We start from the raw sequence: 72,089 nt of genomic DNA on the forward strand, positions 1-72,089 counted from the left end.
TACAAGCTTTTTGCACTTACAGTACTACAAAAAAAGATATAACTCAAATATGTCATAAAGATGCGATCACCTACATATTGTTGTGGTAAAAGAGATGTAGAGATCAAGGATGTTTGCACACATGCCCAAAATCTAATATAAGAATAAAGTATGTGAGGCTTGCATGATAGGCCAACAACAAAGGAAGGAATTTCCACGAGAGACTAATAATCAAGAATAGTCTCCTCTAGAGTTGGTACATCTCTCTGGAGAAATGTTTGTTTCTACTTTGGGTGGATCTTTTTTCTATTAGCTGATGAGTTAAGTAGAAATATGTGGGTGTATTTTATTTTGAAAAGTATAAAGCTTTTGAAAAACTAAAATTGTGGCACAAACTTGTAAAAAGTAAGATAGGAAAGAAGGTCAAGAAATATTGCACAGATACAGGAGGAGAATTTAGTTCAGATGAATTCAAAAACTATTGCAACAAGCATGGCATTAAGCATCACCTTGATACTACTTACACAAAAGAAAATAAATGGAGTTGTGGAATGTCGCAATCGGACTATGGTAGAGGTGGCATGATGCATGCTCAAATCCAAGAATATGCCACTCTTTTTGGGCTAAAGAAAAAAATACCATAACTTATATCCCCAATCAAAGCTACACAAGGGTTTTGATAGGAAAAACACCTCAAAAAGCCTATTCTAATAAGAAATCTTGCATTTTAGAACTTTTTGGGTTTTTTTGTTATATACACATATTTTTAATCCAAAAGTAATAAAGTTAGAAGCCCAAAGTAAGAACTGTATCTTTCTGGGGAATTTCAAACTCCGAGAAAACCTTTCCGAGCAATCATAAAAACGAGCAAAACCCAACAAGATACATATGAACTTAAATCATAATAGGAAACAATTAGCATCAAACTACATATTATCTATCCATCATTGTCCCTAAACACCTCCTCCAAAGCACGGCGCTTGGTCATAGATAATCAAGCCATGGTAGATGCTTGGGCAAGTGTATGTGTGTGAAGGTAAGTGCCGCATCAGTCCATCTACCAATTCACTTAGTTATCAATGGCCCAGCTTGAAGAGATGGAAGAGTGCCACATTTGTTGTGAATGTTGTAGGAAGGTTTTGATCTACTACAAAAGTGAACGAAGAGGCCCTCCAACAGTAGCGACACAAGCGCACATACAATGGGTGCGATCAAAAGGTTCAATGAGCTGGATGCAGTAGCATCCACAGTAATTTGATCGACACATTCACCATTGTCAACATCTCTACCTTCTGGACCGTAGGATTATCTACCATGCCCATAGGGCTTCAACATCTTCCCCTCCCTTCACGTGCGACTCTTACAAGATTGTGATCCCCTTATATGCAACAACTAGGGTCCACACCTCAGCTTCCTTTAACATGTCTGTTGTCCTCATGCTAGAGCCTCTCCACTACCTTGTAGAGTTGTCCCACCCCTATTAGGTTTTACTCTTTTTTGTAAAGTTTGAACAAAGTGAAATCCTACTGCGCACCTGTCTGAGCACCCCATAGGGTACCCCCCTCCAAGGGGTGACTGGGTTGTTGACTACTACAACGTACAACTTTGACACAACGTTGTTGGCTAGGAAAGGCAAATATGAGTGTCTCCATTCATTGGATTTGGTTGGGCAAGCCACGTGTATAAGTGATATGGGGGCGGAGTAAAGGGATCAATCAATGCGCCTCAATCTGCAAGACAAGCGGGATTAAAGATGTTGGATCGCCACAATAGGGGGGCAAGACTTTTATACATATGACCTCGCATCATGCTCAAGGACACATGCTAGACTAGGTGGTTAACATAGAGTGCCTCGATCTGCAAGACAAGCGGGATTAAAGATGTTGGATCGCCACAATAGGGGGGCAAGACTTTTATACATATGACCTCGCATCATGCTCAAGGACACATGCTAGACTAGGTGGTTAACATAGAGTGCCTCGAGGTAGGACGTCCAGGGGTCGAAGGGCATCCGTGACGTAGGGGGAGCGCTAGTATTTTTGCAAGACCAAGTTTGATCAACGACAAATTAAACCTCCACCATTAATGCCTTCACATGTCATATAGCGACAAGGTTGGTTGACGAAGGAATAAGAAAACAAATGTATAGTAAAGATTTGTAGGCTTTAATGGCTACTCATGTTACCAATTAATTATTGATTAAAACAATTACTGTGTGTGTGTGTGAGAGAGAGAGAGAGAGAGAGAGAGAGAGAGAGAGAGAGAGAGAGAGAGAGAGAGAGAGAGAGAGAGAGAGAGAGAGAGAGAGAGAGAGAGAGAGAGAGAGAGTGAGGCTAGCACCATAAGAGACTAGCAATGGTGCTGATGTTTATTATTTGGGCTTAGAGAAAGTTCTTTCTAGAGAAGAAGTATACATATACTTGAGCAAGTCGCTTAATAACTTTGCGTGGTTTTTAGCTTGCTCGGATAAGTTCGCTTGATGTTTGGTAGAACTCTATCTTTCTAGGATATATTAAAGAGTCTAAATCATACAAACTCTATGATCGAGAGGCAGAGAAGATAGTTGCTAGTTGTGATGTGGTATTTCAAGAAGGGCCACATTCGGTGGGAGAAAATAGGTTTGCCCACTTTCTCACCAAACAAAGAGAAAATCCATCTTGTGCCAAATCAAAGTAAGGTTAAAAATGAGGAGGAGGAGTTTTTTTATGTTGAAAACTCAAAAAAAAATTAACCAACTTGTTGTAGGATCGTAAAAGAAGCCGTTACCAAAGTGGGCTCACACTACAAGAGGTCACTTGAATTCCGGTGCCACATTACCGGCGTCACTGGCGGGCGTCGGTATATGTGTATGTATTATGGAGGGAGCTAAGGTTTTTTTTAAATTTTTATTTTCAAATTTCCGACGCCTCTTCTGGCACGTCTTCCGACGGTAGCGCACATGTGCATTCCGACGCCCCTTTCAATGACTGTTCCGACGGCTGTGGGCAATCCATCTCTCCAAAGTGAAGTGCAACGGCAGCTCCGTGCTCACGGGATTCTCCAAGCTCATCACCATGACGAGAGAACACCTAGGAAGCCTCCTTGTGAGACTACCAAAAGAGGTCTCTCTCCGATTCGGGAAGAAGAAGAGAATCCTTATGAAGGGCTCAAGAATTTACTTCTTGATGATGTATCTCCTTCCCAAAGGAGAACTCAAGAGCCTCCACCAAAGGAACAAGAAAGAAGCGAGTCTCCCGCCACCTCGGCGGAGATGGCTCCACGAAGACGGCGGGCTAAACGCTCTCCATCACCACCAAAGCGGAGAAGACCATCATATTCTTCTCCCCACCACAATTCAAAGAGGGATGATAAAAAGCAAGAGAAGAAAAAGGCGAGAAAGAGGACACCCTCTTCTCCATCTTCTTCATCCTCTTCCTCTTATGAAAGCTATGGTGAAGATGACAAAGATCAAGACAAGAAAAAGGTGAGAAAGAGGTCACCCTCTTCTCCACCTTCTTCAAATTCTTCACCCTCTGAAGAAAGTGATGGTGCAACCTTTGAACCATCAAAAAGAAGAGGCCATAGAAAATCCTATGCCGCATGGAAGAGGTCGTCCAAGTTGAAGAAATTCAAAGAGGGAGGGAAGAGCATCTTTTTCCTTACCTATGATGGTACCTTTGGTGCTACGGACAAAGTCTTGGCCTTTATCTAGCAATTCGATGCGGCGTTTGGAGATGAGGGCTTCACGGAGTCCTCTAAGCTACGTCATGTAGCCATGCACTTTCAAAAGTCCGCCAGACAATGGTGGTCTAGCCTACGAGCCAACGGTGAAGCTCCACGAACATGGAAGGCTTTAAGAGCTTCCATTATGAAACAATTTTTGGCCACCGATGCCAAAGACAAAGTACTCACCGAATGGCGAAGCTTAAAGCTCTCTCCCAATGAATCCATCCACAAATATGTAGACAAGTTTTGGGACCTACAACTCAAAGCCACTGTCTTCAAAAGGTTGGATTTTGGAGAGCAAAAGCAAAAATTTTGTGCGGGCTTAACCGAAGAAATGGTAGAGTATGTCAACTCCCAAAGGCCACGCACCATATCGGCGGTAATACACCATACTATGGTGGCCTCTCGAATCAATTTCCAAACGGGGGTTAAAAGAAATAATAAACCCCCGGAAAACAAGGGTTCCAATGAGCCTAAGGGGAAGGACAATGTCCAAAAGTCTCCTAAGGGCAATTTCAACAAAGCTAAAGAGAAGGGAGTTTATAAAGGTAAGAATAAACTCTCTCCTGAAGAGCTTGAGTGTTATCATAAAGATAACCGGTGTTTCAAGTGCGGCGAACAAGGGCATGCATACCGCGCTTGTCCCCAAAAGAACAACCGCCAAGATCCTCCTAGAGCTTCCTTGGTTGAAATCCAAGAGGAGGAGACTCACCAAACTCAACACAAAGGATCTCCTCTATGCCATGCTTGGGGAAAGGTAAGAGAACATGATGCTTTTATTCTCTTTGACCCTGGTTCTACTTACAATTTTATATCTATGAAGTTAGCCACCAAGCTAGGCATACAATCCTACGAGATGGGAGATTTCCTACCTGCAGACAGTGCCTTCAAGGGGCAAGAAGCTTCAGTCACTCCCTTAATTGGGAAATTGAGTCTTCATGTCCAAGGCTATGTGGACAAAGAGGACTTCTTTATCTCTCCTCTCAAGCATGAGGATGTAATCCTAGGGGCACCATGGTTTGACCGCCTGGCTGCCGATGTTAAATTTCCTGAAAGGAGAATCTCCTTTAAGTTCAGGGAAAAAGACATGTATATAGATGCTAAGGAAATGGGTAACACCATCCCCATTGTACATACACTAGCTTTCAACAAGTCAATAAAGAGCTCTATTTCCGTGTACATGATTTTTGTTAAAGATTCTCAAAATGAACCTAATGCTTTAACAAATGAAAATAAAAGCAACCAAAAGGAATTAGAGTTATCCAATTTTCTCAAGGGGTTTCAAGATGTTTTTATTGACGACATCCCTTGTGAGCTACCTTCTAAACGAGGTAATGATGACCATGAAATTGAACTTCTTCCAGGAAGTTCACCGCCTAATAAACCTCCTTATAGAGTTTCTCAAGCTCAACAAGAGGAGATTATGCGGCAAGTGCATGAGTTAGTTGAGAAGGGCATGGTTAGGCCTAGCTCATCTCCATTTTGCTCACCTGTACTACTAGTGCAAAAGAAAGACGACACATATCGTATGTGTGTCGACTATAGAGCACTAAATAGGATCACTATCAAGAATAGTTTTCCCGTTCCACGGGTAGAAGACCTATTTGATAAGCTACAAGGATCGACCTACTTCAGTAGGATTGACCTAAAGAGTGGCTATCATCAAATAAGGATAGTTGATCAAGACATTGTAAAGACCGCGTTTCGCACTACATTTGGTCTTTACGAATACATTGTCATGCCTTTTGGCTTGACCAATGCACCAGCCACATTCAACCACTTGATGGAGAAGCTGTTCAGGCCTCATCGAACCTTCACTAGAGTGTTCTTTGATGATATTATCATCTACTCTAATTCATTGGAGGAACACAAGAAACATCTCCAGGTAATATTTCAAGTTTTAAGAGAGAATAAACTTTATGTTAATCGAAAGAAAAGTGAATTTTTCTTGCAAGAGATTCAGTATTTAGGTCACATTATCTCTCAAGATGGCATCCAAATGGATCCATCCAAGTTAGAGGTAATAAAAGGATGGCCTAAACCAAGGAATCTTCATGAACTAAGAAGCTTTATAGGTATGTGTGCATACTATAGACGCTTCATAGAAAAGTTCTCACAAATTGCGGGACCATTAAATGACCTAACAAAGAAAAGCGTTAGGTATACATGGTCTGCTAAGGAGAACAATGCTTTTGAAAAGCTTAAAGAAAAGCTTATCTCTCAACCTGTGCTTACACTACCGGATCTCTCAAAACCATTTGAGGTCCAATGTGATGCTTGTGTTGATTGCCTTGGAGCTGTTTTGCTCCAAGAAGGGCATGCCATAGGCTATGAGAGCTGAAGGCTCGACCCTGTTGAGCAAGCTCTAGGCATATACGAAAAGGAACTCCTTGCAGTTCTACATGCCTTAGACTTATGGAAGCACTATTTATTGGGGACTCCTTTCATTCTGCGAACGGATCACCAAAGTCTTAAGTACTTCATGACGCAGACCAAGCTCTCCGACAAACAAATGAGGTGGGCAAATTTCCTTTCGCAATTTCATTTTCATATTGCTCACATTGCTGGCAAGCATAATCAAGTAGCCGATGCACTCTCAAGACGACCGAGAGTGAATGCGGTTTCCATAGAACCTCACAATGATCTATCTTCAATGATAGATGAGTATGCCATTGATCCCGATTTTAGAGATGTGATTTCAGCCCTTACATTAGGGAAGAAAGAAGAACCATTTACTTTACAAGATGGTGTATCTTCTCTATGGCAATAGACTATGCGTTACTAACTCCCTGCATGAGAAAGTAATGTATGAATCTCATGCTCCCCCGTATGCGGGGCATAGAGGGATTCAGTCTACCTTAAAGGGAATTGAAACATATTTCTATTGGCCTACCATGAAAGTGAACATACAAGAGTATGTTTCCAAATGTGTGGTATGTCAAAAGACAAAATTTGATAGAGGGAAGCAACCTGGATTGCTTCAGCCCTTGCCAATCCCTAATTCACCATGGGAGAGCATGTCCATGGATTTTATCTTTGGATTGCCTAAGTCTATCCCTGGGAATACGGGAATATGGACGATAGTAGACAGGTTCAGTAAACAAGCTCATTTTATACCTGTCAAAAAGACTATCAAAGCCCATCAAATGGCAACCCTCTTCATTTCACAAATTTTCAAATACCATGGCTTGCCAATGTCCATAGTGTCGGATAGAGATCCTAGAATGACCAGTAATTTCTGGAAGGGTCTCTTTGAGAATTTAGGGACAAGGCTAAATTTCTCTTCGGCCTATCATCCACAAACGGATGGCCAAAGTGAAATAGCTAACCTAACAATTCTCGATCTACTAAAAGCCTATGTAACGGAAGTAGATCAAAGATCCCAATGGGAGAAGTACTTACCCTTAGTGGAGTATGCTTACAATAACACTGTACATACTTCCACGGGAAAAGCACCTTTCAAGGTAATTGAGGGAAGATCAAAAAGTCCCTTGCTACTTAAGGTACGTGGGAAGATCTTCGCTGCAGATGAGTATAGCCGAGACCTACAAGACTCTTTCCAAAAGATTAAGGATGCTATCTCTATCTCACAGCAAAGGCAAAAGGCTGTTGCTGACAAGCACAGAAGAGCCCAAGCCTTTAAAGAAAACGATTGGGTCTTGTTAAAGTTTCCCAAGGCTCGATTAAGGCACACGACGGGCAAGAATCCTACGGGCCACCAAAAGTACTATGCTAAACTAGCAAAAAGGTACTATGGTCCCTTCCAGATTCTTAGGCCAATCAATGACATGGCCTATCAACTTAAGTTTCCCAATCATTGGCTCATACACAATGCTTTTCAAGTGAGCCTATTAAAGCCTTACAAAGGAGAGCCACCTCAAGAACCAACTATTGAAGACCCACCGGAGATCGAGGACCAAGAGGAGGTGCTGCAGCCCGAGTCCATTCTCCGACATGAAGACAAGGTATTAAGAGGCGGTAAGACTATCCGACGATATCTTATTAAGTTTAAGAATTATCCTTTTGAAGATGCTAGATGGATGCAAGGCATACAATTAAAGGATAACCTAAACCTTGTCAATGCTTACAATGCTTCCCAAGAGTAAGCAAATGTACAAAATGTTAAAAATGAACAAAATTTTTGTCTTATAAGACTCTCTTTTTCTTTATTTGTGCACAAAAATGAAGTAGTATGCATGCTTAGATCAAGTTTGCGGAGACGACGTCTCCCAAACACCAAGTAGAGCTTGTCACTCTACTATGGAAGACTGATAGGACTAATGTGCACACATGCTTGCGGCAGCCTCAGGCTCTCAAGAGCCAAATGGACTAGTCATCCATTGTGAAATGATGTCGTAGGGTAACATAGGGATCCTCTACCCGCTAAGAAAAGGACTCATGAATATGCTTTATCTTCTCTACACCATAGTCGAGGACGACTATGATTTCAAGAGAGAGGTAATGTCATAATAATCAATATCTAATTCTCCTAAATGATTTTCTCATATTAAACTGATCATTTAATGTGGGGAGGTACCAGGGGAGAAAAAGCTAGAATATTGGTTAAGCTAGCAGACCTGCCACAGTAGGGATCCAAAGGAGGGAAAATAGGGATCCAAAGGGGGGGCCATCTGCAAAAGAGCCATGTGCAACAATGGGCTAAAAAGACCCTAAGGTTCAGCCCATTAAGACTTCCAAAATGCTAAGGTTCCAAAATTCAAAGGTTGTGTCCAAAAGGTCAACCCTAGGGAAAATTGGATGCTTTGTGTGCGCCCTAAAAGTCTTTGCACATCCCTACATGGGAGGGGGCGAGCCCTAAAGGTAGGGGATGAGAGAGAAAGCCACACACACACACACACAGGCTCCCTTTACACAAAGGGAATGAGGGACACATGTCAGCTCTCTAGGCCAGATGCCCACAAGGTGTGCCCAATTTCTATTGGATGACCCTTGAAGTGGACCAATGAGAATTAAGCTAGAGTAAATCTAGTTTAATTAATTTAAAAACATTTAATAAAAGAAACCAATGAGAATTAAGTCTCCTAGAAGACTATTGGGCAGTCTCCCAAGGGGTCCAATGAGCATTCAGGAGCCCAATGGCTTGCCTGATTCCTATTGGCCAGGAGGCAAAGGGGTCCAATGAGAGTTTAGTTTAATTATTTAATTACCTTAAGCTCTCACAAAAGGGGAAAGGGGGACACATGTCAGAAGGCTATCACTTATGCTGCTTAACACCCATTGGCTTGACTTGGGGAGGTCCAATGAGGCAAAGGCCAGACTTATTTAGCAGCTAGGGCTCGCCCAAGAGAGAGGGGGGGCTGATTTTTGCTTGGCATTGACACACACACTCTCACACTTGACCATGTGTGAAGGAAGAATACTCTATCTCCTCCCAAGCTTTAATGGAGAGCTCATCACCTACTCCAAGCTTGTGAGATAGAAGCCTACATCAACACTCTCTTGGCATGTGGATGCAAATCCAACCAAGAGCCAAGCTTCAATGCATGCTCATCTTCTCTACCAAGCTAATTACTAAGCTAAGCTATGCTAATATGAGTGATTATGTGAGGAGATGTACATCTTTCTCGTAAGATACTCCTTCTTCCTCTCAATCTACTCTCATACCCTGCTAGCTCTCACCATCTTCGAATGTGTGTGAGGTCTTGGGTTTGAGAACGGGGATAATTCAAGTTGTGTTTGATTAAGTGTTTTGCTTAGTGCATGAAGCTTCCATCTTCATTGCACTAGCTAGTCTTGAAGGAACACAAAGAATTGTATTGTACAATGTCTCTCTTGATGGGAGAAACCATAATACAAAGCCTTTTAGAGGGGGGACCGGCTCCATGCAAATCCGGTCCTCAACTGTTGTCAATAGCATAATTGCTCTCTCTTTTGAAAGTATTGTCGATGCTATCTAACTAGGTGTTATGCTTTTTGTTGCTCTCTCCACCCAAGCACTCTTGTAATTCTCATTAGGAATCTATTCTAATGAAATGCCCACTATGTTCATGCTAATTTCCGCTACACATAAGTTATTAGGCCATTCAATGTTACACATTTTCTTCTTTTCAATGTTTTTGATTGTGTTGATACTCTTAATAACACAAAATCACCTTCTTCAATGGTGACAGATCTATGCATTCCATTAGTGTACATCACGGTCCATGACATATTGAAGGCAACAAGAGAAATCTACCTTCAATATGATTCAAAGAGAATTCCACTTGTAATTTCTCCAAGATGAGAAGAGAGAGAGAGACATCTTTGTAAGAGACCTCAAATTGGTCAAATTGGTGATTGAACCACAACAATTGAGACCTTCTCAAATGGCCAAATGTGCCAAGACAAAGTACAATTGGTCACGTAATCCGTATGCACATGTGTCACTATTAAACAAGTGTTAAGCATTGAACAAGTATCTGATTTCTATACCCAATATGAGGGATTTTCATTAAACTTGGAAGGGATAGCATTGAGTTGGTTCCAACCATTGCACATAGAGGCTTTTTCAAATGTTGAACAACTCTTGCAAGAATTTGCAAAGGAGTTCTCTAAAATGGGGATCAAGCAGAGCACGGTGTCACATATCTATGCTTTCAAACAAAAAGAGGACGATAAAGTGAAGGAAGTATTGCTTCAATTTAAACAATACCTTGAGGGATGTCCAGCACAAAAGTTACCACATGAGAAAAAAAATTCAGTTATTTTTATAGAGGGCTTAAACAATGAAACTCTCAAAAAAGACTTACACTTAAAAGGATACATGATGCTTGAGCAAGTCACTAGAGAAGCCTTTTATCTAGGTGACAATTGTAAGGCCTGTGGAGAGGTGATGAAAGATGAAGACAATGCAATTAGTAGTGCCTCTTCTATGACAAGTGAATCCACAATGAAGCGCCATGCTAAGTGTTGATAAATTGTTAGAAGAAGTGGTAAGGAGAATGAATCAAGGCTATAGAAAAAACCCGAATCTATTACAGCCCCAAATAAGGAGATGTGACACTTGTGGAGGGGATCATCGTACCCCATGGTGTAATGCTCAATCAAGATAACAACGTATGCTAGGTCAACAAGTGCCTCTTCTAAACGAGGAATCCCAAACTCCAAGGGAAATTTCTTGAGAGGTGATAAAATCGACCAAGTTAGTGAGAGGCACTTTATCAAAATACACATAGCCAAGACTTCATATAAGCCACTCATTTCTTCACTTGAGAGACTAAATAAATTAGCCCTAGATCTCCTAAAGATGGCAGCTAGATTTAAGAATGGATATGTTAAGCAAGAGGTAGGTGCTAGCAAGCCTCCCATTGGATAACTCTTGAGATTGTTCTTTCTTGTGTTTTTTGCACGCAAGCAAAAGAAACCTCATAGCTTTTTCATTACCCAAAGGGATTTTTGTAAGTTTGTGAAAATCATTTGTCCCGAAGCACATTTCTAACATGTTGTCTGTAGGCCTTCCGGTGCATCAATTCTTGACCTTGTTAGCCCCCCCGCCAAACCATAATTTTGCAATATATTTCAGTATTTTTCAACTCTTTGCTCATGGGGAAACCTTAGTAGCCAATTATCATGAATATTTTAGGATGTTGTGAATTGAGACTGTCACCTATTTTTCGCTATTTGTTGACCAGCATCAATATCCTCGTCGAGTTATATTTAGCTTTTATCAGTAATCTATTAAGACACCAAAAGAAAAATTGATGGTTGACTGTAGACAAGAAGTTTGTGTTGCATCGACTACTGCATACTTGTCTCCTCTCTCTCTCTCTCTCTCTCTCTCTCTCTCTCTCTCTCTCTCTCTCTCTCTCTCTCTCTCGTGCTATCTTGAAGGAATCTCCCAATATTGAGCAATAGACATGCGTCAAAGATTTAGGCTCTTTTTGGTAGATGCAATTAAGAGGATTTTTGTAGATGGTGTTGATGCGGAGGGAACGTGACTTTTTTTATGCCGGAGGAGGAAGGAAGAAATAAAGAGAAAGAAATCAAACTAGAGTTTGAAGGGAAGAACCCATAACATATCTAATGCTAAAACTGGAACCAACAAATTGCAATGCCCTTTGCTCCAACCCCTCAAAAAACTATTAGATCTTAATTGTGTCTCTCTTTGCCCTATCTACATATGCATCTAACCAACAACAACATGTGATCCTCGTAATAATTCTATATCCATATGAATCAATGTGATGTTGAGGCCACCTATAGAGAGATAAAGAATGTGACTCTAGTATCCTTGTGCCAGTGGGAAAAGGGATTCTCTCTCTCTCTATCTATCTATCTATCTCTACAAAATCAACTCCCTCCCTAGATTTACCAGCCAGATATTATCATACACATTGTAATACAATCACATGAAGCTACTAACCAGACTATGACACATGCCTAATAAGGTTCATTGAAGGTCCATGGTCTTGGACAGAGGAGAAACCCAAGCCGCATGTCTATCATATAAAAGCACAATCATTCTCCTCATACGTAAGAAACTTGTGAAACAAAAGGGGACCATAGGGAGCTGGACTACGAATGCCGATGGGGTGGGTTGCATCTAGGGCCATTGTATCCATCCATGCATTTTACTCCTTGAATTCACCTCCTACCTACCATAATTTCTCTATAGACTACTAAAAAAAAAGAGGCTAATTGGCCTTGCACTTTCTCCTCTTTTCAACAAGGGAATGAGAAATCTCAAGATGGAGACAATTCCATATGTGATACCCAATGCGGGCAAGTCCCAATCTTGAAGAAGATCTCAACTTATCCCTCCTCCCCCCCCCCCCCCCCCCCCCCCCCCACCTCGACCTCCTCAAGCCCCATGCGTCAATGCGAGGAGCTGAGGAAATTCTTTATTTAAAAAAAACATGAGGGTGGGCAGTTTCCCACACATTCATGTGCTGACTCTCTCTCTCTCTCTCTCTATGATTTAAAAAAAAACACGTTGAAAAGTTCTAAGAAACAAAAGTCTATTCACTTTGGCACTTGGTACAAAAAGAGAGAAAGAGAGAGAGTAAAAGGAGAGGTCTATTTATCTACTAAAAAAGAGAGAGTAAGTTGCATTAAAAAAATTGAGGTGTTTTATTAAGGAGAATCTAAAGAGATCCTCCCATCTCTTTGAGGGAGAGAGATTGTTTTTCTTTGGATGGTCTCAACATTGTGCACGTCCAGGTGGAGGGCTACTGACGGGAGCAAAGCGAACCCCGAACCTCGACGACCTCTAAAACACCGGGGACCGAATGGCGCGCCTTGAGCCTGTCATGGTAAAGCAAACAGGGGGCACCACCTAGCTTCAGTGTCTAGGACGCAAACAACACACCACCATAATAAAGTTTTCATCCAAGAGAGATGGATGCTTGGGAGTAATGATGAAGAGGAAAGGGAATGAGATCAAGTGAGAGAGAGAGAGAGAGAGAGAGAGAGAGAGAGAGAGAGAGAGGGGGGGGGTATAGCGGCTTAGTACTTAGGCACCACAAAAGGATGGCCAATCTGCACACCCTTCACACATACACAAGCTCACTCCAAAACACAAGACTAGGTGGTGATTCCGCACACCTCACATGGGCAAAACATTGCAAGAAAACATACTCACAAAACCTCAAGCTTTATTTAGAGAATAAGGCGATGAAATGGGAAGCATAGGGTAGGGGAATGAGAAGGGAGAGAGTGGTAGAGCACATGGCGGATAGGTGGGAGTTGATGGCGAAGACTCGCACGAGGATTATGGCCATCATTCTTCATTTAGTTGCCCTTCATCTTCCATAGCCAAGGGTGTAGAGGTCATGCTCAAGACAAGCATGGTGATTGTGGTGATGGTGATGGTGTGGGTGTGTGTGTGTGCACTAGGCACACACAGTGCATAGTGTGTTCTTTGGTGATGTTGTGTGTTTTTGTGTGATGGTGACCCCTCTTTATATAGGGGAGGAGGGGGGGAGAAATTCTAGAATTTAGAAATGAAGAAATCATTATCTACATAGGCCATGTGACTGTGGGCCCCACTTGTCTGGCTGTGTGTATATGTGCCAGAACAGCAGTCTCATGAGAGAGACTAAGAGAGAGAGATGGGTTGATGAAAAAAAAGTGAGAGGTGACATGGAGAATAAAGTAATTACAAGAGGGGAGAGAGGGGAGTGTGCTCAGAGGTGAATCTGTGTGCAGATGTGTGTGAACACAAGAAAAATCAGGTAACCACCGGGTGGGGATGGGTCTGTGGGCACCTTTTTCAGTGAAACTGAGTGTGTGTGAGTGTGGGGGAGGTTATTTAGCTACAAGACAAGAGACATGGTGCCCTTTAGAGAGAGAGGGGGATATTTGGGTCATGGGATATGATAGGAGAGAGAAAGAGGGGGTGGGGTATACTATTTTGGAAGATAGGGTAAGTTGCATGTGAGTTAGGGTGCATTATTGGTGAGTTATAATGCATTATTGGTGAGAGGTGGGGTAGCCTGAGGGGAGAGAGAAAGGAGAAAGGACAAAGGGAAGAGAGAGGGGGTTGACCTTTTGAGTGGAGGAGAGGAAAAGGGACACCCGGCGGGGCAACAGTGAAGAAAAAGGAGGCAAGGTGGGGATGGGCTACCCCGCAGGCATGAGGTGGCCTATTTTACCTTTCTTATATATTTACATAGTCATACTTTATTTTTTCTTACTTTTTTCCAATGCCTTTTATCACTCCCTCCATAAGAGGGGGTTTTCATGGGGTGGGGACGAGAGAAGAGGGGTATGGGAGCTTGGCTTGTGAAAAGCCCCCATCATTAGCCGTCCCCTTTTGGGTAGAGGCATTCATGTCTCTAGCTCATCTGTTTGATCATTATCGTCGGAGGTGGTGGCTGATGGTGTGTCCTCATCTGGAATGTCAATTGGTGGAGCCTGGTCAAATCGAAGAAAATAAGGTTTAAGTCGCCAACCATTTACCCTGGTTTTATGAAGTTTTCCATCAGCCTCCATAAGCTGGTAGCTTCCATTGGCATACTTTTTCCTGATGATAAAAGGGCCTTCCCATCGGAGCAGGAGTTTCTTATCCTTGCGCGTGTCGAAGCGATTGTCGTAGCGGAGCACCAACATTCCTTTCTTCAATTTTTTTTCCGGAGATGCTCGTTAAAGCTAAGCCGTCTATGCTCTGCTTGTGCTGCATAATAATTTATTGCTTCTTCTCTGTCCAGCTGTAGTCTTTCCAAGTTGATGATGTGATCTCTCAAATGCATGTTGGGTTGTTGAAGCTGGCTTGCCATTACTCTGAGACTTTGTAGCTGCACTTCAATGGGCAAGATTGCTTCCTTACCAAATACTAGATGATACGGTGTGAATCCCAAGGATGTACGAAATGAAGTTCTGTAGGCCCATAAAGCTGGTAGTAGATACTTATCCCAGTCTCCAGGATGATTGTTTACCTACTTGGTAATAATTTTAGAAACCATTCCATTTACCTTTTCAACTAGGCCATTACATTGAGAAGACCATATTAGGTAAAGTGGGAAAATCCCAATTCCCAGGTTGGACAACTTTCAATATATCATGTATAAAATATAGAGATTTTGTCAAAAATTTGAGTTTTCTTAAGGTCTCATTCCACTTTATGCACATACAATACACAATGAAAACAACTAAAATATCATGGTTTCAATCAATTGGATTATTAGGAGAGGAGTATATTGCATCCATTATCGTTGTCTATGTTCTACTGTCCTACCTACAACTTATCTCAACATGGAGAGCTTGGTTTCTAGGTCCACCACTTGTCCAAATTAATGTAAAAGTGACTCAAGGTTCACAACTTGTGAAAGCAAGGATCCATTGAGGAATACAATCCACTTGGCTATTTTTCCTTAATTTATTGCATGTGACATTTAAGCAAGGTCCACTTCTAATCTATAACTTCTTAATTTGAGGCATGGGGCATACATAAAATATGTAGCATATGCTCTATTGCCTCATAGGAAGGTTGGTTTCAAGGTGCACTTATCCATGCTAGCCTATCTTGGAGAAATGATGGAGCTTGCTTCTCTCCTTGTTTCAATGGAGACTAGCTTGGACAAGTGGTGGACCTTTGCTTCTCTCTATGTTTCAATAGAGTTAGCTTGGACAAGTGGTGATCTTGGAACAAAACCCCCATGTAAAACATATCATGGGTATTCCAAGTGATTAGAAAGATTACCATTTAAGATATAACCTTATAGGTTGGACAACTAGATCTTGGCTTGGAGAAATGGTGGACCTTTGATTCTCTCCATGTTTCAATGGAGTCTATCTTGGAGAAATGGTGGAGCTTGCTTCTGTCCATGTTTCAATGGAGCCTAGCTTGAACAGTTGGTGGACCTTTGCTTCTCTCTATGTTTCAATAGAGTTAGCTTAGACACGTGGTGGATCTTCAAAATAAACCAACTACTATCAATGTTGCCTAGCTTGGACAAGTGGTGGAGTGTTTCTCTACTCCATGTTTCAATGGATCTTAGCTTGGACAAGTGTTGGACCTTAAAACAAAAACCCCATGTACAACATAGAATGGATTTTCTAGATTTCAATGGAGTCTAGCTTTAACAAATGGTGGAGCTTGTCTTCATCCATGTTTCAATGAAACTAGCTTGGACAAGTGGTGGACCTTGTAACAAACCCTCCCATGTACAACATATCATTGGTTTTCTAAGTGATGGGAAGGAATACCATTCAAGATATAAACTTATAGCTTGGATAAGTAGTTGACTTTAAAACCAAATTCATCATAATACAATGAAATACAGATCAGCCAATTCCTAAATCTTGAGACCAAACCTCCCATGCTATTAGAGATAATATATTGGATAAGTGGTGGACCTTCTATTATTTTCCCATGCCTAGTTTAGACAACCGGTACACTTCGCAGCTATAAAGGTTGGACGAGTTGTGGAGCCTTGTTTCTATCCATGTTTTAATGGATCCTAGCTTGGACAAGTGGTGGACCTTGGAAAAAAGCTTCCATGTACAACATATATGAGGTTTTCCATGTTTTAATGGAACCTATCTTGGACAAATGGTGAAGCTTTCTTCTCTCCATGTTGATTTTGGAACTACCTTAGACAAGTGGTGGAGCTTTTCTTTTCTACTCTTCATAATACAATGAAGTATATGTTGGTTACATGGTGAATCTTAAGGCCAAACCTCCCATTTTACTAGAGATGATAGGTTGGACAAGTGGATCAACCTTCTATCATTTCTCCATGACTATATTGGACAATTAGTAGACATAACATCTCTCTATGTTGTCTAGAGATGAGCTTGGACAAGTGATGGACCCTGCTTCTCTCTTCCCTTGGTTTACTAGTTTGAAGACTCAGTATATATACTTTCTTAGATCTAGCTTGAACAAGTGGTGGACCTTGCATCCACAATCTTAATTCAGTACAAAAAAGTATATGAAAAAATAACATAGGAATCTTGGTTTGAAGGTCAAGCAATTAGGTTCCAAATGCACATAATAATATATTTTCCACCTATATTAAAAGAAAGTTAAATATGTTATTACCAAATTGACAAAGGTAACGTCCAAGAATTATATCTTTCCATCTTGTCAGATCTAAATCTTCATCAAGGCGACATGCATGTATACATCAACTTTCAAGCCATTCAAGAATACATGCACTTAGATTCCATAGTTTTGTTTTCAAAGTCTTTTAGGTTCTAAAACTCTTTCACATAAAGTATGTAATGACAAAATTCTTGAAGCAAACATTTGTGCCCAAGAAAAAGATCCCTCTCACATATTTAAAGTCCATGAATTCTCTGATCCACACTTACAAGTTTTATTTTGACATCAAACATCAAATCTTTCATAGTTCCAAATAAATGCAACCTCGATATGAATTGACAAAAAATGAATTTCGTTTACTATATGACCCAACATAGGCCCCAATCAAATAAAAAATGAGTCCCCAAAAATTTGGGTGCACTCTAGCAATACATCAGAGTCCCCTTACAATAGGATGCACTGCAATAGTACATTGAAGTCCCCTTAGAGTAGGGTGCACTCCATTCAAGTGTTCATAAAATTGACACACCTTTAAAAAAAAAAAAAAGACTATATCAAATTATACAAATGTTGAAAGATACACACTAGAATAAAAAAAGCATCTTATAGCGATATTTATTCAATGCTTTCGTGTTGACAAGTACACACCAAGGACATAATTTGTCTCAGAATCACTATACTGATTTACAATTGTGTTGTATGTATAGACTCTCTTATCTCTTGCATACAACCATCCTACCAACCATGGAATTATGGTTCTCTGCAAGAAGTTTTGAAGTTGCTCGGAAGTTTGCCTCCACATCTTTGGAAATATAAGATATGTCCCTGGCATGTTCCACATCACCCTATATGGAGTGTCATAAAAAATTAAGGTATTGTTTGCATCCAAATCCTCAAATATCTTCCAAATATCACTCAGATTTTTGTGATAAACCCTTGTAAATCCTAACATGATATTTGGATTTTGGCAATTTTTGTTACTCATAAACACCTTGAACTTGGTATACTGCTCAGGAAAACACTTTTGTGTGATACGTTGCACCCTTGTTAAGTTATAGCAACTCCATATCCATAGCTCAAAGTATTCAGCACAAAAATCCAAAAAACTTTGTGCGTCTGGTCGCACCGCATGATAAAATTCATCTTTGTCCTCCACAAGTCGCATGTGTTGAGCTCAAGATGGCATAGAATCTCCATGTTTCATTTCAACTGTCTTGAGAAGTAACCCCTCTAGATCCAAGATAAGTACTCTTTTGATGTCCTTGAAAGCAAGTGGTAGGTGATAAGGAGGTGATTCATTCCTTGGACAAGGTCTTGGAGGAGGTTGGATGGGTAATTCAATAGTTTTCTTCAATTTATGCCAGCATATAGCCAATCCATTTTTCTGTAATGGTTCTGAAATTAAAGAACAAGAACACTTAATGCAAACACAACAATAGACATGAGTTTACATTGTCTACCCTAAGGTTTTATTAGATACCAAAATCCATCTATGATCTACTCATTAATAGAAAGAAAGTCAAATTAAAATCCTGACTCTTTTTTATGCTACACTCTCTCTTAGTCTCAATACCATGGAGTTCAACTAGACTTAAGTCAACTAATAACTACTACTTGTTGTTAAAGGTATGCTTGAAGTGTATAAGGCTTAACCAATGCTCTAGTGTAGAATGGGTATTTAGGTCTCAAGGTCTACCACTTATCCAAGCAAAGATCCATTTAGATATGGAAACCCAATTTTTCTTAATATAATGATATAGAGTGGACAAGTGGTGAATCCTGAGACCAAGCCACCCATGCTACTAGGGATAATAGGTTGGACAAGTGGTGGACCTTGAATGTAAACCCCCCATGTACAAAGTATCAGGGGTTTTGGGTATTTCAATGGACTCTAGCATCTTGGAAACATGGTGGAGCTTACTTCTCTCCATGTTTCAATGGAGTCTATCTTGGATAAATGGTGGAGCATCATTCTCTCCATGTTTCAATGGAGCCTACCTTGGACAAGTGGTGCACGTTTGTTTCTCTCTATGTTTGAACAGATTTAGCTTGGACAAGTGGTGGACCTTGGAACAAAATCCCCATGTAAAACATATCATGGACATTATAAGTGGTGAGAAAAAATACCATTCAATATATAACCTTATAGGTTGGAAAAGTGGTGGACCTTAACACCCAATTATTATTAATATAATGACATAGAGTGGACAAGTGGTGAATCTTGCAACCAAACCTACTAGGAAAAGTACGTTGGACAAGTGGTGGACCTTGAATGCAAACCCCCCATGTACAAAATATTACTCATGCTACTAGGAATAATTTGGTATTAAGGTCAATGTTTCAATGGAGCCTAGCTTGGAAAAGTGGTGGACCTTTGTTTCTCTCTATGTTTCAATAGAATTTGCTTGGACAAGTGGTGAACCTTGGAACAAAACCCCCATGTAAAGCATGTCATGGGCATTACAAGTGGTGAGAAAAAATACCATTCAAGGTATAACCTTATAGGCTAGACAAGTGGTGGACCTTAGCACCCAATTCCTCTTATTATAATGACATATAGTGGAAAAGTGGTGAATTGTGAGACCAAACCTACTAGGGATAATAGGTTGGAGAAATGGTTGACCTTGAATGTAAATCACCCATGTACAAAATATCATGGGTTTTGCGTATTTCAATGGAGCCTAGCATCTTGGAGACATGGTGGAACTTACTTCTCTCCATGTTTTAATGGAGCCTATATAGGAGAAATGGTGGAGGTTCCTTCTCTCCATGTTTCAATGGAGCTTAGCTTGGACAAGTCGTGGACCTTTGTTTCTCTCTATGTTTGAATATGGTTAGCTTGGACAAGTGGTGGATCTTGGAATGAAACTCCCATGTAAAACATATCATGGGCATTTCAAGTGGCGAGAAAGGATACCATTTAAGATATAACCTTATAGGTTGGACAAGTGGTGGACCTTAACACAATATAATGACATAGAGTGTACAAGTGGTGAATCTTGAAACCAAACCACTCATGCTACTAGGGATAATAGGTTAAACAAGTGGTGGGCCTTGAAATAAAACCCCCTAGAGTGTTTCAATGGAGCCTAGCTTGGAAACATGGTAAAGCTTTCTTCTCTCCATGTTTCAATGCAGCCTATCTTGGATAAATGGTGCAGCATCATTCTCTCCATGTTTCAATGGAGCCTAGCTTGGACAAGTGGTGGACCTTTGTTTCTCTCTGTGTTTGAATAGAGTTATCTTGGAAAAGTGGTGGACCTTGGAACAAAAACCCCATGTAAAACATATCATGGGCATTACAAGTGGTGAGAAAAAATACCATTCAATATATAACCTTATAGGTTGGACAAGTGGTGGACCTTAACACCCAATTATTCTTAATATAATGACATAGAGTGGATAAGTGGTGAAATTGGGACCAAACCTACTAGGGAAATAGGTTGGACAAGTGGTGGACCTTGAATGTAAACGCCCCATGTACAAAATATCACTCATGCTACTAGAAATAATTTGGTATTAAGGTCCATGTTTCAATGCAGCCTAGCTTGGAAAAGTGGTGGACCTTTGTTTCTCTCTATGTTTCAATAGATTTATCTTGGACAAGTGGTGTACCTTGGAACAAAACCCCCATGTAAATCATGTCATGGGCATTACAAGTGGTGAGAAAAAATACCATTCAAGCTATAACATTATAGGTTGGACAAGTGGTGGACCTTAACACCTAATTCCTCTTAATATAATGACATAGAGTGGACAAGTGGTGAATCATGAGACCAAACCTACTAGGGATAATAGGTTGGACAAGTGGTGAACCTTGAATGTAAACCCCCCATGTAAAAAAAATTATGGGTATTGGGTATTTCAATGGAGCCTAGCAACTTGGAGACATGGTGGAGCTTATTTCTCTCCATGTTTCAATGGAGCCTATCTAGGAGAAACAGTGGAGGTTCCTTCTCTCCATGTTTCAATGAGCCTAGCTTGGACAAGTGGTGAACCTTTCTTTCTCTATATGTTTTAATAGAGTTAGCTTGGACAAGTGGTGGACCTTGGAATGAAACCCCCATGTAAAACATATCATGGGCATTTCAAGTGGTGAGAAAGGATACTATTTAAAATATAACCTTATAGGCTGGACAAGTGGTGGACTTTAACACATATTTCTTCTTAATATAATGACATAGAGTGTACAAGTGGTGAATCTTGAGACCAAACCACTCTTGCTACTAGGGACAATAGGTTGGACAAGTGGTGGACCTTGAATGTAAACCCCTCATGTACAAAATTATGGGTTTAGGGTATTTCAATGGAGCCTAGCTTGGAGACATGGTGGAGATTTCTTCTCTCAATGTTTCAATGGAACCTATCTTGGAGAAATGGTGGATCATCCTTCTCTCCATGTTTCAATGGAGCCTATCTTGGACAAGTGGTGGACCTTTGCTTCTCTCTATGTTTTAATGGAGTTAGCTTGGACAAGTGGTGGGTCTTGGAACAAAACCCCTTTGTAAAACATAGCATGGACATTACAAGTGATGAGGAAAAATATCATTCAAGATATAACCTTATAGGTTGGAAAAGTGGTGATGGACCTTGACAAGTGGTGAAGGATACCATTTAAGATATACCCTTATAGGTTGGACAAGTGGTGGACCTTAACACCCAGTTATTCTTAATATAATGACATAGAGTGGATAAGTGGTGAATCTTAAGACCAAATCACTCATGCTACTAGGTATAATACGTTAGAGAAGTGGTAGACCTTGAATGTAAACACCCCATGTACAAAATATCATGGTTTTAGGGTGTTTCAATGGAGCCTAGAATCTCGGAGACATGGTAGATCTTGATTCTTTCCATGTTTGAATGGCACCTATCTTGGAAAAATGATGGAGGTTACTTCTCTCCATACTTCAACGGAGCCTAGCTTTGACAAGTGGTGAACCTTTGCTTCTCTCTATGTTTGAATAGAGTTAGCTTGGACAAGTGGTGGACCTTTGCTTCTCTCTATGTTTGAATAGAGTTAGCTTGGACAAGTGGTGGACCTTGGAATGAAACCCCCGTGTAAAACATATCATGGGCATTTCAAGTGGTGAGAAAGGATACCATTTAAGATATAACCTTATAGGTTGGACAAGTGGTGGACCTTAATACATAGTTCTTCTTAATATAATGACATAGAGTGTACAAGTGGTGTATCTTGAGACCAAACCACTCGTGCTACTAGGGATCCTAGCTTGGACAAGTGGTGGACCTTGGAAAAAAGTCCCCCTGTACAACATAGATGAGTTTTTTCATGTTTTAATGGAAGAGAGATTCGACAAATGGTGGAGCTTGCTTATCTCCATGTGGATTTTAGAACTAGCTTGGACAAGTGGTGGAGCTTTGCTTCTTTACTCTTCATAATACAATGATGTATAGGTTGGTTACATGGTGAATCTTAAGGCCAAACCTCCCATCTTACTAGAGATGATAGGTTGGACAAGTGGTCAACCTTCTATCATTTCTCCATGCCTATAATTAGACAATTAGTAGAACTAGCATCTTTCTATGTTGTCTAGAGCTGAGCTTGGACAAGTAGTGGACCTTGCTACTCTCTTCCCTTGGATTATTAGTTTGAAGACTCATTATATATACTTGCTTAGATCTATATAATTACTCATTAGTTAGGTTACAAGTGGGTATGTAATTTGTTAGCCTCAAGGGACTTTGAATATTGAATAGTAAGAAAGTCAAGTGCTGGTTTGAAGATCTTTTGCTTATCTAAACTAGACTCTAACTCAATAATAAGTTTCATAAGTTCCACGAATTGTCCTATCTAGGCTCCAAAAGAGTCTTAATTGGTTTGTGCTAGATTATAACTTCCTTGATGGGGTAGAATCCTGAAAAATGAGGCACTATAAGTTTTACCTTAGCTCAAATGGATTTTTCACTTAAACTCGACTGCAATTTGGCTATCTAGTCTTTGTCTCGATGGAGTTTAACACTAGATACATAGTAGTGATATTTAAGCTTCATGTCTCTTCACTTGATCGAGATATGAGACCATACTTTCAAGGTCACCACTTGTCTTACCTAAAGACCAATGTGAGACATGGGAGCAAGAAAGCCATCCGATATTGTTTTAAGGACTATTACATAGGCAATCAATAACTTAAGTAAAGCAAAAAGACTTGGATCTTTCACAATTAATAACTTAAGTAAAGCCAAAAAGACTTGGATCTTTGATATTTTTTTCAAACTAAAAAAGCACAATCTCATGCTAACAAAACTATAAATCACAATTGAAAGGTTTGAATAAGAAAAAGATCAACAATCTTAATAAGAAGGATACTTTTCATTTCATTTGATGATTATAAACTAAAATAAAGTCTCTCAAGAAATTGATAAACAAAAAATGTAGGTGACTGCTTCATTATTTTGAGCAAAAATATCAAAATCTCTATTGATTGAGCTCCATCTAGTAGTATCCTTTGTAAGATCCTGCAAGAAGGAATAAAAAGAAAGATTTGTTAGATACCATGCACATGAGTGTTCAAGCATGTGTATCAAGAATATATGACATGTCACTAGTACCTTAGGGTTGCTTTCTATCCAGCCTTAGAAGATTGTTCTCAGCTTTCACCTTATTTATATAAGCCTTTGCTGTGGTTGCCTTCAAAACTCCTTTTGTGTTACAACCCAATTGCCTAGCTAAAGTGGTCAATTGTGACGCCTTCATGCTTTCAATGGGTGTACGCTCCTTTGCCAAGATCTCTTGTATTTGGGCTCTTCTCATTTCATTGCGGTGGCTTGTGTCACTTGCATCTTCAATGATAGTTTCATCTCTGTCACCTTTTGCAGGTGGTATTCTTCTTGTAAAGAACACCTTAGCTGACCAAACATCATTTTTCTGCTTCCAATACTCCATGATTTGTTTGTATTCACTATCATTTGTCACTATAGGTTGTCCATAACGATTAGAAGCAATTAAATCACGCACATCCCTTCTCTCATCAAGCTGAATCAAGTATGGCAGTAGCTCCTCCAAGAGCATATTGTCAACCATCTTCTCAGCATCAAATTGTGGTGGAAAAATGCAATTGTTTGCTGGTGAAATACATCCCTTGTAAGGAGAGTCATCAATAAGCACTGTTCTTTGTGGATCACATTCAAACCCCATGGCAATTTTGGCTAGAGGCTTGAACATTGCCTCAACGTTTGGATTGTCGGGTCTAAACAATTTTTGAGTTTGAGCGGTGTAGCAAACTTCTTGCGACCAAATTGCAAAGAAAGGCAATGTATCCTTAGCTAAGTTGTTTAGTGCTGCAAGGATTTGATACACATTATTCCTAGTAGCTGTCGACCAAATTGCAACATTAAACCTTTGTAAAATAGTCTTCAAGAATTGGATGCAACCTGGCCTGAGTATAATATATCTTTTTGAATCCATTTGCACTGAGTTGTGGTGTGAGGATGGTTGAGGGGAACGTTTCAACAATAGACCATTTAAATCCAATATAATTGTAAGCATGTATTTCTCAACATCTACGCTACATGACGTAGTACCAATTGGCAATAGCTCGTGAGTGGACTTTTCAGTCTCTTTTGATGTATGTTGCATTTTTGAAGCATCGATTTCTTGGTTCTCATTATTGGAAGCTTGCTCAAGTTGCACAACACTAGACTCTAGTATAGAAATATCATCCATCTTGGGCACTTTAGAAACCATAGAATCTATGGATTCTATAGTTGTTGACTGAACCATAGGAGCATTATCCATCCCAGTTTGTGAATCTAAGAAAACACACACACAAATGGTATCTCAAAACCACTAGAATTTTATTCACCATATTTATATGTAGAACTCCTAGTAAGAAATTTATTTAAGGTAAAGTCGTTGTTAGAATCCTTGCAACCATTTTCAGCATTCGTACACCAAACACCACTTGTCTAAAATACAATCTACTAACTCAAAATTTTCCATCCTACACTTTATTAAAGATGAGTACTTAAAGTGAAAACTAAAAGCCACCCTTGTTGAGGAAACATGGATACAAGGTCCACCAAATGTCCAACCTAGACTACAAGAAAATAATTAGAGATTTGGCTTAGATTTGGATTCAAAGGCCACCACTTATTCAAGTAAGATAACTCCACTTGTTTAAGACAGTAATTTTTGAAGCCCCACCACTTGTCCAACCTAGACATTGATTAAATTTTGGTAAGATTTATCACAAATCTAGAGTAGAATCAAGATTCTATGGCCAAGGTAGTCAAATATGTTAGACAACACACAAAGCATAAGAGCACTCTAGATTCTCGTTGAGCATAAACTAAACAATAATCAAATGTTATATTTACCTGAGATTTCATCCATGAAAAATGAAAATGATGCATGTACTTGAGATTTCCATCCATGTACAATACTTTACAATGTCAAGTAAAGTTATAGTCAGCAAACAACTCTTCTCCTGCTTCAACTTGACAAATAGTCTCAATGCATACATGGCCATATTCTTCTGACTTGATGTGTGAAGAGGTGCATTTATGCCAAGGTGGCAAATTTGGATCAAATGTATAGCGTACGTTGGGACAGACATTTGTACTGTGAGAACTATTTATATAGCCCGACACGTTTCCTTCTTCTACACAACCAATAATGTATGATTGATCTTCCTCTTCTTCTATGTTTGGATCCTCTAGAAGAGAATATTTATAAGCTCTTGGAAATATTTTGCATATCTTTTTCCAGTCTTGAAATCTATACTTATGCCCTCCATAGTTTAGAATAGTCAAACCACTTTCCAGGGTAGTATGCACAAATAGCCCATAACCAGCTCCTTCAATACATGAAAGTCGCACTTCAAAATCCACACCGTTAATATGGAAAATTACATCTTTGGGAATAGGAAAAGTTGGTGTCCCAAAAGGATCTTCATGCCAATCATAGTGTGAAATACATCTAGTTTTTATATCACTTAACTCCTTTGTGTCTGCAAAAAGAAGAAAATATTATGCATAAAATAATAACAATATCAAAGAAAGATATCATTATTTTATAGTCCAATAGGTCCATTGTATGGAAGACTTAGAGTGCCTCTTACATGGTGCCTCCAAGGTTTCCAAAAAATAAAATCATTGGAAAAAAAAGGCCACTGTGTCTCCAATCTATTGCCCATTTGAAGCATAGAGAGAACCAAGGTCCACCACTTGTCCAAGCTAGACATGGAGCATTGACACAAGATCCAACACTTATCCAAGAACCCTATAGTATATGTGGTAACATGGGATGCATTGATGCAACAAAAGTAGTCTAGCCTCCTCATCCATCTCTTTTTTCTTGTAGCCTAGAGGGATTAGTTTCAAGGTCTATCACTAGTCAAAAACTACACATAGAACATTGATACAAGGTTCCACCACATGTGAAACCTATCATCCCTAGTAGCATGGATGGTTTGATATCAAGGTTCATCGCGTGTCCTACCTATACTCTATTGTAGCATATAGATTCTGGTTTGGTGGTACTACACTTGTCCAAACTTGGCTTGTTGTTGATATCTGGAGGTAATCAAGGGTCCTCCACTTGTCCAAGTTAGGCATATAAAACAATTGCAAGGTCCACCATGTGTACAACATATGATTGATTATAGCATGCATGGTCTTATTTCATGGGCAACCATCTTCTCTCCAACATGTGTCCAACCTCGGCTCCATTGAAGCATGGAGAGAAGCAAGGTCCACCACTTATCAAAGCTATTATTTTCTCCCAGTGCTTTCAAAACCCATAATACGTTGTACATGGGGGGGGGGGGGGGGATTCTTGTTTCAAGGTCCACCCCTTGGCTAAGATTGGATCCATTGAAACATAAAGAGAAGCAAGCTCTACCATTTGTCCAAGCTAGGAGCCATTGAAACATGAAAACCCCATAATATGTTGTATACGGGGGGTGTTTTTCAAGGTCTACCACTTGTCTAAGCTATGGTCCATTGGAACATGGAGAGAAGCAAAGCTCCACCACTTTTCTAAGCTAGGATCCATTGAAACATGGAGAGAAGCAAGCTCCATTGTTTGTCTAAGCTAGGCTCCATTGGAACATGGAGAAAACAAGCTCCACCACTTGCTTATTATTGCATAGAGATTCTGGTTTGAAGGTCCACCACTTGTCCAACCTTGCCTTCATGTATGGAGATAATCAAGAGTGCAATGCTTCTCTAAGCTAGGGACATAAAAGAGTTTCAAGGTCCACTACATATACGATCTATGATGGGTTGTAGCATGGGAGGTTTCATTTTAAGGTTGACCACTTCTCCAGCTCCGCTTGTCCAACCTCAGATCCATTGAAGAATGGAGAATAAAGGTGTACCAACTCTCCAAAATAGGCAAGACAATCTCTATAAAACCCATGAATTGTTAATATATGCTATGCTGTGGAGTTTTGTTTGAAGTTCCACTCCTTATCCAAGCTACAATCCATTGAAGCATGGAACTAAGTAAGATATATCTCTAGTCCAAGATAGGATCCATTGAAACATAGAGAGAATCAAGGTCCACCACTTGTCCAAGCTCTGCATGGGTAATTGATATAAGGACCACTACGTTTTCACCTATACTATGCTCTATCATGGATGGTTTCATATCCCACCAATTTTCCAACCTATTTAGTAGGTTGTATTATGGGGGTTTGGTTTCAAGGTACTTCACTTGTCTAAGGTGGGTTCCATTGAACCATGGAGAGAAACTATGTCTACCACTTGTCCGAAATATGCTCCTTTAAAACATAAAAACAAGGTCCACCACTTGTCCAAGATAAAGTTTCTCTCCATTGAAGCATGGAGAGAAACAAGGTCTACCACCTGTCCAAAATATGCTCCATTGAAACATAAAAGCAAGGTCCACCACTTGTCCAAGCTAATATATCAAATGGGTGTTGGTTACAAGGTGTACCACACTTGTCTAAACTAGTCTTCATGCAAGGTCTACCACATGTCCAAGCTATATGAGCTTGTTTTGAAGGTCTACCACACCACTTGAAATTAGGATCCATGTAAGGTCCACCTTTTGTCAAGCTATGCATTTAATGAGTACTAAAACTAAGTAAATTGCAGTACTTAAATACCTTTCCAAGCTCATTAAGATTTTGGTCTCTAAGGCCGACCACCACCACATGTCTAATCTATGCTCTAATTGATTACTTATGCTAGTTCTCAAAGTCCAAACATAAGCTCCCTTCTAGCAAGGTTAGTTTAAATTTAGGCTCCAGCACCTGTCTAAGCTAGGTTCAATTTATGAAGCATCACCATTTAACCATGCTACGATCTAATGTATCATATCAAGGGGGTATTGATAAAAGGTCCAAAACTTATTGAGTTCAAGCTCTTAAGTAATTAAGTCTTTGTGAGTATTAAATGTTATAGTTTTAGTCTACAGATCCACCATTCAAAAACTCAAGTAATTTACTATTACATTCAAACCTTGAATGCTTGAGATAAAAAATACAAGCTCAATCAATACTATATAAAGCAAAATCTAACATTAAGAGTATCAAATCAGTAACAAGAAACACTAACATGCACAAGAAACTCAAAACATACGTGTCTCCATTTCCAAAAAGTCCTCCATTGACAGAGGATGGTGTTGTTGTTGTTCTTCTTCTCTTTGTGGAGAGCACTCCTCTGTAACAGGCACAATGTCGCCTGATTGCGAAGTGGATTGTTGAAGTCCAGCCCATTTTTCTATATCTTCATGAGACTTAACAAAGTCTAGCAGCATGGTCTCCATGCTTTTTGCCTCCTCCACACTATCAATTAAGCAGATAACTTCTTTTTTCTATTGTATTCCTTCTTGTGCAACCAAGGAGCCATCACCAAAAACATCAAAAAGCTTGCGGTCTTCAAAACAATATGTACGAATGTAGTGCTTGACCAAAGCTCTTTTTTTGGCCTCCAAATATTGCAAATCTGACATATCGTTATCTGCTACTTGAAGAAGAGAACAATCAATTGGCATGGGATGTTCCTCTGATCTTCTTCTCAAGTCTTCAAATGCATTGCCTTGTCCCAAGAAGGCAATAACTGTTAGGAATTGAATTGCTCCTTGTCATAATAATCAATATCTAATTCTCCTAAATGATTTTCTCATATTAAACTGATCATTTAATGTGGGGAAGTGCCAAGGGAGAAAAAGCTAGAATATTGGTTAAGTTAGCAGACCGGCCACAGTAGGGATCCAAAGGAGGGAAAATAGGGATCCAAAGGGGGGGCCATCTGCAAAAGAGCCATGTGAAACAATGGGCCAAAAAGACCCTAAGGTTCAGCCCATTAAGACTTCCAAAATGCTAAGGTTCCAAAATTCAAAGGTTGTGTCCAAAGGTCAACCCTAGGGAAAATTGGATGCTTAGTGTGTGCCCTAAAAGTCTTTGCATATCCCTACATGGGAGGGGGCGAGCCCCAAAGCTAGGGGATGAGAGAGAAAGCCACACACACACACACAGGCTCCCTTTACACAAAGGGAATGAGGGACACATGTCAGTTCCCTAGGCCAGATGCCCACAAGGTGTGCCCAATTCCTATTGGAAGACCCTTGAAGTGGACCAATGAGAATTAAGCTAGAGTAAATCTAGTTTAATTAATTTAAAAACATTTAATAAAAGAAACCAATAAGAATTAAGTGTCCTAGAAGACTATTGGGCAGTCTCCCAAGGGGTCCAATGAGCATTCAGGAGCCCCATGGCTTGCCTGATTCCTATTGGCCAGGAGGCAAAGGGGTCCAATGAGAGTTTAGTTTAATTATTTAATTACCTAAAGCTCTCACAAAAGGGGAAAGGGGGACACATGTCAGAAGGCTATCACTTATGCTGCTTAATCCCTATTGGCTTGACCTGGGGAGGTCCAATGAGGCAAAAGCCAGACTTATTTAGCAGCTAGGGCTCGCCCAAGAGAGGGGGGGGGCTGATTTTTGCTTGGCATTGACACACACACTCTCACACTTGACCATGTGTGAAGGGAAAATACTCTATCTCCTCCCAAGCTTTAATGGAGAGCTCATCACCTACTCCAAGCTTGTGAGATAGAAGCCTACATCAACACTCTCTTGGCATGTGGATGCAAATCCAACCAAGAGCCAAGCTTCAATGCATGCTCATCTTCTCTACCAAGCTAATTACTAAGCTAAGCTATGCTAATATGAGTGATTATGTGAGGAGATGTACTTCTTTCTCGTAAGATACTTCTTTTTCCTCTCAATCTACTCTCATACCCTGCTAGCTCTCACCATCTTCGAAGGTGTGTGAGGTCTTGGGTCTGAGAACGGGGATAATTCAAGTTGTGTTTGATTAAGTGTTTTGCTTGGTGTATGAAGCTTCCATCTTCATTGCACTAGCTAGTCTTGAAGGAACACAAAGAATTGTATTGTACAATGTCTCTCTTGATGGGAGAAACCATAATACAAAGCCTTTTGGAGGGGGGACCGGCTCCATGCAAATCCAGTCCTCAACTGTTGTCAATAGCTTAATTGCTCTCTCTTTTGAAAGTATTGTCGATGCTATCTAACTAGGTGTTATGCTTTTTGTTGCTCTCTCCACCCAAGCACTCTTGTAAATCTCATTAGGAATCAACTCTAATGAAATGCCCACTATGTTCATGCTAAATTCCGCTACACAAAAGATTTTAGGCCATTAAATGTTACATTGGTATCAGAGCTCAAGGTTTCTCTTTTCTTGCTCAAGAAGGGAGATCCTCAAGCTAGCTACAAATGGTTGGTATTATTAATTGCCTGTGAGTAAGTAGAATAGGGATTTTTCAGCCTTGCAGTGCGCCTGCCTTTGTGCAGTTAACGGGGCATCACCGTCGAGAGCTATGGTCTTAATAGTGGAGTCCTACGGGGCTTGCCTACGGCTTAACCACTATTGAGCTATTAGAAGCTTGACAGGAGCAGGTGCTATTTTGGTGTCGAAAGACCCTCTCTTCTATTCCTTGCAATTAATGGTATTCGAGCCGCGGGTACAGTAGCTTGAGTGCTTTTTCTAAAGGGGTAAAGAGGAGTAGCAACTAGGGCTTGAAGTGCCAAAGTACACCTAAAAAGTTTACACCTAAAAGTTGTTAGAATGGCTGACAATATTAAAGAGAGTGAAATTAATGTTGATAACTTTGATTTTGCTCATGAGCAAGCTACTAATGATGCTTCAATGCTTGTTAATTATCTTGTTTCTAGGCTTCAACAATCCATGGGCAATCCATCTCTCCAAAGTGAAGTGCAACGGCAGCTCCGTGCTCACGGGATTCTCCAAGCTCATCACCATGACGAGAGAACACCTAGGAAGCCTCCTTGTGAGACTACCAAAAGAGGTCTCTCTCCGATTCGGGAAGAAGAAGAGAATCCATATGAAGGGCTCAAGAACTTACTTCTTGATGATGCATCTCCTTCCCAAAGGAGAACTCAAGAGCCTCCACCGAAGGAACGAGAAAGAAGCGAGTCTCCCGCCACCTCGGCGGAGATGGCTCCACGAAGACGGCGGGCTAAACGCTCTCCATCACCACCAAAGCGGAGAAGACCATCACACTCTTCTCCACGCAATAATTCAAAGAGGGATGATAAAAAGCAAGAGAAGAAAAAGGCGAGAAAGAGGACACCCTCTTCTCCATCTTCTTCATCCTCTTCCTCTTATGAAAGCTATGGTGAAGACGACAAAGATCAAGACAAGAAAAAGGCGAGAAAGAGGTCACCCTCTTCTCCACCTTCTTCAAATTCTTCATCTTCTGAAGAAAGTGATGGTGCAACTTTTGAACCATCAAAAAGAAGAGGCCATAGAAAATCCTATGCCGCATGGAAGAGGTCGTCCAAGCTGAAGAAATTCAAAGAGGGAGGGAAGAGCATCTCTTTCCTTACCTATGATGGCACCTTCGGTGCTACAGACAAGGTTTTGGCCTTTATCCAGCAATTCGATGCGGCGTTTGGAGATGAGGGCTTCACGGAGTCCTCTAAGCTACGCCATGTAGCTATGCACTTTCAAAAGTCCGCCAGACAATGGTGGTCTAGCCTACGAGCCAACGGTGAAGCTCCACGAACATGGAAGGCTTTAAGAGCTTCCATTATGAAGCAGTTTTTGGCCACCGATGCCAAAGACAAAGTACTCACCGAATGGCGAAGCTTAAAGCTCTCTCCCAATGAATCCATCCACAAATATGTAACAAGTTTTGGGACCTACAACTCAAAGCCACTGTCTTCAAAAAGTTGGATTTTGGAGAGCAAAAGCAACAATTTTGTGCGGGCTTAACCGAAGAAATGGCGGAGTATGTCAACTCCCAAAGGCCACGTACCATATCGGCGGTAATACACCATACTATGGTGGCCTCGCGAATCAATTTCCAAACGGGGGGTAAAAGAAATAATAAGCCCCCGGAAAACAAGGGTTCCAATGAGCCTAAGGGGAAGGACAATGTCCAAAAGTCTCCTAAGGGCAATTCCAACAAAGCTAAAGAGAAGGGAGTTTACAAAGGAAAGAATAAACTCTCTCCTGAAGAGCTTGAGCGTTATCGTAAAGATAACCGGTGTTTCAAGTGCGGCGAACAAGGGCATGCGTACCGCGCTTGTCCCCAAAAGAACAACCGCCAAGATCCTCCTAGAGCTTCTTTGGTTGAAATCCAAGAGGAGGAGATTCACCAAACTCACCACAAAGGATCTCCTCTATGCCATGCTTGGGGAAAGGTAAGAGAACATGATGCTTTTATTCTCTTTGACCCTGGTTCTACTCACAATTTTATATCTATGGAGTTAGCCACCAAGCTAGGCATACAATCCTACGAGATGGGAGATATCCTACCCGCAGACAGTGCCTTCAAGGGGCAAGAAGCTTCAGTCACTCCCTTAATCGGGAAATTGAGGCTTCATGTCCAAGGCTATGTGGACAAAGAGGACTTCTTTATCTCTCCTCTCAAGCATGAGGATGTAATCCTAGGGGCACCATGGTTTGACCGTCTGGCTGCCCATGTTAAATTTCCTGAAAGGAGAATCTCCTTTAAGTTCAGGGAAAAGGACATGTATATAGATGCTAGGGAGATGGGTAACACCATCCCCATTGTACATACACCAGCTTTCAACAAGTCAATAAAGAGCTCTATTTCCGTGTACATGATTTTTGTTAAAGATTCTCAAAATGAACCTAATGCTTTAGCAAAAGAAAATAAAAGCAACCAAAAGGAATTAGAGTTATCCAATTTTCTCAAGGGGTTTCAAGATGTCTTTATTGACGACATCCCTTGTGAGCTACCTCCTAAACGAGGTAATGACGACCATGCAATTGAACTTCTTCCAGGAAGTTCACCGCCTAACAAACCTCCTTATAGAGTTTCTCAAGCTCAACAAGAGGAGATTATGCGGCAAGTGCATGAGTTAATTGAGAAGGGCATGGTTAGGCCTAGCTCATCTCCATTTTGCTCACCTGTGCTATTAGTGCAAAAGAAAGACGGCACATATCGTATGTGTGTCGACTATAGAGCACTAAATAGGATCACTATCAAGAATAGGTTTCCCGTTCCACGGGTAGAAGACCTATTTGATAAGCTACAAGGATCGACCTACTTCAGTAGGATTGACCTAAAAAGTGGCTATCATCAAATAAGGATAGTTGATCAAGACATTGTAAAGACCGCATTTCGTACTACATTTGGTCTTTACGAATACATTGTCATGCCTTTTGGCTTGACTAATGCACCAGCCACATTTAACCGCTTGATGGAGAAGCTGTTCAGACCTCATCGAACCTTCACTGGAGTGTTCTTTGATGATATTATCATCTACTCTAATTCATTAGAGGAACACAAGCAACACCTCCAGGTAATATTTCAAGTTTTAAGAGAGAATAAACTTTATGTTAATCGAAAGAAAAGTGAATTTTTCTTGCAAGAGATTCAATATTTAGGTCACATTATCTCTCAAGATGGAATCCAAATGGATCCATCCAAGTTAGAGGTAATAAAAGGATGGCCTAAACCAAGGAATCTTCATGAACTAAGAAGCTTTATAGGTATGTGTGCATACTATAGACGCTTCATAGAAAAGTTCTCACAAATTGCGGGACCATTACATGACCTAACAAAGAAAAATGTTAGGTATACGTGGTCTGCTAAGGAGAACAATGCTTTCGAAAAGCTTAAAGAAAAGCTTATCTCTCAACCTGTGCTTACACTACCGGATCTCTCAAAACCATTTGAGGTCCAATGTGATGCTTGTGGTGATTGCCTTGGGGCTGTTCTGCTCCAAGAAGGGCACGCCATAGGCTATGAGAGTCGAAGGCTCGACCCTGTTGAGCAAGCTCTAGGCATATACGAAAAAGAACTCCTTGCAGTTCTACATGCCTTAGACTCATGGAAGCACTATTTATTGGGGACTCCTTTCATTCTGCGAACGGATCACCAAAGTCTTAAGTACTTCATGACGCAGACCAAGCTCTCCGACAAACAAATGAGGTGGGCAAATTTCCTTTCGCAATTTCATTTTCATATTGCTCACATTGCTGGCAAGCATAATCAAGTAGCCGATGCACTCTCAAGACGACCGAGAGTGAATGCGGTTTCCATAGCAACTCACAATGATCTATCTTTAATGATAGATGAGTATGCTATTGATCCCGATTTTAGAGATGTGATTTCAGCCCTTGCATTAGGGAAGAAAGAAGAACCATTTACTTTACAAGATGGTTATCTTCTCTATGGCAATAGACTATGCGTTACTAACTCACTACGTGAGAAAGTAATGTATGAATCTCATGCTCCCCCATATGCGGGGCATAGAGGGATTCAGTCTACCCTAAAGGGAATTGAAACATATTTCTATTGGCCTACCATGAAAGTGAACATACATGAGTATGTTTCCAAATGTGTGGTATGTCAAAAGACAAAATTTGATAGAGGGAAGCAACTTGGATTGCTTCAACCCTTGCCAATCCCTAATTCACCGTGGGAGAGCATATCCATGGATTTTATCTTTGGATTGCCTAAGTCTATCCATGGGAATACGGCAATATGGACGATAGTAGACAGGTTCAGTAAACAAGCTCATTTTATACCTGTCAAAAAGACTATCAAAGCCCATCAAATGGCAACCCTCTTCATTTCACAAATTTTCAAGTACCATGGCTTGCCAATGTCCATAGTGTCGGATAGAGATCCTAGAATGACCAGTAATTTCTGGAAGGGTCTCTTTGAGAATTTAGGAACAAGGCTAAACTTCTCTTCGGCCTATCATCCACAAACTGATGGCCAAAGTGAAATAGATAACCTAACTATTCTCGATCTACTAAAAGCCTATGTAACGGAAGTAGATCAAAGATCCCAATGGGAGAAGTACTTACCCTTAGTAGAGTATGCTTACAATAACACTGTACATACTTCTACAGGAAAAGCACCTTTCGAGGTAATTGAGGGAAGATCAAAAAGTCCCTTGCTACTTAAGGTACATGGGAAGATCTTCGCTGCAGATGAGTATAGCCGAGACCTACAAGAATCTTTCCAAAAGATTAAGGATGCTATCTCTATCTCACAGCAAAGGCAAAAGGCTGCTGCTGACAAGCACAGAAGAGCCCAAGCCTTTAAAGAAAACGATTGGGTCTTGTTAAAGTTTCCCAAGGCTCGATTAAGGCACACTACGGGCAAGAATCCTACGGGCCACCAAAAGTACTATGCTAAACTAGCAAAAAGGTACTATGGTCCCTTCCAGATTCTTAGGCCAATCAATGAGATGGCCTATCAACTTAAGTTGCCCAATCATTGGCTCATACACAATGCTTTTCATGTGAGCCTCTTAAAGCCTTACAAAGGAGAGCCACCTCAAGAACCAACTATTGAAGACCCACCGGAGATCGAGGACCACGAGGAGGTGCTGCAGCCCGAGTCCATTCTCCGACATGAAGACAAGGTATTAAGAGGCGGTAAGACTATCAGACGATATCTTATTAAGTTTAAGAATTATCCTTTTGAAGATGCTAGATGGATGCAAGGCATACAATTAAAGGATAACCTAAACCTTGTCAATGCTTACAATGCTTCCCAAGAGTAAGCAAATGTACAAAATGTTAAAAATGAACAAAAAATTTTGTCTTATAAGACTCCCTTTTTCTTTATTTGTGCACAAAAATGAAGTAGTATGCATGCTTAGATCAAGTTTGCGGAGACGACGTCTCCCAAACACCAAGTAGAGCTTGTCACTCTACTATGGAAGACTGATAGGACTAATGTGCAGACATGCTTGCGGCAGCCTCAGGCTCTCAAGCGCCAAATGGACTAGTCATCCATTATGGAATGATGTCGTAGGGTAACATAGGGATCCTCTACCCGCTAAGAAAAGGACTCATGCATATGCTTTATCTTCTCTACACCATAGTCGAGGACGACTATGATTTCAAGAGAGAGGTAATGTCATAATAATCAATATCTAATTCTCCTAAATGATTTTCTCATATTAAACTGATCATTTAATGTGGGGAAGTGCCAAGGGAGAAAAAGCTAGAATATTGGTTAAGTTAGCAGACCGGCCACAGTAGGGATCCAAAGGAGGGAAAATAGGGATCCAAAGGGGGGGCCATCTGCAAAAGAGCCATGTGAAACAATGGGCCAAAAAGACCCTAAGGTTCAGCCCATTAAGACTTCCAAAATGCTAAGGTTCCAAAATTCAAAGGTTGTGTCCAAAGGTCAACCCTAGGGAAAATTGGATCCTTAGTGTGTGCCCTAAAAGTCTTTGCATATCCCTACATGGGAGGGGGCGAGCCCCAAAGCTAGGGGATGAGAGAGAAAGCCACACACACACACACAGGCTCCCTTTACACAAAGGGAATGAGGGACACATGTCAGCTCCCTAGGCCAGATGCCCACAAGGTGTGCCCAATTCCTATTGGAAGACCCTTGAAGTGGACCAATGAGAATTAAGCTAGAGTAAATCTAGTTTAATTAATTTAAAAACATTTAATAAAAGAAACCAATAAGAATTAAGTGTCCTAGAAGACTATTGGGCAGTCTCCCAAGGGGTCCAATGAGCATTCAGGAGCCCCATGGCTTGCCTGATTCCTATTGGCCAGGAGGCAAAGGGGTCCAATGAGAGTTTAGTTTAATTATTTAATTACCTAAAGCTCTCACAAAAGGGGAAAGGGGGACACATGTCAGAAGGCTATCACTTATGCTGCTTAATCCCTATTGGCTTGACCTGGGGAGGTCCAATGAGGCAAAAGCCAGACTTATTTAGCAGCTAGGGCTCGCCCAAGAGAGGGGGGGGGCTGATTTTTGCTTGGCATTGACACACACACTCTCACACTTGACCATGTGTGAAGGGAAAATACTCTATCTCCTCCCAAGCTTTAATGGAGAGCTCATCACCTACTCCAAGCTTGTGAGATAGAAGCCTACATCAACACTCTCTTGGCATGTGGATGCAAATCCAACCAAGAGCCAAGCTTCAATGCATGCTCATCTTCTCTACCAAGCTAATTACTAAGCTAAGCTATGCTAATATGAGTGATTATGTGAGGAGATGTACTTCTTTCTCGTAAGATACTTCTTTTTCCTCTCAATCTACTCTCATACCCTGCTAGCTCTCACCATCTTCGAAGGTGTGTGAGGTCTTGGGTCTGAGAACGGGGATAATTCAAGTTGTGTTTGATTAAGTGTTTTGCTTGGTGTATGAAGCTTCCATCTTCATTGCACTAGCTAGTCTTGAAGGAACACAAAGAATTGTATTGTACAATGTCTCTCTTGATGGGAGAAACCATAATACAAAGCCTTTTGGAGGGGGGACCGGCTCCATGCAAATCCGGTCCTCAACTGTTGTCAATAGCATAATTGCTCTCTCTTTTGAAAGTATTGTCGATGCTATCTAACTAGGTGTTATGCTTTTTGTTGCTCTCTCCACCCAAGCACTCTTGTAAATCTCATTAGGAATCAACTCTAATGAAATGCCCACTATGTTCATGCTAAATTCCGCTACACAAAAGATTTTAGGCCATTAAATGTTACACTCCTTTTCAAGGAGCCGATGGAAAGTGATGCAATGCACCACAACAATGGTAGCTCAGATTATCTCCCATGGCGTGAAAGGCACATTGCAATTTTGTGAAGTTAGTGAAATCCACAAATGCAAGAAAGACAAATCCAGGATCTGTTGACCCTCCAGCAATAGCCAAGATCCCATCCAAAGCATTGTTAAATGTCTCCTCACTCCACTTCAAATTGCCTCCAACGTTTTTTGTCATATCTAAAACACATAAGCCAATAGGCACTTTATTATTGAAGTGGCGCATCAAGTAGAGATTGCCTTCCATTTGTATGCTCACCACATAGATTGACCATGGCAAATCTCTAGGCTCAGTTTTCTCCTTTTGAAGGTGAATTGCCCATTGCATGTATTTTATTGCTCCATCTGGAAAAGCCATTTTCTTTGTTCCACGCGTCAAACTAGATCTGATCCATTCCTCGCATAGCATTAAAATTGTTTTATAAACAACATCATTGATGTTATACATTTTGACCACCTCCTCCCAGTCTTTACATGGTGAAGACTCATTCAAATTGTTGAAGCCTTCAAGAAGTGCATCTTGAATCAATTTGTCTTGCTTCAACTGCTTGATTCGATCATACATGTCAGTTGCATCACCATCCTTTGCACTCTTTGACAGTAAAATCTTCTCATCTCTAATCTCTTCTTGAATAGTCTTTACCTCTGATTCCTCAAGGCCACAAAGGTATCTAAATACAGTTGTTGGGGGTTTCTTATTCTCCTCTTCTAGATTTTCAATGATTTCTATCCAGCAATCATAAACTAAATCAGAGTACGTGACCATGTGTGCCTGTTTAGCAATCCAACTTGCTGCTGCACTCATCCTTGCCAATCGAAGAAAAGCCTAAAAAGAAATAGAGAAATAATTAAACTATTGAGCAAGATTTGTTAATTAAACACTATCAAAAAGACAAAGAAAATAACTTACATCCCATCCGGCACGAGATGCATGTCCCTCTGCAATTCCACTTGCTGCCTTTGGTGGTCGTCCTGAGAAGATCCATTGACTCCGTAAATGTCTCAATATTTGGCTGTAAGGTTGCTTGACATACAATGCCTGAGCCTCCTCATTTGCAATGGCAGATATAGCAGTTGCAACAAATGGAGGAGCATTCACAACAATGCGAGCCTTTCTAAATTTATACACGCTAATCAGTCTTTCAAAGATCTCTTTGTTGTTTTGTTCATTGTGAAGCAAAACTTTTGCAGCATAGATTGAATGCTGCCCATCAAGAATCCAATAATGATAATCTTTAATTTTTTGCTCCTCTACCTCTTCTACTGCCAAAGGAGTCCCCTTCTTTGATTTTGCATTTCGAACAGGCATCAAATATGCACATGCTGCAGGCTTGGTCGTACTCCGTGAAAATCCAAATAACACACTTTCAGCGTGTTTTTTATCCATAATACGTGCATTATAGTGATCAGGAGCAAGCCAACAATTTTGAATAGGGATATCAAATTCCCTATATTGGAAAGGAAAATAATTTATGTACTTATTCATTCCACCTGTATCTTTTTCTTGTCCTTTCATGGCCTCAGCTTCTAAAACATCTGGATCCACAATTCTCATCTTTGACATTGAACCCTCTGTTGATGAGGATGCCAAAGATGCCTTGTCTACATCCAAAATGGAACTAGTTCGCTTAGCTTCTACTTTCTGCACTTTTGCCTGCTTCTTTGTGGATGGTGGTCGTGAAGCTTTCACCTTTTTTCGTTGTAGTGTGGCAATGATGGAGCTTTGAAGTTGATCTGCTGTGATATTTGGATTTGATTCTGCAAACTTCCATCCTCGAGAAAACATTGTCTCTTCTTTGTTTCTAGACATGCGCTCCAATGCATATGCTCCTGGAGATAGTTGAAATTCTAGATTCATTGGAACTAGAATGTCAATGCATTCCACCTCTGGATGACTATCAACTACAGAGACAGATGCTTCCACAACTTGTCCAACATCTTCAAACAAGCTGTCATTCTCCTTTTTGGCAATAAATAGATGCACCTTATGAAATTGTGCACCCTCTATACCATGTATGTCCAAATACCATTTCCTAAGATCATTGCAAGTATAGTCAACTGAGACAGCAACCCTTGCAACCTGTTTTTTTGGAGCCATCTTTCCTGAAACAAAAAAAACCAAATGTTATTTTAACATATACTTTTTTGTAATGGATTAAGTTTGTGTGAATACAAGTTCCACCACTTGTTCAAGCTAGATCTAAGCAAGTATACATAGTGATCATTTAAGCTAGTAAACTAAGGGAAGGGAGAAGTAAGGTCCACCACTTGTCCAAGCTCAGCTCTAGACAACATGGAGAGATTGGAGGTCTACTAATTGTCTAATATAGGCTAACTATATTGAAACATAGAGAGAAGCAAAGGTCCACCACTTGTCCAATCTAGGGTCCATTGAAACATGGAGAGAAGGATGCTCCACCATTTGTCCAAAATAGGCTCCATTGAAACATGAAGAGAAGCAAGATGCACCATGTCTTTGAGATGCTAGGCTCCATTGAAATACCTTAAACCCATGATATTTTGTATATGTGGGGTTTAAATTCAAGGTCCACCACTTGTCCAACCTATTATCCCTAGTAGCATGAGTGGTTTGGTCTTAAGATTCACCACTTTTCCACTCTATGTCATTATATTAAGAAGATCTGGGTGTTAAGGTCCACCACTTGTCCAACCTATAAGGCTATATCTTAAATGGTATTATTTACCACCACTTGGAATGCACATGATGGGTTTTACATAGGGGTATGGTTCCAAGGTCCACCACTTGTCCAAGCTAACTCTATTGAAACATAGAGAGAATCAAAGGTCCACCACTTGTCCAAGATAGGCTCCATTGAAACATGGAGAGAAGGATGCTCCACCATTTGTCCAAGCCAGGTTTGATTGAAACATGAAGAGAAGCAAGCTGCACCATGTCTCCAAAATGCTAGGCTCCATTGAAATATCTTAAACCCATGATATTTCGTACATGGGGGGTTTACATTCAAGGTCCACCACTTGTCCAACCTATTATCACTAGTAGCATGAGTGGTTTGATGTCAAGATTCACCACTTTTCTACTCTATGTCATTATATTAAGAAGATCTGGGTGTTAAGGTCCACCACTTGTCCAACCTATAAGGCTATATCTTAAAGGGTATTCTTTCTCACCACTTGGAATGACCATGATAGGTTTTACATGGGGGTTTGGTTCCAAGTTCCACCACTTGTCCAAGCTAACTCTATTGAAACATAGAGAGAAGCAAAGGTCCACCACTTGTCTAAGCTAGGGTCCATTGAAACATGGAGAGAAGGATGCTCCACCATTTGTCCAAGATAGGCTCCATTGAAACATGAAGAGAAGCAAGCTGCACCACGTCTCCAAGATGCTAAGATCCATTGAAATACCTTAAACCCATGATATTTTGTACATGGGGAGTTTACATTCAAGGTCCACCACTTGTCCAACCTATTATCTCTAGTAGCATGAGTGGTTTGGTCTCAAGATTCACCACTTTTCCACTCTATGTCATTACGTTAAGAAGATCTGGGTGTTAAGGTCGACCACTTGTCCAACCTATAAGGGTATATCTTAAAGGGTATTCTTTCTTACCACTTGAAATGTCCATGATATGTTTTACATGGGGGTTTGGCTCCAAGGTCCACCACTTGTCCAAGCTAAGCTCCATTGAAACATGGAGAGAAGGGTCCTCTACCATTTGTCGAAGCTAACTCTATTGAAACATGGGGGGTTTACATTCAAGGTCCACCACTTGTCCAACCTATTAACGCTAGTAGCATGAGTGGTTTGGTCTCAAGATTCACCACTTTTTCACTCTATGTCATTATATTAAGAATATTTGGGTGTTAAGGTCCACCACTTGTCCAACCTATAAGGCTATATCTTAAGGGTTATTCTTTCTCACCACTTGGAGTGACCAGCATAGGTTTTACATGGGGGTTTTGTTTCAAGGTCCACCACTTGTCCAAGCTAACTCTATTGAAACATAGAGAGAATCAAAGGTCCACCACTTGTCCAAGCTAGGGTCCATTGAAACATGGAGAGAAGGATGCTCCACCATTTGTCCAAGATACGCTCCATTGAAACATGAAGAGAAGCAAGCTACACCATGTCTCCAAGATGCTAGGCTCCATTGAAATACCTCAAACCCATGATATTTTGTACATGGGGGGTTTACATTCAAGGTCCACCATTTGTCCAACCTATTATCTCTAGTAGCATGAGTGGTTTGGTCTCAAGATTCACCATTTTTCCACTCTATGTCATTCTATTAAGAATATCTGGGTGCTAAGGTCCACCACTTGTCCAACCTATAAGGCTATATCTTAAACTTTATTCTTTCTCACCACTTGGAGTTACCAAGATAGGTTTTACATGGGAGTTTGGTTCCAAGGCCCACCACTTGTCCAAGCTAACTCTATTGAAACATAGAGAGAAGCAAAGGTCCACCACTTGTCCAAGCTAGGCTCCATTGAAACATGGAGAGAAGGATGCTCCACCATTTGTCCAAGATAGGCTCCATTGAAACATGAAGGGAAGCAATCTGCACCATGTCTCCAAGATTCTAGGATCCATTGAAATACCTTAAACCCACGATATTGTTTACATGTGGGGTTTAACGTCAAGGTCAGTCACTTTTCCAAGCTATTATCCCTAGTAGCATGAGTGGTTTGGTCTCAAGATTTACCACTTTTTCACTCTATGTCGTTATATTATGAAGATCTAGGTTTTAAGGTCGACCACTTGTCCAACCTATAAGGCTAGATCTTAAAGGGTATTATTTCTCACCACTTGGAATGACCATGATATGTTTTACATGGGGGTTTGGTTTCAAGGTCCACCACTTGTCCAAGCTAACTCTATGGAAACATAGAGAGAAGCAAAGGTCCACCACTTGTCCAAGCTAGGCTCCACTGAGACATGTAGAGAATGATGATCCCCCATTGGTGGAAGATAGGCTTCATTGAAACATGAAAAGAAGCAAGTTGCACCATGTCTCCAAGATTCTAGGATCCATTGAAATACCTTAAACCCACGATATTGTTTACATGTAGGGTTTAACGTCAAGGTCAGTCACTTTTCCAAGCTATTATCCCTAGTAGCATGAGTGGAGTGATCCAAATCTTACAATTGGCTCAATTGCTAATTGTTTACATAACCTCGAGAGGATAGATAAGCATCCTCTTGGTGATCTAGTAACAAATGGAAATTCCAAGGAGCAATATTTCACTACTACATGCTTTGAACTCAAGGGATGCTTTGGACTACCATAACTTGAGTGATGGAAAAGAGCCCATTGTGCAGTCGTCAGAAATTGCAGAAGAGGAATTGGGGTCAACATTTCGCAGATTGCCAGAGAACTTGTTGCTACAATTGGATAATTGTGCAGGGGAAAACAAAAATCGATACTTATTTGCCTATTTGTCAATGCTTGTTGCAAGGGGTGTTTTCAAAACCATCCAGCTGGGATTTTTAATGGTTGGGCATACACATGAGGACATAGACGCCATGTTTAGTAGGTTTTCAGAGAAGTTGAGAGTTACACAAACCTATACTTTGCCACATTTGATGGATACATTACGAAACAAATCATCTTCATCTCCAGCTCCATTTTTTCTCACAAAGATCCCCGATTTCAAGCAATATTGTGATGGCTATCTTTGTGATGGACAAGACATACTTGTTGGACATTCCAAACCGCTTCAGTTCAGGTTCTTTATGTAGGATGAGACACCAATGATGCAATATAAGTCACATGTAGGTGTATCAAGTTGGAGTGGAAGTATTCGCCTTTGGAAAACAGACACAAAAGGCAAGCCAATGTTACCACATGGAGATCCACCTCTAGTACAAATGGCGGAGTATGTCAAGGCCCACGAAGAAGTCATTTTGGGGCTAAAGAACTATATAAAATTTTGGAAAAATTTAGGGAATGGTTCAAGTATTCCGCGATATTATAGACCCGTGATAGATTATTGGAGTAAGGTAATTGAAGAGATTGGAAAAGCAATCATATCAGAGGGAGTCTTGTATGAAATGTTTTGGCCAAAAACTCAAGAATATTCTCACCTACAAAGCACTACAATGAATTTGCAACAAGGAGCAGAAAGATTCCTAGGCCTTGAAGAGTTGATCATTTTTGTGGGCCTCAACGAGATAGGCCAAGGGAAGAGTTTGACCCTATGTCTGATGTGCACCAAGGTGACTTTCTTATGCTTGTTCCGAGTGACACAGAAATCTATCCAGTGTGGCTTGCAATGGCTTTATCTGACATTGATAATGAGCCTACATCACCAAACTACAGAAAACTCTTGATTCAATATTGGGCACCTTGCGCGAGAAAAAGTGGGATGACAGATACTCAAGCTTACAGTAATTGTTGGAAGGGTTATTGGGCTGTCAACTATAAGGACCCACAAGTGTGGGAAACTATAGATGCAATTGTTTGGTCCTGGAGACCCAACAAAGAAGGACCATTTTCTAGAATAAAGATTCCAGAAAGACATGCTCTAAAAGCCAAAGAAGGCCTCACTCGTGCACATCAGCCACACTTGGATCAAAGTTCAGATATGGTATCAAATGTGGAGTAGAATTATGTGGAGCTTCTATTGTGACTATACTAGTCAATTTGTAAACAAAATCTTTTTTGTATCTTCCTTTGTTTTATGTAATTTATAGTTATTATTCAAATCCATGTGTTGTACATCCTCTTGACTTTTGGTGTTTATCAACACCACAATCCTATGAGATTTTCACTTTATTTACTAGCCACACACCTCAATTTTTCCCACTTTAAGTGGAAAATTCCCAAATTACATGAATTCGGTCGATTTGGAGATTCCCATAATGTGAGATTTTTACCAAAATACCTAATATGGTCTTTGAGGGTAATATGGTGAAGAGTGCCTCCTTGTAATGCCCAGTTTCTGCATTAATTCTCCTACCAAGTCTGCTCTGAAACCTGGCCCTCTATCAGAGATGATCTCCAAAGGTGTGCCAAACCTACAACATATGTGCTCGTAGATAAATTTAGCTACCTCTACCGCTGTGATTCTAGTGGTGGCTGTAGCCTCTACCCATCTAGTCATGTAGTCGACCCCCATGATAATGTAGAATTTTCCTGAGTTGGCCCTAGGTAATGGCCCAATGGCATCGATACCCCATTTTTCAAATGGGCCATATGAGAGAATAGGTGTCTGTGGTTCAGGCATAAGTGACCTAGTGCCGGCCTTTTGACACAACTTACATGTTTTGCACCAGTGGTGTACATCACGGTTGAGGCTAGGCCATATGAAGCTTGCTTGCAAGATTTTCCTACTTGTTATGTCTAGGGCAAAGTGACCACCACAAACCCCGTCGTGACAGCTAACAATTACTCCCGTGATTTCCTGAGAGAGAGGGACCTTCCTGAGTATTTGGTCCTTACCCTTACAGTACAAACCGTCATTGATGAGTCGATACCTTGTGGCCTTCCGCGTCAGCCATTGCTTCTGTCCCTTTGTTAAATCTGATGGGCATTCCCCTATTTCCAAAAAATGCATGATGTCAGGCAAGGCATCACTGCCTTGAAATAGAGGGAGCTTTAGTTTTATTGCTCCAACCACCACTTCCTGTAGTCTTTCACTTGCTAGGGCATCTGCTTCTTTGTTTTGAGCCCTTGGGATCCCCTGTATTTGAACTTCTTCAAACTTACCCAACAAGGTTTTTACACCACTTAAGTGAGTCCTTAAACTAGGATTATTGCATGTCCATGCTCCATTTACTTGCCTTACTAGAAGTAGAGCATCCCCAAATACATTAAGGCGTTGTACACCTTGCGAGACGCACCATTGTAGACCCTTGGTTAGTGCTGCATACTCAGCTTCATTGTTAGAATGTGAATCTAACAATTGGCCCAACGAAAATAACTTTGTCCCTTTGTCATCAAAGACCACTATGCCTGCAGCTGCTTTGTCGGACGCTCGCTTGTAGGCTCCATCAAAGTAGAGAGAGTATGCTCCTTCTACCATCGGTGGTACTGGAGGTAATCCTACTTCTCCTTCCTTAGATTGCTTCTCCTTCCTTTCAAAGACTTGGTAGGTCATGAGTCCCCCCAAACTTGCCCTTGTCGTGCTTTCTACCTGTACCGTGTAGTCAAACTCTTGCAGACGAACTAGCCATTTAGTAATTCTAGCAGACACATCCATGTGTTGTACAACATAGGGAAATATTTCATCCGTGGTTAGAATCACAAGTTGCTTAGGCAGCAAATATGACCTAAACTTTGTAGTTGCAAATCTAAGAGCTAGGACTAAGTGTTCCACATGGGTGAAACCTTTCTCTCCTGCTGTCATCATTCGAATAGAGAAGTAGATTGGACTCATGAAAGATGTCGTCGTATCCTTTTGGAGTAGCACAGCCCCCAATGAGTCATCACCAACACTTGAGGTGACATAGAATTTTTCATCCCACTTAGGTGGTGAGATAGTTGGTAGAGTGGCTAAGACCTCCTTTACCTTGTTGTAGTGATGTTTGCTTTCCTCGTCCCAAGTGAAAGTTGATCTTTGAGTGAGTTGTTGCAGTGGTAGAACAAGTTGTGATAGTAGATGTATGAATCTACTTAAGTACCTCACCTTCTGTAGAAAAGAGACCAGTTGACGTGCGGTCGTTGGTGAAGGTAGGGCTATGAGTGCGGACACCTTACTTGGGTCGGCGTTGATACCTTTTGCTGAAATTTCATGGCCTAGTAGAATGACTTTACTCTCCCCAATGTGGAATTTATCCACATTTAATTGCCCACCTAGGCTCTGCAACCTAGCCAAACCTTCAGTTACCTTTTCTAAATGTGAAATATGGGAGCTATATATACAAAAATCATCAATGAACACTCTTATGGATGTTCCAAAGAACGGTTGAAAAACATATGTGACATATCTTTGGAATGTGGCAGGTGCATTTGTGAGACCAAATGGCATAACCCTGTATGCAAAACAACCCCATGGCGTGATAAAAGTGGTTTTTAGCTGATCTTCCAAGGCTATGCGTATTTGAAAGTATCCAGAATAACCATCACAGACGGTATAGCATTCAAAACCCGCTACTTCATTCAGAATTTCATCCAAGAAAGGGAGAGGAAAGTGGTCTCTCTTTGTAGCTGCATTTAGTGGTTTGTAGTCAACACAGACCCTCCGCTTACCATTCTTTTAAGGCGTCACCACTACGGGTGACACCCATTCTGCATTTTCTATAGGATAGATGAATCCTGCCTCCAACAGTTTCCTTACCTCGGCCAAGAGTGCCTTTTCTTGTATGACCCCCAGTCGTCGTAGCTTTTGCACAACTGGTTTTACCCCTTCCTTCAGCTTAATATGATGTTCCACCACTGTAATGCCTGTGATTCTTTCATAGTTGTCCATGAACAGGTTAGGAAATCCCATCAACATTTGCAAAAAACTATCTTTCTCCTCAAGTGTTAATTCCGTAGACAACATACCCTTCAACCTACTTCCTCCTAGGCCAGGTGATTTTCTCTCCTCTTCATTGGGTTTCCCTTTTGGTGATGGATCACCAGTTGTGCTTACCCTTTGTGGATCCTTCATAATGATACCCATCACATCAATGGAACTGTCACTTTCGTCGGTGGATGTGGTCTCCTCCTCAGAACTGGAAGATTCGCTAGTGGTTTCATCTGCCGATGTTTCCAGATTCATTTGCTTCTGCTTGCCAATCCTCATGTCGTAGTAGATTGTCTCCCCTTTCTTACCGGTCATGCGTAGAAGGCCAGTACCCTAGTCCTGTTTTGCCTTCATGGCCATCAACCATGGCCTTCCCAAAATTAGTGGATAGCCCTCCCCCTTAGTAGGCATTACAAAAACATCTACCTCTACCTCAGTGTTGAAAGCTTTGATTTTCACGGCACTTACCACACCCACACACTTTACTTTTGCGTTGTTTGCCATCTTTGCCTTGCATGGAGAAGGCCTGTCAACCTCGAGCCCTAATCGAAGCATCATAGCTTCGCTCATTACACAGATTTGTGCACCTCCATCAATGTAGGTGTTTCTAACCCTCTTTCCTTCTATGTTTACGTCGACAATTGGAAGGATGTCATCCATGTTGCATCCCGAAATTGCTCCGGCCACCTTTGTTTTGGAGCGTCTTGTACTTACCATTTTAGACCATTGTCACCTTACTTTTGGTGCAAGATGTAGCAGTTGTGGCCATGTAATCTTTGGTCCTTGCTCTGCCACATCCAATGTTAGATCATAGGGCTTAGAACTTTCCCCTAGCTGGAAGTCGGTGATGCCCAATTTCCGTCGTGTCCTGGATGGCCTCTTGCTAGTTTCTCCTCTCATGCTTCTCTCATCATCTGATTGTGTAGCTTTCTCCCTCCTAGCTCTTTTCACAGTCATGGCTTCAAGTGGTTCTAAAAACGTTACCTTCTCCTTACCCTTGTCCCTCTCCTTTGCTCTGGGTGGATCCACTACTCTGGCTTTTCCTTTCTCTTCTAGCCTTATGATGTTTACAGGGCGATCAGGTGGTGGGGCTGGTGGAAGAGGTGGGATGGATGCTTGTGGTGGTGTCTGGGGTGGACGTAGAATTTGTGTTGGTGGGGGTGGTGCTCGGGGTGGGGGTGTTCTTTCTCTAGGGGGTGACAATTGGTTCCTCCTACCTCCTCTATTATAGTTTTGTCGTGGTTTGGGACAGAAGTGCATACCGTGACCGTCTTCTCTGCAGTTGTAGCAATGATACTCCCTGTTTTGTCGTCGTGCTCTTCCAGGGTCTTGATCTCTTTCTTGACTCCTCCCTTGTTGTATTAAGTGGACAGAAAAATTCTGCAGTTGGTCAGTAATATGGGCCAACATATCTTGTTGGTCATCTCTTACCCCAAGAGCCGGTGGTGGTGGTGGAATGGTGGTTGTCGTAGTTGTTGGTCGACGCGATGTTCCTGATTCTGTTGACTCGGTTTCTTTGGCTTTCATTCTCAGCTTCTTGTCTTTAAGGCGAGCAATCTCAACGGCTAACTCGTACGTAGCCGGGAATATACCTTTCACCTTCTCCTTGAGAAGCGGCCATAAGCCATGCGTGAACCGATCTTTTTTTAGAAAATCGGGTGCAACTTCCCCCCTAGCCAGTGACTCAACCCACCGTTCCCACAAATCCACAAATTTGGACCCTCCTGCTTCAAGTCTCTCAACTTGTCCCACAACTTTTATGAAGTGGTACCTCCCCCAAAGCGCCTCTTAGAAGCGGTTTTTAAGGGTTCCCAGTCATCCTTGGTTGCTTGTGGAAGTGCATTGTACCATGATCTAGCTTCTAGCTTCATGAGATGCTTAAAGATTCTAACCCGGGATTCATCCGTATCTTTGTTGCTCACTACACATGCTACTTCAAAGTCATCTAGGAAGTCTGTTACCAAATCCTCCCCCTTCTTTCCTTTAAATGTTGGAAATGATACACTTGCCATGATTACTAAGAGAGAGCTAGAAAGACACACTGCTTAACTTGCAACAGTTTTTTTCTTCTTTACAAGGAGGCGTGTATACCCTCTTATACTAGGACATAGATTAAAACTTCAAACGGTACATTGCCTTGTACCAAAAGTAAGACAAATGGTTGATCTGATGCCAGAACCTCCAAAAACCGCTCCCCACCCGGCATGGTGTCAATGACGTGCTGGTAGTGAGCCTTCAATTTCAGTATTACCTTGATTGAGCGTACACGTGTTGGTATGTGTGATCTGTCTTGAGGTAGGTTGTACTGATTCATGTGAAGCTTAGAGGTGCTTAGTCACTGTCCAAGCTTGTGGGAGAGGGTGGTGTTCTTTCCTGAAACAAACTCAGTAGATCCCTAGTTTCTCTAGTGAGAGTGTGAGCCAATGCTTCCGTTATCTGTGCTGCAGCATCAGGTGCGACTTGAAAACTGACTGTGATAATTACCTCGGTGACTTGAGTTACCTGATTCTCAAAGTAGAATAGTGTTGATTCTCTATTGTGTAGAGCTCCTTCCATTTTGTTGTTGTGGGTTGGTTGTAGGTTGCGGACATGGTTTTGACCTTGTCCTTCTTCTTCTTGGCACTTGGCCTATGTATATCCACTGGGTTTGGCGTGTTGGTTGACTCTCCCACTGCAAATCGATTACCGTTACGCCTGGCACTCGAGCTTCGATGGAGATGCGGAGTTCGTCTAGTTGTGCTCGGAGCTCTTCTTCTTCTGTCGTCCAATTAGCAAATCCTGCTAGCCATTCATCCATTCACAATAGTTTAAGGGTTTCAGTCTTGTAAACTGAAGTGTTTCATGAAAAGATCCTCCGTGGGGGCACCAAATGACGAGAGCAAAGCGAACCCCGAAGCCCGACGGCCTCTAAAACACCGGGGACCGAATGGCGCGCCTCGAGCCTGTCATGGTAAAGCAAACAGGGGGCACCACCTAGCTTCAGCGGCTAGGATGCAAACAACACACCACCATAACAAAGTTTTCATCCAAGAGAGATGGATGCTTGGGAGTAATGATGAAGAGGAAAGGGAATGAGATCAAGTGAGAGAGAGAGAGAGAGAGAGAGAGAGAGAGAGAGAGGGGGGTATAGCGGCTTAGTACTTAGGCACCACAAAAGGATGGCGAATCCGCACACCCTTCACACATACACAAGCTCACTCCAAAACACAAGACTAGGTGGCGATTCCGCACACCTCACATGGGCAAAACATTGCAAGAAAACATACTCACAAAACCTCAAGCTTTATTTAGAGAATAAGGCGATGAAATGGGAAGCATAGGGTAGGGGAATGAGAAGGGAGAGAGTGGTAGAGCACATGGCGGATAGGTGGGAGTTGATGGCGAAGACTCGCACAAGGATTATGGCCATCATTCTTCATTTAGTTGCCCTTCATCTTCCATAGCCAAGGGTGTAGAGGTCATGCTCAAGACAAGCATGGTGATTGTGGTGATGGTGATGGTGTGGGTGTGTGTGTGTGCACTAGGCACACACAGTGCATAGTGTGTTCTTTGGTGATGTTGTGTGTTTTTGTGTGATGGTGACCCCTCTTTATATAGGGGAGGAGGGGGGGAGAAATTCTAGAATTTAGAAATGAAGAAATCATTATCTACATAGGCCATGTGACTGTGGGTCCCACTTGTCTGGCTGTGTGTATATGTGCTAGAACAGCAGTCTCATGAGAGAGACTAAGAGAGAGGGATGGTTTGATGAAAAAAAAGTGAGAGGTGACATGGAGAATAAAGTAATTACAAGAGGGGAGAGAGGGGAGTGTGCTCAGAGGTGAATCTGTGTGCAGATGTGTGTGAACACAAGAAAAATCAGGTAACCACCGGGTGGGGATGGGTCTGTGGACACCTTTTTCAGTGAAACTGAGTGTGTGTGAGTGTGGGGGAGGTTATTTAGCTACAAGACAAGAGACATGGCGCCCTTTAGAGAGAGAGGGGGGTATTTGGGTCATGGGATATGATAGGAGAGAGAAAGAGGGGGTGGGGTATACTATTTTGGAAGATAGGGTAAGTTGCATGTGAGTTAGGGTGCATTATTGGTGAGTTATAATGCATTATTGGTGAGAGGTGGGGTAGCTTGAGGGGAGAGAGAAAGGACAAAGGACAAAGGGAAGAGAGAGGGGGTTGACCTTTTGAGTGGAGGAGAGGAAAAGGGACACCCGGCGGGGCAACAGTGAAGAAAAAGGAGGCAAGGTGGGGATGGGCTACCCCGCAGGCATGAGGTGGCCTATTTTACCTTTCTTATATATTTACATAGTCATACTTTATTTTTTCTTACTTTTTTCCAATGCCTTTTATCACTCCCTCCATAAGAGGGGGTTTTCATGGGGTGGGGACGAGAGAAGAGGGGTATGGGAGCTTGGCTTGTGAAAAGCCCCCATCATTAGCCCTCCCCTTTTGGCTAGAGGCATTCATGTGTGGCAGTGTTTGGGATTGATATGTATGTTAAGTGTGATGCTTTTACAAAGTGTTTGGGATTGATATGTATGCTAAGTGTGAAGCTTTTACAAAAGCACGCACAATCCTTGAAGGGCTTCCATCCAAATGAAATCACTTGGAATGCATTGATTGAAGATTATTCAACATAGTTATGGCAGGGGAGTTTTTTTTAAACCAAAAATGAGTGAAAGTTTTTCCTCCAAATGCTTTGAACTATCCTTGCATCTTAAGGCGAGTGGCCTCACAGGGAAAAATAACTCTCAATGTGAGTGCTAGTCAAGAATTGTTGGTGAAACATGTCGTGCCTAATAGTGAGGCGGTCCGGGGCGGGCAACAAGAAGAGTGGCCTCTAAGCACCCTTCTAGGCTCCTGTGCTGCTCAATTGGGTTGGGGCTGGAAAAAAACAACAAACACACACATAAACCCGCAACCTAACCCTACACAAATTTGGGGCACCACCTAGTTTTGGATGCTAACTAGGACGCGTAAAGAGAGAGAGAGGTAGAGAGAGAGAGAGAGAGAGAGCGAGATAGATAGTGATCGGGCTGCTTTGAAATGTATCGGCCGTGATCAAGTAAACACAATTATATAAGTAAGAAAGAGAGAGAAGGGGGAGGGGATGCTTGTTGCATTAATACCTTCGTACAAATCTGTCACGACCAATCAAAGTGAGATTAGTATTTGTTCAACATAGCTTGAGTAAATTACACCACAACACATCACAAGAAAAGCCACCCCAATCACTGTCTTAAGGCCAGGGGAGTCTTCTCCACCCTGTCGCCCTCTTACAGTATGTGGAATTTATGGCTAAATTGATGACAACACCCAGAGACAAGCTATCAAGAACTTAAAAAACACCAAGACACTTACACATCATTGTTGTCCATTACTTCACGTTGGAAGAGAGACAAAGTGTCCAAGCTTAGTCCAAATCCACCCTCCTTGATTCAGTAAATGTTGGGCTTACACTAGTAGGAGAAATGATAAATTTCCTACTCTCAATTGAATGATCACTCTCTCTTACAATGGCATAGAGCTCCCTTGCTAATCACCCCTAATACCACACATGCATATATATAAGACAATGAGCTTCCACTCAAGAGCTCCTTCTAGAGAGGTTGAGCTTGGCTTCTCAAGCCATAGCATAGTGCTCTTGCTTATGGCTCCTCCCTTTTTGTGCTAGCTACACCCTCCTTTTATAGCAATTTTGAGGGCTAGGGTTACTCCTCTAACCATGGTTGGGTTAGATTTTCAGTACTTATCTAATTTCTTTTGCTTGGAATTATCAAGAAGTTGGTGGGGATAGATGAAGAAGAGAGAGAGGAGAGAAGTGGAGGTGATAGGACTTTTCATAGTAGGTTAGTGTTTGTAAATTAGTATAGTATTTTTATTAATTTACAAATGGAATTGGATATTTACAATGGAAGTATCCATATAGGATACAAATAAGGAAGAAAAAACTCTTAATAGATAAGAAAATATGGATTTCTTACAATGTTGATGCTCCAAGTGTCTTGAGTAGGGTCAATTTTGACGCTTGTTGACGGTCCACTAGCTTTGACGGTACGTTTTTTCTCCACTCTTGACCTTCCTTGGGAGCCAAGGTAAGTGAACATGAGTAATCAATCACCATGATGCTGTCTTTCAAGAAAAGAGGCTGAATTTTGTGGTTTTTTTGATAGATATGGGTAATATGGAAGAGGAAAAATGAGACTAGGTGGTCAATTTTGAAATGGAAGTGTGTGTAGGAGACATGAGTTCACCATGGTTTCTCTTATTCTTCAAGGTTGAGAAGAAGGTGAGTAGGGTGCAGAGAGGAGTGGTGAGAGAGGTAGGGATGATGAGTGGAGAACTGTGTGTGAAAGAGGAAAATGATAAAGTGGAAGAGGGAGTGTGGTTGCATAGCATGGGCAAACTGGGGTCCACCAATAAAATCATAGCTCACAGCTCGTAGCTCAAAAAAATTTGAAAAAATTTGAGGTAAAAGTTCAGCCCACGAGCTACAACTTTTGTTTGTATCACCTTTTCAAATTTGGGGAGCATGTGATCTTTAAAAATTCATCAAAACCGACTATTTTTTTCCACTGCACAAAGTCCTTGTGAGGTCCTTCTTTGGATGATTCTTTTGAATACAAAGGGATCAAAGTAAATCTCTCTCATTATAAGTCTACCATAAAAAGATGAATATTTTTGGTGGTTTAATTTATGAAAGTAATAGAGAATAGATGTAGGAAGGAAAAAATCACAATAGTGAAAAAATATACACATAAATAGAACTAGTTTTTTTGGATTTTTGTTGGGATGGAGTTACACCAAAAATAAGAGAAGCTTGCATGAAATTATTTTTATATGGAATAAAGTGTATGCAAAATGGTAAGAAAAAATATGGTGATGGTGAGTCAATGTACATAGCATAAATAACACACCATAGGTAGAAATATTTAAATAAATACCAAAATAATTATGAAAAATCCTTTTATTTAGACCCTATATACAATGAAATATTTACACACAAATGGGTCATAATATACTTATAATTTTTTATTTTTTTGGCTCAACTAGCATAGTGACTAGCTAATTGAGGGTTTTTAAGAAGATATGGGAAAAGTCCCCTAACTCACACACACCTATATACAGTGAAATGGTAGGGATAACCAAAATATTTGAGTGATTTGATAGGGTGAGGTAACTTACTATGGCAATTATGGAAAGCCAAAAAACAGCTATCAATAGTGCTTGGCCGACTTTGTATGTTGGCTGAGCTATTTGAGAACCATGACATTAGGAAGAGGATGGGGTCTAGGAGGGCCTCTTTATTTGCCAAGAGTTTATGGAGGTGATTAATGTTTTGACAAATAGGTATATGCCATGTGTGCAAGAATGGTGGGTGTGTAAAAGATGTGTAAGAGTGGTCAAAGGATGCACTTTTCCCCCCAAAAAGAGGTGGATAATTTTATGTTTTTCGGCCTTCCATAAATCCCACACATGATCTTTGATTTGAGTGGAGATTATAGATCTACACTCTACACATCAGGCTCTTTCCATAGATATGCTACATGATATGGTTTTACCCGCTAGATTTTAAATTCCATTTTGGGGCGAAATCTGAATTCAAATAAACTAGGCGTTTTGCTTGTTTAAATTCAAAATCTGCCCTTTGATTACTTTCTTAATACTAAAGCTTTGACTTCCTTAAAGTGTCAAATAAAGAGGCCCTCTTACACCCCACTCTCTTCCTAATGATTTCCTAGGCAAAGACTTGGTCGACATATTGGAAAGCCATGATGTGTTAGGCAATGCCTTGGTCAACATATAACCGCTCATGGGAAGCTAATCGCCCAAAAGCACAAGGCCAAGAATGCAAAAGGGGTTATTTTTAATGTGTGAACATGAAGGGAAATGGCGCAACGGTAGCGAGCATAAGGGAGCGCATGGCCTTTTGAGCTCATGACAAGCATTGTGGCACTCCAATGATGACGGCAAAGAAATGAATAGTGCTCAACTTTCTATGGTGCCCTCATTCAATACTGGCTTTTTTTCTTTTGATGCAGGCCGAAAGGTGGGTTGCCACATCATCAAGAGACCGTGCCACTACCATTAGCGCCACTGGTTGAGGGGGAGGGAGGACAAGATATTTTTGGCTAAATTTAGAAGTTCTAGCAAACATGAAAAAGGGGAGGGGAAAAGCCTATAAAAACAAGGATGAGCTCATTATTTGGATCTCTTGGATCTTCATAAGGGGAAGCTTTAGTTCTCTCTTGGCAGGGCCCCCCCATAGCTCCCTTAAGCCTCATACTCCATAGTTAGCCCTCTGGCCCTCATACCATTCCTGTTGTTGAGCACCCGAGACTCAATAACGCGGCTTATCTTAGGAGGTCAACTACAAGGTAGAAGTTTTATGGTAAGATCATCTTGTCCTCTTGTGGGAGGTAACTCCCTATGAATGCCATCCGTATGCACATATTGAAACTCATTTAGGAAACTAGAAGATTCTAATTCCTCTTTAATTTTATCTTTTACCTCATTAGGTACACATGCATCTTCCTTAGATTCTTTCACAAAAACCATGCAACAAGAAGTTTTGAGTTTGTACAAGTTGTAAAGTGTTACCCGCACTATTTACATAAGTGAAAAATCCTTGTCCTTGTAGGAAAATAAAACTTTTCTGCTCGGAAATTTCATAGTGGCAGCCATGCAATCAAACCATGGTGCCCCTAGAATAACAGCTTCATGCTTGAGTGGGAAGGTAAAGAACTCTTCTTTGTCTTCATAGATTGGAGCCTTAACTTTCCAATCAATGGATTGACTAAGGCTTCTTTCCCTTTGAAATCTCTGTAGATCTGCTTTCACCACACCCCCCATGTCAAAGCCATGGATTCCTAGCCTCGTAGCTAGTTCAACAAAGATAAAGTTGTGGGTGGAGCCACAATCAAAAAGTATGAAAGCACCATGCTCTCTTACTTCTCCCCAAGAACAAGAGAGAGGTGCTCATTTTCAATGGCCTTCCTCTTTTAAAGCTTCCACCATGGTAGCTCTAAGAGGGTCATTACGTTCTCTTCTCTTACGGCATACCCGTGAAATATGTCCTTGCTCCCACACTCGAAGCACTTGATATTCCTATAGTATAAAGTTTGTTTTACCTTTGTATCCTTTGTCCTTTGCATTTGCTTTGTTGTTGTTGTTATTATTATTATTTTGAAGAAGGTTTCTTCTTCCCCTTTTGCTCAGTTTGTATCTTAACTTCTATAGTCTTGGGCCCTTCTTGTTCCCTTGCTAGAAGTGAATCCTTGATGCGACCATAATATAATGTATGATCACTGAGATAGTTTTGGGCCATTTCTGAGGTGGCATACTCACTCATCTCTTTAAATTAGGTGAAATTTGGACTCACAAAGGGGCCCTTTCAGGAGTTTGACTTTACCTCTCTCTACCAAAACGGGCGCATGGATAAATTTTTGCAAACAAACTCCAAAGTTGGCAAAGGTTTGACAGTTACAATGTCCTCTTCAAGCTCTATCTACTGATATATAGCACGCCATAAGAATCTCATGGCGTGCTATATATCAGTAGATAGAGCTTGAAGAGGACATTGTAACTGTCAAACCTTTGCCAACTTTGGAATTTGTTTGCAAAAATTTATCCATGCGCCCGTTTTGGTAGAGAGAGGTAAAGTCAAACTCCTTAAAGGGCCCCTTTGTGAGTCCAAATTTCACCTAATCCGGGATAGGCCGGCACAAAGTTGTTGTTTTTGTTTAGCAAAGTATATCTTTTTGCAAACAGTGGCTTTGAGATGAAACTCCCAAGGGCCAAAACTCATCTACATATTGTTTTAAAGACTCATAAGGTGCCATCTCCAGGATTTTCCATTCCATGATAACTTTATCTTTGGCATTGCTAGCAAGGAATTGCAAGCATTTCTTGCAAGGAATTGCTTCATTAGCAATCCTCACTCAGGGGGTCCACCTCAAAATATGTTAGTGTAGCACGTGAGTTCACCGAGAGCAGTATTTTATATATCGAAGAGTTATATAATTACATATACAAGAGGGGTTCAAAAATTGAAAATTGAAAAAATGTTACAGGTTTATGAAGGACAAGGGGTCTTTTAATTCATGGTGAAGTGTTTGTGTGAAGAGAATTTTTATAAATGCCTCTCAAACGCACTTGCTATAGGTATTTTTGAAAGGTGGACCCCCCAAGAATCCTGAAGGACTTCCATATCTTTGGAGCTTCTCCTTGGGCATGTAGGCTTGTCCACCATTGACAGGATGAATTTTGGAAATGCGTAGAGAAATTTTGTAGGTTTGAAGATTTTGAGAAATCTTCATCTCCAAAAGCTGTGTCAAACTGTTGGATAAAAGCCAACCCTTTATCAGTTCCTCCAAAAGTTCCATTATAGGTAAGTAAAGTAATGTTCTTTCTTCCCTCTTTGAACTTCTTAAGCTTGAGTGACCTTTCTCATGCCACAAAGCTTCTTCATTACCTCTTCTCTTTGCCTTCTTGGGTGGTGATTCACTGCTTTCTTGAAAGATGATGATGATGAAGAGGAAGAAGAAGAAGAGGATGGTGACCACTTTCTCCACTTCCTCCTTTTTAGTTTGTTTTCTCCTTCTTAGGATTGGTAATTAAGAGATTTCCAAATGACTTCCTCTTCCTCTTGGGAGTGTTGAGTGACCACCGTACCCAACATCTTCTTGGGGCCACATCACTTTCAAAAATAATTCCTCCTCATCACCAAAAAAAATTCTCTTTTGGAGGTCTCAAAAGGAGGCCTTGCAAGAGAGCTCTCTTCTTGGGTACTTAGAGAAACTTGAAGAGCTTCTATTTGGTTTTGAGCCTCTGCTTGTAAAGTAGGGTTTCCCATCGATTCTTGAAGCTTGAAACAAGATAGTTGACAAATCTTTGACCATAATCAATAGTTACACCATGTGCTAAATCTAGGTTTTCAATATTATTTATATTCTCTTGATGATGTTGTGCCATGATTAGAGTTTCTTGTATATGTATGCTAGCTCTTTCCTTGGCACTTCCAAAACCTTGGCTACGACTCCTCTTAACCCTTGAAAGTAAGCACTCAAGTAACTACACCCGTGGTTAGAATATATTTAATTACAAAGAATAGTAGATTTGGTTTAACAATTTCAGGTTGACACTAGTTCCTATTAAGAAGCTAATAGCTCAATAGTGGTTAAGCCATAGGAAAGTCTAGAAAGACTCCATTATTAAGACCATAGTTCCCAATGGTGTCATGTGCACCCTACAAACAAACATGCCAATCAAGATAATAATTCCCAGTAACACTTACCCTATGGCAATGAATAACTCCAACCTTTCATAGATTACTCAATGACCTCTCTTCTTAAGGAAGAAAAGAGAAACTTTAGCTCTAATATCAATGTCAGAGAATCTAGTATGTCCTTATAAACACAATGGATTTAACACTAGAATGGTAACCTAACAGGACATAAAAGTGTCCTTTCAAGGTTTTGGGAAAAAAATCCAAAACCATAGTAGATCCACTCATTTCTAAAAATCCTTTCATGAGCTTATAGTTCAATAACTACTACATATGGAAAAAATGAGAAACTTGTAATTTTTCTCATCCCTTGGTCACTACAAGCCTTCAAAGTTGATGTGGGGATTTTTGTAGGACATGAGATAAAATGCCCCATTAACTTCAGTGGGTTGGTGACCAAAACATATGGTTGGTTTTACCTCACTAATGTTTTTTTGGGCAAAAAAAATAGGTACAAAAAAGTTGCATTTTGGCCATTCTGCTGACCTATCATCAAAGTTTCTATAGTCATGCTCAATACAAATACTATATACATGTTTTCTTAGTTCCCTTTGGGCCTTTGGATTCAAAAGGATCCATGGAGCATGTCAAAAGGATAATGGATCCCTTACAATTGGAACCTTAGGGGCAATGATAAAGTGCTAAATACAACAAAGATGAAAAAATTGGGTTTAACATTATGACCTCTAGAAACCCATAGAAACTACTCAATATCTAGCCAAGTTTGTAGTCTATGATTAGATATGGTTACTACCTACAAAATACATACAATTGGCCTAAGAAACTAGCAATATTGAGAAAGTTATACTTGCTACTCTAAAATGTATCATATTCTTCAGCAATCAAAAAACTCAACCATCATCATACACTATGTTATATAGCATATTAGGTCCCCCAAAACTCAAGGAAGATTAGCTTTATGTTATACATTACACTTACACAATCAAAATTGAATTTGGATATCAAGAAAGCCACCTAAAAAATCATAAAAGTGCTAATTTTGGCCAAAAAACAGGATTATGCAATTCTTGTAAATTGGTCATAACTTTCAATTTTAACACTTAGCTCTCCCTACAAGCATCAAAACATGTTGAGAACTATGAAGGCCTAACCTCTAGCCATCTAAACCTCACAAACATGAAGTTTAGAGTGGTATACTTGCCAAAAATTGAAAAAAAGCCAAAAATAGGACACGTCTTTTCACACTGTTTAGGTTCAAAAATGTTGTGCAAGAGTAAGGTTAATGGTGGTGAGATTGATACTCAAAAAAAAATGCTAAGTTTTTTTCAGCTCATAAAGCAACTTTGTGGATATATAGCACCTAGAAATTCATTTTCATACTCTTCAAATAATTCAAGAAAAATGGTAACTTAACAGGACATAAAAGTGTCCTGTTACCATTCTAGTGTTAAATTATGAAAGGGAGTTTTCCTTCAAGAGGATTCTTTAGAAATGGACTTTAGGTTGTGTTGGGCTGATTTCATTACATATTTTAGACACTAGAACATTATTTCATGCACATAACTTGAAGAGAATCACACAATTAAGATTGAACGGATTTGCGTGGAGTCGGCGGTCCCCCCTCTAAAAGAACTTTGTATTATAATTCTCTCAATGAGAGCTTTGATTACAATACAAGCTTGTGCTCTTGTGGAGCTTTCCTCAAAATAAGAAGATTATGAACTTCATGATTCCATGGCGTAACCCTCCTTACCAAGTCCTAAACATCTCAGTGTGGGAGAGAAAGAATGGCAAGGTAAGAGGTAGATGAGGGTGAAAAGGAGGATTTCTTAAGCAAACAAATGGTATTTTGTATATGCTTACTCCATGGGAAATACCTTAGCATAGCTAAAATAATAGATAAGAGGAAGAAGATCTTCCATGCATTCACTTTCTTGGATTTTCATCCATAGGCAAGAGTTTTAGCATAGAAACCCATTCTTGAGATCCCATGTGAGAGAAAGAGAGAGAGATCTGTTGCTTTGCTACGATGAAAACTTGAAAAAATCAAATGAGAGAGAGTTATCCAAAATTTCCCACTAGCACCCCTCCCTCTTTGCCTATTTCCAAACTTGCCAAAATGTTCCAATGGAATACTAGTGCATGGACTAATGAAAAATGAAAACTTTAAATTTCAACCAAGTGCATATACTAACACATGTCCTCTCTCAATCTTGCTATTCTTGTATCATTTTCCCCCTCTTCCCTATTGAGTTATCTTGGCAAGTGGTCACACACGTAAGTGACACTCACACACACTTACCCAACTTCACATAAAGCAAGTGCAAGCTACTTGGAACATGTGGCCTAGCCAAACATGGTAAAAAAAGGATTAGACTCAACTTATCAAATATGGTTGGACTAATTTAACCTTAGGCTTTTAACTTTGTCCTTGAATTAATTAAAACCATAGTCTTACCTTTAATTCGTCTAGTTCACTCCAAGATATTTGCACTATTCTTTGAAGGCTTTATGAAGCTGGCCCCCAGGCTAGAGTCTACCTACTAATTTAGAACTTGCTAAATTAGGAAACACTCTGGTAAAGGTCAAACTCACCCTCCTCCTTAACTTCTTCTTTATCGACCCTCTTAGAAATTTGCTTGGTCCTTCAGATTAACTAGTTTCACTCCTTGTATTGTCAGCCAAATTATAAGTGAAAAGAAGCATAACTTTTTTTTAAAAATATTGCCTTTCATATTCATCTATAGAAGAAAGCGGACACCATCCAAGTTTTAATATTAATGTAGATTTTGTTTAGCAAAGGGTTGAATGTGTATGCAAGAATACATCACACGGAGAAGGAGCTATCTAGCCTAATGTTGTAGAAGATCGACACCAATCAAAAAATATGTGTCATAAAATCTAATATCTAATATCTAACCAATCCAAATGATTTTCTCATATTAAATTAATCACTTAATGTGGGAGAATATTAAATTGATCACTTAATAAGGGAAAAGATCAAAGAGAAGCTTACTTCCCAACCAATCCTCGTGCTTTCGGATCTCTCAAAGCCATTCAAGGTCCAATGTGATGCTTGTGGTGATTGCCTTGGAGCAGTTTTGCTTCAAGAAGGGCATGCCATAGAATATGAGAGCCGAAGGCTCAGCATTGATGAACGAGTCTTGGGCATTTATGATCAAGTGCTTTTAGCTGTTCTACATGCCCTAGACACATGGAAGCACTACCTATTGGGGACTCCATTTATCCTACGAACCGACCACCAAAGTCTCAAGTATTTCATGACGCAAACCAATCTTTCCGACAAAAAAATGAGGTGGGAAAATTTTCTTTTGCAATTTAATTTCCATATTGCTCACATAGCTGGTAAGCACAATCAAGTGGCCGATGCACTTTCACGACGACCCAAAGTTAATGCGGTGTCTATAGCTACTCACAATGATCTATCCTCTATGATAGATGAGTATGCTACTGACCCTGACTTTAGAGACATAATGCTAGCCCTTCCTTTGGGAAAGAAAGAGGAACCATTCACCTTGCAGGATGGTTATCTTCTCCATGGCAATAGGCTATGTGTTGCCCATTCCCTTCGTGAGAAAGTTATGTATGAATCCCATGCTCCTCGATATGCGGGGCATAGAGGTATTCAACCTACTCTCCGAGGAGTAGAGACGTACTTCTATTGGCCTACCATGAAAGTGGACATACAAGAGTATGTTTCAAAATGTGTAGTATGCCAAAAGACCAAGTATGATAGAGGGAAGCAATCTGGATTACTCCAGCCATTGCCTATTCCAAATTCACCGTCGGAGAGTATATCCATGGATTTCATCTTTGGATTACCCAAGTCTATCCATGGAAATACAAAAATATGGACAATAGTCGACAGCTTTAGAAAGCAAGCACATTTTATTCCTATCAAAAAGACTATTAAGCCACAACAAATGGCAACTCTCTTCATACCTCAAATTTTCAAGCACCATGGATTACCCACATCCATCGTGTTAGATAGAGATCCTAGAATGACCAGTAATTTCTAGAAAGGTCTCTTTGAAAATCTAGGAACAAGATTGAATTTCTCTTCGGCCTATCACCCACAAACGGATGGCCAAAGTGAGATAGCCAATCTCACGATACTCGGTCTACTCAAGACTTATGTTACCTAACTAGATCAACGCTCATAATGGGAAAAGTACTTACCTCTTGTAGAGTATGCCTACAATAATACTGTACATACTTCTACGGGAAAAGCACCTTTTAAGATCATTGAGGGAAGACCTAAAAGTCCCTTGCTACTCAAAGTACATGGGAAGATCTTCGTCGCCGATGAGTATAGCCGTGACCTACAAGAATCTTTTCAAAAGATTAGGGAGGCTATATCCATCTCTCAACAAAGGAAAAAAGCTATTGCTGATAAGCACAGAAGAGCCTTAATGTTCAAAGGAAATGATTGGGTCTAACTCAAGTTTCCTAAGGCTCGATTAAGGCAAACGACGGGCAAAAATCCTGCAGGCCATCAAAAGTATTATGCTAAACTAGCAAAAAGATACTATGGTACTTTCCAAATCTTGAAGCCCATCAATGAGACGGCTTATCAACTCAAGTTGCCCAACCATTGGCTCATAGAAAATGCCTTTCATGTAAGCCTACTTAAGCCCTATAAAGGAGATCCACCAACTGAACCAATTATTGAATACCCTCCCGAAGTTGAAGACCAAGAAGAGGTGCTACAACATGAAGCTGTTCTTTGGCATGAAGACAAGGTACTTTGACATGGTAAGATTATCCGACGGTATCTTGTTAAGTTCAAAAATTATCCTTTTGAAGATGCTAGATGGATGCAAGGAATACACCTTAAGGATAGTATGAACCTTGTCAATGCTTACAATGCTACATTAGAGTAAGAAAATGTACAAATTTCTTTTGAATGACTCATGTTTTTGTCTTATAAGACTAGTCCTCTTTTTAATTGTGCACAAATTTAACTAGTATGCATGCTTAGAATCGTGTTTGTGATGACGACGTCTCTCAAACACCAAGTAGAATTTGTCACTCTACTTTGGGAGAATGAAATGGACTAAAGAGCAGACATGCTTGCGACAGCTATGTCTCCCAAGCACCAAATGGATTAGTCATCCATCTTGGAAAGATGTCGTAGGGTAAAAAGGGATCCTTTACCCGCTAAGTAAAATTGACTAATGACTAAGGCTTTATCTCTTCTACCTCATAGTCGAGGACGACTATGATGTCAAGAGAGAGGTAATGTCATAAAATATAATATCTAATATCTAACCAACCCAAATGATTTTCTCATATTAAATAGATCACTTAATGTGGGAGAATAAACGGGAACAAGTGTTAAGATATAGACATGTGCTTATAGATCTATCTCAACACGGGGCCAATGGTAAAGGGGCCCAAATGAAAGATGGTCTATCAAAGATCAAGGCTAACAAATGGAGCATAAGACCTTACAGTTAGCTATTGAAGACCTCCAATAATGTGTGTAAAAGGCCTTTGACATTAGGTAAGCAATGGTTGAGCTTGAGGCGCGGGAACCCGACCCAGCTCAAGGTGCTTGTCCTGCTTGTCATGCTTGATGACTAAGGTGCTTGAGGTTCTTGAGATGCTTGAGGTTCTTAATTATTGAGATGCTTGAGGTGCTTGACATGCTTGAGATGCTAGGGTTGCACTTGAGGTGAGAACCCAGCCCAAGCTTAAAGTGCTTATGAGCCAAGCTTGTGGTGGGAATTGGGCCTATGCATGAGAGGCTTGAGGTGTCAAAAAGTCAAAGATTCAATCCCTACAAGGAGGGGACGAGCCCTACATGAGGGGGGATGAGAGAGAACACCCACACACTCACACAAGGCATGCATGGTACAAAGAAAGCAAAAGGGACACTTGTCAAGTTCCTCCTCATGTTGCCCTCACGGTGTGTCGGAAGCCTATTGGTTGGCCACCCAAGGGGTCCAATAATAATTTAAGATATTTAATTAATTGATTTAGCATTTATCTAGCCCTCTCTCTCAAAGGGGAAAGGGGGACACTTGTCTCAAGGCTACCCTTGCTGCTTGTAATGCCTCCTGCTTGTGATTGGCTGGGCCTGGAGGGGTCCAATGAGCTTCAAGTATGAGCTACAAGGGGGGGTCGACCCAAGAAAGATAGGGGGTTGCTTAGGGGGTATACTCACCCACACACACTCACAAACACTCTCATTGTGTGCTATGCAAAGTGCAAGAGCTCCCTCTCCTTCTCCAAGCAAGTAGAGGTTGAGAGCCTACACCAACACTCTTGGATATGGAGTGCAAATCCAACCAAGAGCCGTGCTTCAATGCTTAAGCTTTCCATCTCCTCCTTCTTCATTACTATGCTATTATGTATGCTAGCAACAAGAGTTATGATAAGTGAGGAACTAATTCTTTCTCCTACGAAATGTTTCTTCTTCCTCTTCCCTACCCTCATTCCCTGCTAGCTCTCTCCACCTTCAAAGGTGTTTAAGGTCTTGGGACTGAGGCTTGGGACAGTTAAATCTTTCTTCAAGTTTATGTTATGTTTGTGATGCATGAAGCTTTCCATATTCATTGCATCACCTAGGTCACAAGGAACACAAAGATTGTATTGTAACAAATATCTCTTAATGGGACAAATCATAATACAAATGCCTATTGGAGGGGGGACCGGCTCCACATAAATACGATCCTCAACTGTTGTCATGTTCTCTAAATTCTCTCTCTTGCAAAAGTATTGTTCATGCCAAGTTAACTAATTGGTATGATTATGTTGCTATCTTCAACTATGTTCACCCGTTATGCTCACCAAGTCATTTCTCAAAAGTACTTTCATTAATTTCCGCTACTCTCAAGTTAAATAGGCCAATTCCATTACATTGGTATCATAGCATTTGGTTTCTCTTTTCTTGCTTAAGAAGAGAGCTCCTTAAGTAGCCTATAAATGGTTGATGTTGTTAATTATATTAGGGTAAGTGGAACTGGCATCTATTATCGGTTTTGTTGAGCCCACTATGTGGGGGATGGTGCACACCTTGGGAGCTTTGGACTTAATAATGGAGTCTTTTTAGAGTTGCCTACGGCTTTACCATTATTGAGCCATAAGAAGTCCGAAAGGAGCTAGCCCTTCGAACCTCTGCTATGTTAGACCTACTACTCTACTCTCTATAATAAACCACTTCGAGCCGTGGGTGTAGATACTTAAGAGCCGATTTTCAAAGGCTAAGAGGAGTGGAAACTAAGGTTTTGAATTGCCAAAGCATACACTAAGTACATACAATTTTTTTTTTTAACATGAGTGACAATAATCAAGAGAGTAGAATGAACATTGATAGCTTTGATTCTGCACATGAAGGTGCTAATGATGATGCTCCCATGTTTGTGAATTATCTCGTCACTAGGTTACAGCAAGCTATGGGCAACCCTGCTTTGCAAGCCGAAGTTACTCAACAACTTCGTGCTTATGGAATTTCCCTTCCTCTCCAAGAGGAGAGAGAGCTTAGGAGGCCTCTTGAAGAGACCCCCAAAAGAAGACTCTCTCCCATTCGAGAGGAGGAATCCAAAGAGCAAGCCTAGCAATGAAAGTTTAAGTTCCTCTGAAGATGTGGCTCCACGAAGACGGCGGTCTAGACGATCGCCCACTCCTCCCAAGAGGAAAAGATCAAGACATAGTCCTTCTCCTCATCACTCTGAAAGGAAAGAGAGGAAACGAAGGAAGAAAAGGGCTAGGAAGAGGTCACCCTCTTCTCCTTCTTCTTCACCTTCCTCCTCTTCTGACGAAAGTTATGGTTATTCTCCTAGATAATACAAGAGGGGAGGACATCGCAAATCATTTCCTGCATGGTGAAGGTCACAAAAGCTAAAGAAGTTCAAGGAGGGAGGAAAGAGTATCTCTTTTCTCACCTATGATGGCACCTTCGGTGCTACCAACAAAGTGTTGGCCTTCATCCAGCAATTTGATGTGGCCTTTGGAGATGAGGGCTTCACAGAGTCCTCTAAGCTACGCCATGTAGCTATTCACTTCCAAAAATCAACTCGTCAATGGTGGGCTAGCCTTCGTGGAAATGGTGAAGCCCCAAAGACATGGAAAACTCTACTAGTTTCCATCATGAAGCAATTCCTTGCAAGCGATGCAAAGGACAAAGTGCTTACCGAATGGCACACCTTGAAGCTCCTCTCCCATGAGTCTATCCACAAATATGTAGACAAGTTTTGGGATTTACATCTCAAGGCTACTGTCTTTCAAAAGATAGACTTTGCCGAGCAAAGGCAGCAATTCTGTGCGGGATTACCTAAAGAGATGGCCGAATACATCAACTCTCAATGGCCTGGTACTATTAGCGAAGTAATCCATCACACCATGGTTGCTTCACGCATAAATTTCCATCAAGGGGCTAGACGTAATGTAAAGCCCATGGAAAACAAAGACAAAAATGATGCAAATGGGAAAACCAATGTTCAAAATACTTCCCAAGTCAATTCCAACAACAACAACAATCGGTCCAAGGAGAAGGGAGTTTACAAAGGTAAAAAAAAACTCTCTCCTAAAGATCTTGAAGCTTTTCGCAAGGACCATAAGTGTTTCAAGTGTGGGGAGTAAGGACATGGCTATCGTTCTTGCCCCAAGAAGAATACTCTCAATGAGACTCCTAGGGCTTCCACTATCGATCTCCAAAAGAGGATGATCATTGCAAAGGATCATCACTTTCCTATGCTTGGGGAAAGGTAAGAGAGCATGATTCCTTCATCTTGTTTGACCCTGGCTCTACTCTTAACTTCATATCAATGGAGTTGGCCACCAAGTTGGGCATTCAAGATTTTGAGATGGGAGATATAGTAGTGGCTGATGCAGCTTTCAAGGGACAACAAGCCTCCGTTACTCCCTTGATTGGGAAGTTGAGGCTTCATGTCCAAAGCTATGTCGACAAGGAAGACTTCTTCATCTCTCCTCTCCAACATGAGGATGTTATCCTAGGGGCACCATGGTTTGATCGCATGGCTGCCAACATGAAGTTCCCTGAAAGGAGAATCTACTTCACCTACAGGGGAAAGAACATGTATATAGATGCTAGTGAGCATGGTCGCACTATTCCACTTGTAAATCCTCTTGCTTTTGATAAGTCAATGAAGAGCTCAGTTTTTGCGTACATGATTTTTGTCAAAGAGTCTCTAAAAGATACTAATGTTTCATCAAATGTAAATGGTAGGAATCAAGAAGAGTTAGACTTGTCTAATTTTCTAAAAGGATTCCAATATGTGTTCATCGATGATATCCCTATGGACTTACCTCCAAAACGAGGGGATGATGACCATCATATTGAGCTCCTTCCTGGAAGCTCACCACCTAACAAGCCTCCTTATCGAGTCTCACAAGCTCAACAAGAGGAGATCATGAGGCAAGTACAAGAGCTGGTAGACAAAGGGATGGTGAGGCCTAGTTCCTCTCCCTTTTGTTCTCCAGTCCTTTTAGTGCAAAAGAAAGATGGTACATACCGTATGTGTGTGGACTATCGAGCACTAAACCATATCACTATCAAGAACAAATTTCCCGTACCTCGGATAGAAGATCTGTTTGATAAGCTACAAGGCTCGACCTACTTCAGCAGGATTGACCTTAAGAGTGGCTATCATCAAATAAGGATAGTGGATGAAGATATCTTAAAGACCGCGTTTCGCACAACGTTTGGTCTTTATAAATATCTAGTCATGCCTTTTGGCTTGACTAATGCACCAGCTATGTTCAATCGTTTGATGGAGAAACTTTTTAGACCATACCGCAAATTCAGTGGAGTGTTCTTTGATGATATCATCAGCTACTCCAAGTCTTTGGAGGAACATAAGCAACATCTCCAGGTGATTTTTCAAGCATTGAGGGAGAACAAGCTTTTTCTCAACCAAAAGAAAAGCGAATTCTTTCTACAAGAGATTCAATACCTAGGTCATATTATCTCTAAAGATGGTATCCAAATGGATCCATCAAAGTTAGAGGTAATAAAATCATGGCCTAACCCAAGAAATCTACATGAGCTAAGAATCTTTGTTGGTATGTGCGCATACTATAGACGCTTCATAGCAAAATTCTCTCAAGTAGCAAGACCACTACACGACTTAACTAAGAAGAACGTTAAGTTTGTGTGGACTGCTAAGGAGCAAAATGCTTTTGAAAAGCTCAAAGAGAAGCTTACTTCCCAACCAGTCCTCGTGCTTCCGGATCTCTCAAAGCGATTTGAGGTCCAATGTGATGCTTGTGGTGATTGCCTTGGAGCAGTTTTGCTTCAAGAAGGGCATGCCATAGCATATGAGAGCCAAAGGCTCAATATTGATGAACGAGTCTTGGGCATTTATGAGAAAGAGCTTTTAGCTGTTCTACATGCCCTAGACACATGGAAGCACTACCTATTGGGGACTCGGTTTATCCTACGAACCGACCACCAAAGTCTCAAGTATTTCATGACGCAAACCAAGCTTTCCGACAAACAAATGAGGTGGGAAAATTTTCTTTCGCAATTTAATTTCCATATTGCTCACATAGTTGGTAAGCACAATCAAGTGGCCGATGCACTTTCACGACGACCCAAAGTTAATGCGGTGTCTATAGCTACTCACAATGATCTATCCTCTATGATAGATGAGTATGCTACTGACCCTGACTTTAGAGACATAATGCCAGCCCTTGCTTTGGGGAAGAAAGAGGAACCATTCACCTTGTAGGATGGTTATCTTCTCCACGGAACTAGGCTATGTGTTACCCATTCCCTTGGTGAGAAAGTTATGTATGAATCCCATGCTCCTCCATATGCGGGGCATAGAGGTATTCAACCTACTCTCCGAGGAGTAGAGACGTTCTTCTATTGGCCTACCATGAAAGTGGACATACAAGAGTATGTTTCAAAATGTGTAGTATGCCAAAAGACCAAGTATGATAGAGGGAAGTAATCTGGATTACTCCAGCCATTGCCTATTCCAAATTCACCATGGGAGAGTATATCCATGGATTTCATCTTTGGATTACCCAAGTCTATCCATGGGAATACAGGAATATGGACAATAGTTGACAGGTTTAGCAAGCAAGCACATTTTATTCCTGTCAAAAAGACTATTAAGGCACATCAAATGGAAACTCTCTTCATCTTTGGATTACCCAAGTCTATCCATGGGAATACAGGAATATGGACAATAGTTGACAGGTTTAGCAAGCAAGCACATTTTATTCCTGTCAAAAAGACTATTAAGGCACATCAAATGGCACCTCTCTTCATATCTCAGATTTTCAAGCACCATGGATTACCCACATCCATCGTGTTAGATAGAGATCCTAGAATGACCAGTAATTTCTAGAAAGGTCTCTTTGAAAATCTAGGAACAAGATTGAATTTCTGTTCAGCCTATCACCCACAAACGGATGGCCAAAGTGAGATAGCCAATCTCACAATACTCGATCTACTCAAGACTTATGTTACCGAAGTAGATCAACGCTCACAATGGGAAAAGTACTTACCTCTTGTAGAGTATGCCTGCAATAATACTGTACATACTTCTACGGGAAAATCACCTTTTGAGATCATTGAGGGAAGACCTAAAAGTCCCTTGCTACTCAAAGTACATGGGAAGATCTTCGTCGCCGATGAGTATAGCCGTGACCTACAAGAATATTTTCAAAACATTAGGGAGCCTATATCCATCTCTCAAAAAAAGCAAAAAGCTGCTGCTGATAAGCACAGAAGAGCCTTAATGTTCAAAGAAAATGATTGGGTCTTACTCAAGTTTCCTTAGGCTTGATTAAGGCAAACGACGGGCAAAAATCCTGCGGGCCATCAAAAGTATTATGCTAAACTAGCAAAAAGATACTATGGTCCTTTCCAAATCTTGAAGCCCATCAATGAGATGGCTTATCAACTCAAGTTGCCCAACCATTGGCTCATACACAATGCCTTTCATGTAAGCCTACTTAAGCCCTATAAAGGAGATCCACCAACTGAACCAATTATTGAAGACCCTCCCGAAGTTGAAGACCAAGAAGAGGTGCTACAACCCGAAGCTGTTCTTCGGCATGAAGACAAGGTACTACGACATGGTAAGATTATCCGACGGTATCTTCTTAAGTTCAAAAATTATCCTTTTGAAGATGCTAGATGGATGCAAGGAATACAGCTTAAGGATAGTATGAACCTTGTCAATGCTTACAATGCTACATTAGAGTAAGCAAATGTACAAATTTCTTTTGAATGACTCATGTTTTTGTCTTATAAGACTAGTCCTCTTTTTAATTGTGCACAAATTTAACTAGTATGCATGCTTAGAATCATGTTTGTGATGACGACGTCTCTCAAACACCAAGTAGAATTTGTCACTCTACTTTGGGAGAATGAAATGGAATAAAGAGCAGACATGCTTGCGGCAGCTATGTCTCCCAAGCACCAAATGGATTAGTCATCCATCTTGGAAAGATGTCGTAGGGTAAAAAGGGATCCTCTACCCGCTAAGTAAAATTGACTAATGACAAAGGCTTTATCTCTTCTACCTCATAGTCGAGGACGACTATGATGTCAACAGAGAGGTAATGTCATAAAATCTAATATCTAATATCTAACCAACCCAAATGATTTTCTCATATTAAACTGATCAATGTGGGAGAATAAACGGGAACAAGTGTTAAGATATAGACATGTGCTTATAGATCTATCTCAACACGGGGCCAATGGTAAAGGGGCCCAAATGAGAGATGGTCTATCAAAGAGCAAGGCTAACAAATGGAGCATAAGACCTTAGGGTTATCTTCATTGAAGACCTCCAATAATGTGTGTAAAAGGCCTTTGACCTTAGGTAAGCTAGGGCTGAGCTTGAGGCACGGGAACCGGACCCAGCTCGAGGTGCTTGTCATGCTTGATGACTAAGGTGCTTGAGGTGCTTGATGATTGAGGTGCTTGAGATGCTTGAGGTGCTTGACATGCTTGAGATGCTAGGGTTGCACTTGAGGTGAGAACCCAGCCCAAGCTTAAAGTGATTATGAGCCAAGCTTGTGGTGGGAACTGGGCCTATGCATGAGGGGCTTGAGGTGTCAAAAAGTCAAAGATTCAATCCCTACAAGGAGGGGGCGAGCACTACATGAGGCGGGATGAGAGAGAACACCCACACACTCACACAAGGCATGCATGGTACAAAGAAAGCAAAAGGGACACTTGTCAAGTTCCTCCTCATGTT

This window comes from Adiantum capillus-veneris, chromosome 16, assembly GCF_014529385.1.
Source record: "Adiantum capillus-veneris isolate H3 chromosome 16, ASM1452938v2, whole genome shotgun sequence".
Taxonomy (NCBI): Eukaryota; Viridiplantae; Streptophyta; class Polypodiopsida; order Polypodiales; family Pteridaceae; genus Adiantum; species Adiantum capillus-veneris.